This window comes from Onychomys torridus, chromosome 20 (genome assembly GCF_903995425.1).
Source record: "Onychomys torridus chromosome 20, mOncTor1.1, whole genome shotgun sequence".
Classification (NCBI taxonomy): domain Eukaryota; kingdom Metazoa; phylum Chordata; class Mammalia; order Rodentia; family Cricetidae; genus Onychomys; species Onychomys torridus.
The window spans coordinates 48,797,250-48,869,338 of record NC_050462.1 but is presented as its reverse complement, the minus strand read 5'-3'; the positions used below and the strand labels follow the sequence as shown (position 1 = coordinate 48,869,338).

Below are 72,089 nucleotides of genomic sequence, written 5' to 3'. Positions count from 1 at the left end.
CATGCCTGCAACAATAATTATCACATTCGTTACACTGATGAATATATCTGTATGAATTAATTTTACAAATTTGGTCTCATTGTAAAGAGGAATCAGATCTTAAGGTTTTATCACTTTGTTCACAGTCATGTTGTTCCCCTTCAATAAGAGTTGTTTTGCATTTTTGAATATACCTGTGATGGTAAGAGCCTTTATTACATCACTACTTTTATAGCGACTTTTTTCTATATGAGAATTTCACATATTTGAAGAGAACTGGAAAAACTCATAGATTTATCACACATATTACATTCATAAATTTTCCTATAATGTGAGTCATGTTATATTTGCAATGTGAGCCAGGAGAAAAAAAAGTATTTACACATTACTAGTAGTCACAGGGCTTTTATGCAGTGTGAGATTGTTGATTTATTTCCAAGGAAGCAATTACTTGTAAACTTGAATCATATTCAACAAGTCTATTAAAAGTGGGTCTACTACATAGCTTGTAATTGTTATGAGAGGGAGATGGGTATGTTGCTTCTTTCAATATACCTGTGTTTATATGGCTTGGATCCAGAGTGACATAAGATATACCTATTAAAAGAAGAGTAACAAATCAAAGGTGTCTACAGTATATTCACACAGTTTGACTTTCTTTTCCAAAATAGACTTATGTCATATAGATTAAGGTTTCTCCATAAGAAGTATCACTGGGGTCTTGACTCTAACTACCCTTCCTCTGATTAAACTTAGCAAAGTCACAACAACTATATGAGTAACACAATATTTACTATAGACTATTTGCTTATTAGGTTTTGAATATATACTTATCACCTATTGAATGTACATATCTTTTGTAATATCAGTAGTATGAAACTAAATAGATTGACAGTTCTACAGTATAACTCTCATGAGGCTATGGTTCAAATGGTGGTATCTGTTATGACATTGTTTCCTTGTCTCCTTTCTTAAAATAATGCATTGCAAACACAATTTACTTACTTGACATTGAGGTATTTTGTTTTGTGAGAATTTAATAATTATCAATGCACTTTAAGCTGTGCTTATTTACATTGTTGCTTTCTTTAAACTTCCAGACACCTTAAAAATTCTTCTGAGGCATATTTGTATTAGCTTGCATATGAAAATTACCTTCCATGTCTTCTAGAACTTTCACAATGTTCTTCAATATCATGATTTTTCCATTTGTAGCCTAAAATATAGTACCAGAAAAGGCATGATACATTTCTCTGGGATGTTCTGTATGTCAAATGTGTTGCTCTGATTGGTTAATAAATAAAACACTGATTGGCCAGTAGCCAGGCAGGAAGTATAGGCAGGACAAGCAGAGAAGAGAATTCTGGGAAGCAGAAGGCTGAGGCAGAGAGACACTGCCAGCCGCTGCCATGAAAAGCGAGATGTAAGGTACCAATAAGCCACAAGCCATGTGACAAAATATAGATTAGTAAAAATTGGTTAATTTAAGATAAAAAAGTAGATAACAAGAAGCCTGCCACAACCATACAGTTTATAAGCAATATAAGTCTCTGTGTGTTTACTTGGTTGGGTCTGAGTGGCTGTGGGTCTGGTTGGAGAGAGAGATTTGTCCAGACTGTAGGCCAGGCAGGAAAACTTCAGCTACAATATATTATTAGAAACTGTGCAAAATTTAAGATATTATCTTCAGTGAATCCTAGAACCATGACTGCTTTATTCACATCATCCTTCCTCACTTTCAATCATAATTACAGAAGAGTATCAATAACCAAGGAACAGTCATCCCTTTATTTTAAAATGTGAAGGAAAATTCACAGTCTTACATATAGCAATGAGGTTCCTGTAGGTCTCCAACAGCACAACTTTGTAGAGACTCTTCTGTGAAGGATCTAGCAAAGCCCACTCTTCCCAAGTGAAGTCAACATGCACATTGTCATAGGTCACTACCTAAAATATAGAATGCATATGTGTGGGTAGCATCCCACGCCCATTTTCCCCCAGGGTACAATTGAAAGAAATTTAGAGGGGAGAAAAACAGATAGAAAACACAGGATAGCCTCAAGAGGGCCTGGATCCTAATCTATCAGGCCCTGACTATCTCTGTCAAAGGGCTTTTAAAGGAATGCCAAGGGGTGGAGTAAAAGACCTCTGCCCAGCACAGCCAAGTGTAGACCATCTCAGACACCTGGTACTCAGGCCTGTGGTCCAATCATCCTCGTATGCAGTCCTGCTGGGTAAAGCCACTAGAAAACCTAGGTGGGCTACAACACATATGTATAAAAGAAATTGTAAATGTATACTTCTTTGAAAATATAGACATATAATTTTTGTGCCTCTTACACTTATTCCATGTATAATCACCAAGTCACATTAAAAGGAAACTGAATAGGAGGGTCACCTCTGTCATTTCTGCACTTTTGAATAGGATATCACCTTGTTAGAGAAATGCCTATTAATACAAATAGAGAGATAAGCAAACAGATCAATAGTACTGAGTACACATCAAAGAAATTGTACCAACAATTACTAACTACAAAAAATAAAAAGTAAAAAATAAAAAGATGAGCAATCCTGTCTCTAATACCAACCCTCTGAAGGCAGAAGCAGGTAAGTCGCCCTCTGAGTTGAATGTGAGCCTTATTTATACAAGGAGTTCAAACACATTCAGAAGTACATATTAAGAAACTGTATCCCCTGCAAAGATCCATCAAATAAACAAAACAGAGAGAATGAACTAAGAAGGTTTTACTGAACTTCCTACAAAGAGTTATGCATCCACTCCAGTTCTGTATTTATATTCCAGAAATGTGAATTGTTTCCACCCTTTGGCATTCCTTTAAAAGCCCTTTAGTGGCAGCACAGCAGGGCCACAGAGGTAGGTGGGCGGAGCAGAGCGCAGCGCAGTGGGGTGCAGAGGAGCTGAGCTGCCATCGGATGAGGAGTTGATGAAAACAAGCTCCTGATCAAGAGCTTGGAACAAGGACGCCTTTAATACCAACACCTGGGGAAGGAGCCATCTCTGTGGGAGAAGATTAGAACGGATCTGAACACTGTCTGAGGCCAACCCAGGGCCCAGCTGCAGATCCTGCAAAACCCAACAACTTGGAGGTGTTACTGAGACTACCCTACTCAGCTGAAATCTATCTGGGAGAGGAATCAGAAACCTACAGTCTGCAGTCTGAGGAAACAAGAACAGCTGAGGGCTTCACGAAAGAGCAAAACATGACCTGAGCACATAAAAGAAGGCAACACCCAATCACCGAACCAGATCACCAGAATCAGACCAACAGCACCAATTTAACAAAGAAATCCTAGTGAACCAAGACTAACAATTAGAACAAGAGAGTCACCTTCAGACACAGACACTGTCTGCACCGAACAGAGGAAGAGATGAGTAGACGCCAGTGCAAAAACACAGGTACAACATGAAGACCTATATGACAACATCACAACCTAGTGAGTGATTCTACACCTACAAGACCTAAACATACCAAGGAAGAAGAAACAGAAGAAATCAACCCTAAAATGACTTTAAGAAGATGATAGAGGCCCTTAAAGAGGAAATAAATAATTCCCTTAAAGAGGAAATGAAAAACTCCGTCAAAGATTAAGTGAAAAATTCCCTTATAGAGGAAATTAAAAATTCCCTTAAAGAGGAATTAAAAACTCCATTAAAGAGGAAGTGAAAAACTCCCTTAGAGAGGAAACAAAAAATTCCCTTAAAGAAATGGAAGAAAAAACAAACAAAAAATTGGAAGAAATCAGAGAAAGCCAAGAAAAAGTAATTAAACAGAGGAAGGCAACAATCCAAGATCTGAAAAATGAAATTGAGACAATAAAAAAAAACCACAAACTGAGGGAATGTTGGAAATAGAAATCCTGACTAAACGAACAGGAACTATGGAAACAAGCATAACCAACCGAATGTAAGAGATGGAACAGAGAATCTCGGACAATGAAGACACAATAGAGAAAATAGATGTATCACTCAAAGAAAACACTAAAGACAAAAAAGTTGTAACACAAAACATCCAAGAAATATGGGACACCATGAAAAGACCAAACCTAAGAATAATAGGGATAGAAGAAGGAGAAGAATACCAATTTGAAGGCACAGAAAACATATTCAACAAAATCATAGAAGAAAACTTTCCTAACCTAAAGAAAGAAATACCTATGAGATACAAGAAGCTTACAGAACACCAAATAGGCTGGATACAAAAAATCAATGAAACAAAGAGTTGGCTCTTTGAAAAAAAAAATCAACAAGATAGACAAACCCCTAGCCCAATTAACCAAAAGGCAAAGAGAGAGCACCCAAATTAACAAAATCAGAAATGAAAAGGGAGACATAACAACAGATAATGAGGAAATCCAGAGAGTCATCAGGTCATACTTAAAAACCTATACTCTGCAAAATTGGAAAATCTGGAAGAAATGGACAATTTTCTGGATAGATACCACATACCAAAGTTAAATCAAGACCAGAGAAACCATTTAAATAGGCCAATAACCCCTAAAGAAATAGAAACAGTCATCAAAAGTCTTCCAAAAAAAAAGCCCAGGATCAGATGGTTTCAGTGCAATTCAAAGAAGAACTCATACCAATACTCTTCAAATTGTTCCACACAATAGAAACAAAAGGAACACTACCAAACTCTTTCTATGAAGCTAAAATTACCTTGATACCCAAACCAAACAAAGATGCAACAAAGAAAGAGAACTACAGACCAATCTCCCTCATGAACATTGATGCAAAAATACACAACAAAATATTGGCAAACCGAATCCAAGAATACATCAAAAAAATTATCCATCATGACCAAGTAGGTTTCATCCCAGGGATGCAAGGATGGTTCAACATATGAAAATCTGTCAATGTAATATACCATATAAACAAGCTGAAAGAAAAAAAAAACACATGATCATCTCACTAGATGCTGAAAAAGCATTTGACAAAATCCAACACCCCTTTATGATAAAGGTCTTAGAGAGATCAGGAATACAAGGAACATTCCTAAACATAATAAAGGCAATTTACAGCAAGCAAGCAGCCACTATCAAATTAAACAAAGAGAAACTCAAACTAATACCACTAAAATCCGGAACAAGACAAGGCTTTCCACTCTCCCCATATTTATTCAATATAGTACTAGAAGTTCTAGCTAGAGCAATAAGACAACAAAAAGAGATCAAAGGGATACAAATTGAAAAGGAAGAAGTTAAACTTTCACTATTTGCAGATGATATGATAGTATACATAAGTGACCCCAAAAATTCTACCAGGGAACTCCTACAGCTGATAAACTCCTTTAGTAAAGTGGCAGAATACAAGATCAACTCAAAAAACTCAGTAGCCCTCCTATACACAAATGATAAAAGGGCTGAGAAAGAAGTCAGAGAAACATCACTCTTTACAATAGCCACAAAAAATATAAAATACCTTGGGATAACACTAACTAAACAAGTGATGGACCTTTTTGATAAAAACTTTAAATATCTAAAGAAAGAAATTGAAGAAGATATCAGAAAATGGAAGGATATCCCATGCTCATGGATAGGTAGGATTAACATAGTAAAAATGGCAATCTTACCAAAAGAAATCTACAGATTCAATGCAATCCCCATCAAAATACCAAGACAATTCTTCACAGACTTGGAAAGAACAATACTCAACTTCATATGGAAAAACAAAAGATTCAGGATTGCTAAAAGAATCCTGTATGATAAAGCAACCTCTGGAGGCATCACTATCCCTGACCTCAAGCTCTACTATAGAGCTATAGTAATAAAAACAGCCTGGCATTGGTATAAAAACTGACATATGGATCAATGGAATCAAATTGAAGACCCTGACATTAATATACACACATATGAACACCTGATTTTTGACAAAGAAGCCAAAACCATACAATGGAAAAAAGATAGTATCTTCAACAAATGGTGCTGGCATAACTGGATGTCAATATGTAAAAGATTACAAATAGATCCATATCTGTCACAATGCACAAAACTCAAGTACAAGTGGATCAAAGACCTCAATATAAATCCTGGTACACTAAACTTAATAGAAGAGAAAGTAGGAAGTACTCTTGAATGCATTGGGACCGGAGAGCACTTCCTAAATATAACACCAGCAGCACAGACACTGAGCACAACAATTAATAAATGGGACCCCTTGAAACTGAGAGGCTTTTGCAGGGCAAAAGATATGGTCAATAAGACAAAAAGACAGCCTACAGAATGGGAAAAGGTCTTCACCAACCCCACATCTTATAGAGGATTGATCTCCACAGTATATAAAGAACTCAAGAAATTAGGCATCAAAATACCGAACAATCTAATTACAAAATGGGCTAGTTGGAGCTCACTGACTCTAGACTGACAGCTCAGGAACCTACATGGGACCGAACTAGGCTTGCTGAATGTGGGTGACGCTATGTGACTCAATCTATTTGTGGGGTCCCTGGCAGCAGGACTAGGACTTATCCCAGATGCATGAACTGGCTTTTTGGAGCTCATTCCCTGCGGTGGGATACCTTGCTCAGCCTTGATACAATGGAGAGGGGCTAGGCTCTCCTTCAACTTGGTATGTCAGACTTTGTTGACTAACATGGGAAGCCTTACCCATGCTGAGGAGTGGATGGGGGAAGAGTGGGAGGGAGGTGAGGAGGCAGGAGAAAAGGAGGGAGGGGGAACTGGGGTTGGTATGTAAATAGTAAAAAATTTTAATAAATAAACATATTTAATAAAAAAAAAGCCCTTTGGCAGAGACAGTTGAGGCCCAATATTAAGATACAGACCCTCCCGAGTCTATCCTGTGTTTTCTGTTTCTCTCTCCTCTAAATTTATATCAAGAATTGTCTTTGCTCAAGAAACTAGACATCAACATAATGAACAATCCAATTAAAAAATAGGCTACAGAGCTAAACAGAGAATTCTCAAAGGAAGATTCTCAAATGGACAAAAGACACTTAAGGAATTGCTCAACATTCTTAGTCATCAGGGAAATGCAAATCAAACCACTCAGAGATACCATCTTACACCTGCCAGAATAGCTAAGATCAAAAACAATGAAGACAGTTTATGTTGGAGAGGATGTAGAACAAGGAAAACACACCTCCACTCTTGGTGGGAGTGCAAACTTACATAGCCACTTTGGAAATCAGTATTGCAGTTTCTCAGAAAATTGACCATCAGTCTTCCTCAAAACCCACCTATACCACTCTTGGGCATATACCCAAGGAATGCTAAATCATACCACGAGGACAGTGTGCAACTATGTTCATAGAAGCATTTTTCATAATATCTAGAACCTGAAAACAACTTAAATACCCCTCAACTGAAGAATGGATAAGAAATGTGGTACATATACACAATGGAGTACTACTCAGCAGAGAAAAACAATGATATCATGAAATTTGCAGACAAATGGATAGAACTAGAAAATATCATCCTGAGTGAGGCAACCCAGACTCAGAAGGACAAATATTATATGTACTCATTCATAAGTGGATACTAGATATAAAACGAAGGGTAACCAGACTACAACCTACAACTCCAGAGAAGCTAGCTAACAAGGAAGATCCAAAGAGTGATTCATGGATCACCCTGGGAAGGGGAAATAGATGAGATTTCCATGAGTAAACTGGGGATGAAGGGTGGGCAATGGAGGGTAGGGGATATAGAATGAGAGCATAAGGGAACAGGGTTGTTGAGCTGTAACAGGGATGAAATGGGAAAGCAATGAAAGAGATACCATGATAGAGGGAAATGTCATAGGGATAGAGAGAAACCAGGTGCTAGGGAAGTTCCCAAGATTCCCTAAGGATGATCCTAGCTTAGAGTACTAGAAATAGTGGAGAGGGTGCCTGAACTGAACTGGTGATCAGATTGGTGAATATCCTAACTGTCATCACAGAACTTTTCTCCAGTGACTAATGAAAACAGATGCAGAGATCCACAGGCAAAGACCAGGCAGAACTCCAGGAGTCCTGTCAAAGACAGAGAAGAGGGATTCTATGAGAAAGGGGCATCAAGATCATGATGGGAAAACCAGTAGAGATGACCAAACCAAACTAGTGGGAACTCATGAAAGTTGGATCAATGACTATGGAGCCTGCATGGGACTGGGCTAGGCCCTCTGTATGGTGAGACAGTTGTGTAGCTTGATCTGCTTGGGTGGGCCCTTTTGGTAGGATCAGAATCCATCCCTGGTACATGAGCAGGCTTTTTGGAATCCACTATGTATGATGGAACACCTTGCTCAGGCTTCAGGTGAAATATTAGCTAGATGCCTTTGCCACAGGACAAAGTTGCTAATTTAAGATGCATATGAAATACCATCTACAAAAGAGGAAGGTGACAGAGAAGTCCTTAAACTTTAAAAAATACAGAATACATGTACTAGCAAATAATCCCTTTAGTATGAAGATTCCACATGATGAGTTTTTCCTTCTGTGAAACTCTCTAGAGCTGGAGATTATAAATACCCACATTACACCAGTTTTATTTAAATTTTCATTTTCTAGGCTCTATATCTTAACTGCTATGATCAGAATAACTCAGATATAGTTAAGTAATCCTGACAAGCAACCACATTTGGTTACCATTACTCCACACATGTTGTGCTTTTGTTATTAAATGACCCACATCAACTCCCCACAATGTATGAATGGCACGATGGATGTGAACAAATGCCCTCAGTCTCTGCAGCCTCTGTTATATAGCTCTCACTGACTGAACCTATTTCCTTTCTAACTCCAAATAAAGCAGTAAACCTAGCTCCTCAGATCGGAAACTAACTTTTAACTGTTCAGGGGCATATAACCCCAGCACACAGAAGCTAAGACCAATTGTCCTATGAAGTTTCAGTGCTTCCTTGACATCTAAGGGACCATACTGAGAAACACAAAGTAGCCTGAATGTTTCACTCCCTGAGGGAGTGCATCAGTCTCTCTCAGAAACTGGAAGGCACATTGTGACCCAGGAGTCATAGACTCTAACCTGAAAATTCTATGACACTTGTCTCAAGGCAGGTAGGCCACATTAACTCCATGGTTCCCTGAAGAGCCTATTTCCCACTAAAAATCCTATGATTTTTGACCTCTACTGCCTTCTGTTACACTCAACATTCCCATCTTCCAGGTCCAACAAAAACAGCCTATTAAGCTTTCTGTCCAGCTGCCTATGGCTTTTGCCACCTAAAGTTCTGGTATTTTCAACATTGCTCCAAATGTCAACATTCCCAGATCCTTTGAGCAGCAAAGTCATATTAGAGGTACCATTTTTTGTTCTAAATTTCTGCTCTGTTATTGTGATTAAATTCTCAAACTAAAAACAACTCAGGTAATGAACAGGTTTATTTGGTTGATACCTCTAGGTCACAGACAATCATTGTGGGAGCTTAGGATAAAAACTCAAGCTAATAACAGAAGGCAAAATATGGGAAAACATTGCTTCTTGGCTTTATCTCTTGCTTTGTCACTGTCTCATACTCAGATACCTCTCTTGTCCAGTCCAGGACCACTTTCTAAGAGATATTGTCAACTCAATGGAAAAGCTTTCCCACATCAATCATCAATCAACACAACTCTCTCACACATGACAACCAGACATTCTGATCTAGGCCCACCCTCAGTTGATTTCTCTCAAATGACTCTAGGCTATGTCATGTTGACAGCCGAGTATAATTAGGAAAAAGAAAAAATACTATAGAGGTTTTAAAAATCCTAAGTCAATGTATTAACCATATCAATCACTTAAGCAGCAAAAACCTAAACATGAAGATAGCAAAACAGATATACCAGGAAATGGGAAGAGGCAAGTCCCTAAGATCAAGAAGAAAAAACTAAAACTGTCTCTCTACAGAAAGTTCCCAAACCAACAAAAACTCAAGGAACTCATAACATAATAAAATTTCTGAAAACAAAAATTAGTGAAGGTCTATCATTTTCCAGAAAATTAACAGTATAATTAGATGACAATTAATAAAATCAGCAACATAGATGACATCACTGGTAAAACAAAACACAAAGACAGACCTACAAATATATATCACAGTTTAAATACTTTTTAAAACAAAGTGCAAAATAATAGATATTTAAAGAAACAGTGTAGACCTAAAGAAACTTGTTTTTCTCTAATTGTTTATAAGTCACAAGCACTTTTGAAAACAAGTTTATTGCTGTTTTTTTGTGTATGTTCATACATGAGAGAGAATGTCTTCCATATGTATACAGGTGACACACACAAAGAAGAGGGTATCAGATGTCTTGGATCTGGAGTAGTAGATATGTGAACTCAGGTCATCGCCAAGAAGAATGTGAGCAGAGCCACATGCCATGACCCATAGTACTTTTTATCCAGTAAACTAGAAGTCTTTCACAGATTATAACAAAAACAAAGACAAAATAAATACAGATGGAAAGAAAAGATCCTTGGGAACATGATGCATCAGTATTAAGACATTGTGTATGGTAAATTTGGACAATAAACTGAATAGAAAACAATGACAATGCCCAACAATTTATAACAGGAAAGCTGATTCCAAAGCTACATTCACAGTGGAAACACTCAGAACACTCAATGGAATTATGAAAAAAAAAATAGTACACAGATTGACACAATATGACTTCTATACTTACCACAAAGCTACAGTAATCAAGAATGTGTATAATGTTTGTGAAAGAATAATGGGATGGAGAGAAAAGCCAAGAACAATGACAGAAAAATGTAGTCAACTTTTAATCAAAAGGCCAAAGGAACCCCAGACAGGAAAAATGTGGGCTTGACCAATGTTACCCTACTACCTTTGATTCTCTATGTACAGAAATTAAATAAATGCAGGCTCACAACTTTCACAAAATTAACTCAAAGTGACCCTTAGACTTTATGTTTCTGACCCTCCAGCTACTGATATTTCTCCCAAAGAGAGAAGTTGTATGTTCTAGAGGTCTCTCTGCAAATGGAAGTGATCTTCAGCTGTGGCTCTGCAGTCCCTCCTGCCTCCTGGTGGTTTCTAGTAAACTCAGCCTCACTGATAAGCAATCCCAAAATAACATAAGAATAAATATAAATCTGTTTCCTGCCACATGGATTATGGTACAAGATGTGGATCAGCAGGAAGGATGAGGAGGAATCTGTGGTTGGTATACAAAATGAATAAAATTTTAAATAAAAAAAGAGAAAAATACTAGGATATGTTTAATCCTCAGTTCTCATTGACACAATCAGCCACTAAAACTCCATTTGCCACCCCCAAAGCTGTGATCCTGCCTCCAACTCAGGTAGATAGTTTCTGCTCAAGTGCAGGTCATATCAATCAGAAGAACAGGTAAATGAAATGAGCTAAAGACTCCATGCTGGACCAGAGGTCATTCAAGCCATCAGAAATCCTGGTAGGCTGCTCACCTCTAGACCTCCTCCCCTATTTCAGTAACTTCCAAACACTATCTGCATTCCCACTTCTCTCCTTATCACTGTGTTGTCGCCTCCAAATTGGGAAGGGATCCCCTGCTTAAACAAAGGACACACAGGAAGTCCATGTAGGGCACCTACCCACAGAGCTCCCTCATGCTTTTGGTGCCCCCTCAGTACTATCCCCAAAGCCCCTCTCCTCTTTGCTTTTCTCAGATACCAACATGGGCAGAGACTATCTGCTAGAATGAGAGACTCACTTATCACCAGGTTTCATGCTTCCAGTTTGGGGGGAGAACTCCTGTTCAACCATAGGCCACAGAGACCAGAAGATCAGAGAGCAAATAGTAACCAAGGAACAAAACATCCATTCAACAAAGACAAACTGAGAAGTCAGCACCTAGAACCATAACCACTCCCAAACCAGATACATAGATGCCCAATTAAGAACACAATCAAGAATAGCCAGGGCAAAATGTCACTACCAAAGCCCAGCTATCCTATTACACCAAGTCCTCAATATAATAACACAGTTGAAGCACAGGTAAGAGATCTTAAGACCAACTTCATAATGATGAAAGAGGTCCTTAAAGAGGAAGTAAATGATTCCCTTAAAGAAAGCAGGGAAAGAATATAAGAAATATTGGAGAAAATAAACAAATCCCTTAAGGAAAGGCAAGAAAATATAAACAGTTGAAGGAAATAAATGAATCTGTTCTAGACCTGAAAATGGAAAGAGAAAAAATTTTAAAATGCAAATTGAAGGAATTCTGGAAATAAAAAACTAGATAAGTGAACAGGAACTACAGAGGAAAGCTTTACCAAAAGAATACAAGACATGAGAATTTCAATCTCTGAAGATGTGACAGAAGAAATAGATATATCAATCAAAGAAAATGTTAAATCTAAAAATTTCCTGAAACATAACATCCTGGAAATCTGGAACACTATGAAAAAACCAAACTTAAGAATAATAGGAACAGAAGAAGAAGAATCCCAGCTCAAAGGCCCAGAAAAAAATTTTTTTAAAAGCCAGTCAAAAATTTTTCTAACCTAAAGAAGGACACAGGAGAACACAGCCCATTGAGTCAACTAAGCTGGGCTCAGAGGGGCTCAGAGAGTGAAGCAGCAATCACAGAGCCTGCAGGGCTCTGGACTAAGGAACTCTGCATATATTATGGTTGTGCAGCTCGGTGTTTGTATAGGACTCCTAACAGTGGAAGTGGGAGCAATGTCTCTGAGTTCTTTTGCTTGATCTTGGGACACATTTCCTCCTACTAGGTTGCCTTGTCTAGCCTTGATGTGAGGGTGTGTGCCCAGTCTAATTGTAACTTATTATACAGTGTTTGGTTGATATCCTTTGGATATCTGCTCTGTTCAGAAGGGAAATGGAGGAGTGGCTCTGGTGGAGAGAGGAGCAGTAGAGGGGACTGGGAGGAGTGGACGGGAGGATCTGGGGCTGGGATGTATTGTGTGAATGAAGAATACACTTTTGAAAAAGAAAGGAATGGTGACACATGAGGGAAGAATGGACCAAGGAAAGACTAAAGCTCAGCAGGGCAAATACAAAATCTGGTAGCTCTGTCTCAGACACATGGGGCTTCATTCTCAAGGTTCTTAGATAGCTCTATCCCTGTAAATTTTCATACCTGTCTCCTTCACTACTTTCCCTCCCCATGTGCAGCAGCTCTCCTTGATAGATGTCTCATAGCTTGGGGATCTCAACATTGTATGGTCTCAAAACACAACACCAGCTTCATCTTCACTACTTCATACAATTAAGTCTTAGAGTTTTCTGCTAAACAGAACTTAACACAGAAATAGGGGAACTAAAAGATGGTATGATTCAAATGGACCTAACAGACATCTATAGAACATTTCACCCGAACACACACAAAAAATACCTTCTTCACGGCACCTCACGGAAATTTCTCTAAAAATTGATGACAAACTCAGTCACAAAGCAAATCTCAACAGATACAAAAGTGCCGAGAGCCATCCCCAGCAGTGCATGGGTCCTGCAGAGGGTGTAAGGAGTCATCAGGGGAATAAAGTGAGCCAAGCTATGGTAGGTGGGAAAATCTTCAGCCTGACTGACTAGCAGCCATTATTTATATAGAATTTAGTTAGCAGGGATACATTCATAATGTTCCAAAACATAGATCATATCATTTTTATTTTTGGACATGTGTTTCACTTCCTTTTGCTCATCTTTTAATCATCATTAATAAACTATGACAGAACAGAGTTATCAACTCCAATCATTTTTCCTCAAGTTTTGACATCATTAATAAACAGAGTTATCATTCTTACTCATAAACCCCATAACCCAATTTTTGAGAATCTAGAGGCATATGACTGCCAGTGCTCAGGCTGGTTGCTTTGGTTGCTTCAAGGACACCAGACCAAAACAAAATCTTCAATTACCCTGGGTACTTTGTCATGACTCAAGCAATGTATTATATTAACTCTTAGTGGTCAGAGTACCCAGAAAAAATCCTCAGGCCAAAGCTGCTGTAGTTATTATTCAAATTCTGGCATAATACAATCAATGTTCACATTTATATCTTTATAGAATTGGTCTATAGTCCAACCCTGGCATTCTGTTGTTCCTTGGTCATATGACATTGTAGTGGCTCTACATGAGCTAACTTCTAAGAGAGGGTAGTCCTGACATCTCATACTTTTATCATCTTTTTACTCCATACTTTGCTCATCAATATGTCTCTATGTAGGGCAGAGTTGTATGCCATGTAATTGTCTGAGTGTACAGTGGGAAGAGGCTTGTAATCTGAACTGAGGACAATTCCTCTAGCCCACCAAATCTTGCTGACCTTTTTGAATTTACTTTTTTGAATATCTTGTTCCTGTATAAGTACAGGAAGAGATATTTTAAGAATGTCTCATACCCTCATGAAGAGAACTCTGGCTTCTTAATGTGTCACAAACTCCAAGGCATAAGGAATATCTTCAAGCAGATAAGGATATCTCCCTCAAAGTGGTGGTGGTGGTGGGGTAATAGTATGTTCAGGACTTTCCTGGATAAGCTTAGAAGCAGCATTCCTGGGAGAAGGCACAAATGTTTCATAAAGAATTTTCCATCAATATGACATCCCCAAATTGTACAAATATTAAAAGTGCCCCAAGTATGTAACAGGTAGAGATGAAAACCAAAGATGGCATGGCATACATCATGTGGCTCAGCTTTGCTAGATCTTTGTCAAGCATCTGTGCTGGCTTTATGACTTCTGCCATTCCATTCAGATATGGCTGTGTCACAAAAGAATTGGAATAACCTCATACTGTATCTTATCAAATCACCATGCTTAAAAGATAGAATTCAACAACCACACAAACTACAGGAAGCCTGCAAACTCATGAAAACTGAACAACTCTCAACTAATTTCCCACTGGGTCAAGGAAGAAATAAAAAAGAAGTTAAAGATTCCCTAGAATTCAATGGAACTGAATCCATAACATATGCAAACTTAAGGGGATGTTATGACAGCCGTGCTAAGAGGAAAGTTCATAGCACCAAGAGGCTACATAACCGGAGAAAGAAGAAAAATCCATGTGATGGTAGCACATGCCTTAAATCCTAGCACATGGGAGGTAGAGGCAGGTGGATCTCAGTGAGTTCGAGGCCAGTCTGGTCTACAAAGCAAGTTCCAGAATTTGGAGAAAATTTGAAAGCTCTAGAACCAAAAGAAGCAAATTCACCCAAGAGTAGATGGCAGAAAATAATCAAATCTGAGGCAGAAATCATTAAAATAGAAACACAGGGAAGAGTACCAAGAATCAGTGAAACAAAGAGTTGGTTATTTGAGAAAATCAACAAGTAGACAAACCTTTTCAAAACTAACCAAAAGGCAGAGAGAAAATATCCAAATTAACATCAGAAATGAAAAGGGAGACATAACAGCAGACAATGAAAAAACCCAGACAATCTTTAGATCATACTTCAAAAATCTGTACTCAACAAAATTGGAAAATGTAAAAGAAATGAACAATCTTCCTGAAAGGTACCACATACCAAAATTAAATGAAAAACAGATAAACAATTTCAATAGACCTATTACCCCCAAGGAAATAGAACAGTCATTAAAACTCTCCTAACAAAAAGAGCCTAGGACCAGAGGGTTTCAGCACAGAATTCTATCAGAATTTCAAAATCCTAATAACAATACTCCTGAAACTGAAGAACATTGCCAAATTCTTTTTTATAGGCTACAGTTACCCAAAACACACAAAGATGCAACAAAGAAAGAGAATTACAGACCAATATCCCTTATGAACATTGATGCAAAAATAAGCAATAAAATACTGGCAAGCCAAATCTAAGAACACATGAAAAACAATCTTCCACCTTGAACAAGGAAATTTCATCCCATAAATGTAGGAATAGTTCAACATAGAAAAATCTGTCAATGGAATCCACCATATAAACAAACTGAAGAACAAAAAACAAAAACAAAAACAAAAAAAAAATCACATGATCATCTCATTACATGCTGAAAAAAGCCTTTTAGACATGTAAAATTAGCTTAGGCATGAACCCCACTATACCCAAGATGGTACCTGATAACCAGAACCCAGTTTTATTACTCACTCCAGATAACCAGACACAGTCCTAGAACCACATGATGCCCACTACACAGCATATAAACAAAGAACAAGAGTAATGCTCTACTCTGGACATGTGGAAGGACATTACCTTGATCAACCCTGGAGTTAGAGCATCTCTCCAAGGATCCTGACCCATGACTTCTCTTAGAGACTGGTCCTGAACTTCAACAAAGATACACCACACAGGTAAGCAGCCTTGGTAAGATAGGCATAGGACCATAATTGAAAATTTAGAGTGTGAACCTTGTGTGATGACCCTCAGCATAATTAAATGTAACTTTTGTTATTCTAATACACTATCTACCTTCTTGCTCACAAAGGTTAGGATCACTTTTCTATAACTGATGATTAACTGTGAATCTGCATCAAAGTGAGGAAAGGAAAGCTTTTCCAAATCAAATGAAAGATAATAGATTTTTAAGAAACATGTGTGATTTGTATTACACACCTAAAGCAACTTGTTATGCTCTAATTGCTTTATAAGTCACAAAACTTTTGAAAACAATACAAATTTATCCCTGTTTTTTATGTATATGTTTGTATACTTGAGAGAATGTCTTCCATTATGTACAGGTGATACACCAGAAAAGAGGCCATCAGATCCTCTGAACCTGGAAGTGGGTGGTTATAAGCCACTTGATTCAGGTGCTGCAATCTGAACTCAGGTCATCCTCAATATGAATTTGTGCTGAGAGACCTACTAAGCCCCATAATCCTTTTTATCCAATAATCTAAAAGTCGTTCACAGATTAACAACAACAAAAACCTAAAAAAATGAAGCATATAAATGATCCCTGCAAACATGATGCAGCAATATTAAGATGTTGTTTAGGGTCAATATGCACCACAAATTGAATACATTCCAAAGACAATGTCCAACAATATATAACAGGAAAGTTGATTCTAAGGCTACATGCAAAGGGGAAACACCAAGAATGATAAATGGGATTATGAAAAAAACAGTATACACATTGATAAAATGTGACTTCTATATTTATTGCAAAAGCTGCAATAATCAAGAATGTGTACAGAATTTGTGAAACAATAAAGATAATGGAGAGAAAAAGCTAAGAACAAAAGCAGGAAAATAGAGTCAACTTTTAATCAAAAGTGTAGAGAGCTGCGTGCAGCCACGTCTTAAAGATGGCGCCAGCTTCTGCCTTCCACCTTCCAGATGGTGAGTGCTCTCAGTGACAAACAACTCCTTATTTGGCTAAGGCTGAGAATCTGGCTTGCTTCCACATACCTGGGCCCATTGGTGTTGCCCACGTGGCATGCTAGGGTTGGCTGCCCAGAGGCTATATAAGGAGTGAGCGGGTTTCCTCCTGGGGAGAAGAAGACTGTTCAAGGTTCCTGAATAAACTGCTAAAAGAAGAGCTTGGTGTTGCATCTTCCTTGCTGGTCGAGGCGGTCGTGACACAAAAGACCAAAGGAAACTCAACCAGGAAAAGTGTGACCTTGACCAGTGTTACCCTGCTACCTATGATTCTATCTGTAAAGAAATAAATAAACACACATTTCACAACTCCAACAAAATTAACTCAAAGTGATCCTTAAGCTGTTAATTTTCTGACCTTCCAGCTACTGATATTTCTTCCAGAGAGGCCCCATGCTCTATAGCCATCCCTGCAAATGGAAGTGATCTCCTCCAGCCTACTATGGCTCTACAGGCCCTCATGCCCCTGTGTGGTTTAAGGCAAACCCAGCCCCATTGATGCCCAATCACAAAACAGTGTTGAAGAACAATTTAACATCTGCTTCCTGTCTCATGGATTATGTCACAAGACATGGCATCTGCCCTTTTCATCTGCCCAACACATTACAAACCTGAGATACCTCTATAGCTCAGAAACTCCTTTTGGCCCCTGGAACTGAACTTCACTGAATCACACCATGAAGGCTGACAGTAGCAGAAAGTTGAAAATAATCTAATCATGTGTTGCTGAAGGATGATGCCCATAACCTCCTTTCTACCAGTTTCTAAACTATCTGTAACATTTCTAAGACAAACCTGAAAGTGGAATGTAACATTCAGAACTTCTAGAAACCAGGACTTCAGTTTTTCAATCTCTCTTATGACTGCATAACAAAATGCCTGTGTGTGCACAATGGACAGTGATATTACAAGCTCATAGTTTCCCATGCCAGGATGGCAGAGCCTCCTCCTCCCCAGGGAATCCACACTCAAACTCAGAAACCAAGGGCCACTGCCCAGGTTACCACAGGGACCAACAGAACTTCAGTTTGGCTCATGGTCCATCCCAGTCCAAGCAGTTCAGATTCTGATAGCTCAGCCAACCTGCTCTTCCTGGTCTAGGGACAGTGGCCCCTACACTCACCACAGCCTGGCTTGTGGTCTTCTTTATAGCCCCCTACAGCAGAACAATAGGAGAATCCTGGAAGGAATTTCTAAGCTACCTCCTACTGGTGCTCCTGATGGCTAAGTCTCTCTGAAGATCTTCATTTGTTAACACCAACCTGCTGGGCCACAGGACATTAGCAGATCCCCTACTGGCTGAGCAGAGATCAAATGACTCAGCACAGACCCTCCCAGATTTGCCCTGCTACACTAAGGTCAGACAGGGTCCTAATCTGGGAAATTCGTAGTTTAGTAAAAATCCTCCAATCTCCCAGAGCACTTCCTGCTCCTCTTCCAAGGCACAGGGTCCTATGTGTGCACACTCCATGTTGACTAAAGTCAGCACTTTGTATCATACATGGAAGGCCCTGCAACCAAATACAGGTCACATTCAAATAGTAACTGTTTTTAAATAAAAAGGGGCCATGAGTTAGAATACAAAGAAGGATCTATGGGAGGGCTTGGAGGGATGAAAGAGATAGTGGAAATAATGTAATTATAACCCCCCCCCCACAAAAAAAAATCTTAAAAGGTTGAAACAGGCTTTATGGCCATGTGCTCCAGAAACCAGGGATTTGTATTAGAGAAACCAACTACTACTCACACCATTTCTCTCGAGCTTATCATCTTAAACCTGGGAAACACAGTCATAATAGGCAGGGACACAACATTTTATCTACTTCTTCTATTTAGGTTGAGCTGGTGTTACTACAGTAATTTGGTTTCATGGTAAGTTCATTTCTTTAGCCAGCTTCTTGATTGCCTGGTCTGTGGACCCAAGAAATGGCCATTCAGAACATTTATTGATCATCTAAAATTGATTACCTCACTATTCATTACTAATGTCAACTACTGTCAAAGCAGTAGAGCTTTCATCCTTCTTCTTGCCCCTCCCTTACTATGCAGTGACTACACATGATTTACAGTTCCTCCATGAATGCAATTCTTACCCAGGTCTCACTTCATTTGTAGGTTCACCATAAAATCTAGAGAACTTGGAGGATACTCATTCACTGGTCCATTTTTGCTTCTCACAGACAAGTCAAGTCCAAGCCTGGAAGGAGTTGCAGAACTGTCTTTCCAACACTGGGCAGCAGAGGCAGGATTAGGTGTTCAAAGCAATTCTCAATGATAAAGTATGAGACAAGCCTGAGCTACCTGAAGCATTGATCAAAATCAGTGGTTCCCAACCTTCCTAATGCTGTGACTCTTTAATATAGTTCCTCATGATATGGTAATCCAGCAGTGATAAAATTGTTTTTAATTGCTACTTCACAACTATAATTTTGCTGTTATGAATTGCAATATAAATATTTGTGTTTTCCAATGGTCTTGGCCAGTCCTCCGATAGGGTCATTTGATCTCCAAAAGGGAGCTGTGATTCCCCCAGGTTGAGAACCACTGCCCTAAACAAAAATAAATAAATAAATATAAATAAATAAATAAATAAATAAATAACACTTAAGGAAAAAAAAAGAATGAAATTCTTAAAGCAAAAAAAAATGGAAAAAAGAAACAGATTATAGCAGTAATGCATTTAAAGAAAATGAAATTTTAAAAATGATACCAATAATTGACTTTTTAAAATGATAAGAACATTTAGCTATACTGACTTCGAAACAGAGCAGGCACTTCCCTGGTAGAGAGAATGTCCTTAAAAAGACACTTTATGACTTTGTTCCATAGCCAATAAGGACTGTTAGCTGACACATGGAGTTACAGCCAATGGTCTGTCTCTTGAACCACTGAGCTGACTTAACTGAATCAACCTGGATTGCACATACATGCATGGGAGATTTTGCTAATAGGAAACTGAATACTTAGTAATTCAAGCTATCCTCCCTAAACTGTGCATCCACCAATTCTATTTGTCTTCATTCACATGGAAGGAACTAATGTATTATGGGAAATTACACAGAAAATCACTCACCCTGTCCCATCAGGTCCTTCTTTGTAATGGAGATGCCTGCAGCTCACTGCCTTCAACTTCAGTCTGGGATTAGCTATTGTCAAATCTGTTTCCCCCTGGAGTGTACTGTGTACACTTCTGTTCTGAAGGGAGAAGCCATGCTCCACACACAAATCCTTTTCCTGTTCTGCAATGGACAGCCCACTATGTGACTCAAACTGGCAAGTTTAGAACTCTGATGTGATGCAGACCTATAATCCAAGAATATAGGGTTGTTAGTCAGGAGTCTAGCAAGGGCAATGCCCTGTGTGGCAGCAGAAAATGTCCACCTCAATCAATATGGGAGACCTTAACTCAAATTCCCAGGGCTTGTTGCTTAATACCATCTGGCAGATGGATGTCATATATCATGACTCCTTTAGCAATCTTAAATACATTTATTTGATAATAGACACCTGTTCCTCCTTGTTTATGCCCTGGCCCTTTCTAGGGAGAAGGCTGTCAATGCTATCAAGGCCCTTAAGGCATGGTAGTTATGGGGTACTTTGTGTACTTAAGATTGGCAATGGCCCTACCTATGCCTCTCAACAATTCAATGGCTTTCTGGAATCCTGAAAGATTTCCCATATCACTGGCATCCCCCACAATCCACAGAGACAAACCATTCTAAAACAGCTTGATTCTCGTAACATTAAGGATATTTGTATGTACACATGATCATAAGGCATCTATATGTGAGTATACAAATTAAAAAAAAAAAAAAAACCCAGACACAATCTACATGGGTGTATATTGTAGAACTGAATGAAAGCTATGCTGGACTGCATTAAGTCCTGGAGTGGCAGATAAATCTATGTACACTTAATGCATTAGGGATAGACAGGCAAGACAATTTGAGTCAGATCCTTAGCTACACATGCAAATTAACCCTGACAAATAAATAAAAGTAATAAAAATATGAGGCCTGGGGTCACACTCAGAGAGGCCTGCACCTAGGTCCCAGCCCTGAGCACCAGCCACTCCAGGAAAGACCTGCCCAACTGGGCCCCACGTTCTGGCCATAAGGCAGGACCGCCGATCCCCACCAGAAAGGTTCCCCCAATCCAAGACCCTCTGGTGGACCCTACAACCTCCACGCCCTGCCCCCATACCCAGCTGCCGGAGACCCCAGCCACTTCCTTAGATTTAGAAACGATCGCCCAGCTTCCATCCTGCTGCTGAACTCCCATCTGGACCAGAGGTGAGTGCCTGGGTTATAGTCAGAGAGACACCCGCCTCTAGGTCCCACCCTTGGGCACCAGCAATTCTGGGAAGACCTGCCCAACTTGGCCCCAGTTTCTGGCCATTCAGCGGACCCTGTGGGAAGGCTCCCTTTTCCAAGACTGTAGGCAGATCCTGCAATCTCCACACCCTGCCCCCACACCCATCTGCCTGAGACCCCAGCCACTTCTGGAGACTTAGAAACCAGCCCCCAGCTTCCATCCTGCCCTGGAACTCCCATCTGGACCAGAGAACTCCCATCGGGACAAGAGGAGCTCCCATCTGGAGAAGATAAGGAGACCCCAGGGACTTCCTGAAACTCAGAGTCCAGTCCCCAGCTCTCATCTGGACCAGAGCTCCCATCTGGCCCAGAGCTTCCATTTGGACCAGAGAGAGGCTCCCTAAATCTGCCAGCTCTGTCTGGACCAAGTGCACTGATGAGACCAAGAATACACAAGGAGATGGGCAGACATCAAAGCAGAAGTACATACAACAAAATAAAGAGCAATACAGCATCACCAGAACCTAGCACTTCTCCAACACCTAGACCTGAACATCACAGAATGGAAGAAGCAGAAGAAAACAACCTTGTAAGTAACATCATGAAGAGGCTAGAGCCTTATATAGAAGAAATAAAAAATAAAGTGGAGGAACAAACAAAAAAAATGGGAAGAATGCTATAAAAAACTAGAGGAAAGGACAAATAAAGCAGAAGAAAACAATAAGTCCCTGAAAGAAAATCATGAAAAAGCAAGGGAAACAGTCCAAGACCTGAAGAGGGAAATAGAAAAAATGAAGAAGACACTAGCAGGAGGAATGCTGGAAATAGAAAATCTGAGTAAACAAACAGGAACTTCAGAGGCAAGTATAACCAACAGAATGCAAGAGATGGAAGAGAGGATCTCTGGTGTTGAAGATACGGTAGAAGAAATAGATTCATCAGTCAAAGAAAACAGTAAAACCAACAAAGTCATGACCCAAAATGTCCAAGAAATTTGGGACACCATGAAAAGACCAAACCTACAAATAATAGGGATAGAGGAAGGAGAAGAAGACCAACTCAAAGGCACAGAAAATATATTTAACAAGATCATAAAAGAAAACTTTCCCAACTTAAAGAAGGAAATGCCTATGAAGATACAAGAAGCCTGTAGAACACAAAACAGACTAGACCCCACCAAAAAGTCCCCTCACCACATAATAATTAAACAACTAAACATACAGAATAAAGAAAGAATATTAAGGGCAGCAAAGGAAAAAGGCCAAGTGACTTATAAAGGCAAACCCATCAGAATAACACCCGATTTCTCGATGGAGACTTTGAAAGCCAGAAGGACCTGGACAGATATAATGCAGACACTAAGAGAACATGGATGCCAGCCTAGACTAATATACCCAGCAAAACTTTCAATCATCATAGATGGTGTGAACAAGACCTTTTAAGGCAAAACCAGATTTAAACAATACTTATCCACAAACCCAGCCCTACAGAAAGCACTAGAAGGAAAATTCCAACCTAAGGAAGTCAGATACACCCTTGAAAACACAGGCAATAGATAACACCACAGCAGCAAACCCCAAAGAAGAGAAGTATACACACACTACCACCAAAAAATAGTAACAGGAATGAACAATCACTGGTCATTAATATCCCTTAATATCAATGGACTTGATTCACCTATTTCAAAGACAAACACCTCCTAAGAATAAAAGATTGGAAAAAGACTTGCCAATCTAATGGTCTTAAGAAGCAAGCTGGTGTAGCCATCCTAATACCCAGCAAAATAGGCTTCAAACTAAAATCAATCAAAAGAGATGATGAAAGACATTACATACTCATCGCAGGAAAGATCCACCAAGATGAAATTTCAATTCTGAACATTTATGCCCCAAACACAAGGGCACCCACATATGTAAAAGAAACATTACTAAAGCTTAAATCACATATAAAACTCCACACATTAACAGTGGGAGACTTCAACACCCCACTTTCACCTCTGGACAAATCTGCCAAATTGAAAGTTAACAGAGAAATAATGGACTTAACTGATGTTATGACTCAAATGGACTTAATCGATATCTGCAGAACATTCCATCCAAACAAAAAAGAATATACCTTCTTCTCAGCACCCCATGGAACCTTCTCTAAAATCAACCACATACTTGGCCACAAAGCAAATCTTAACAGATACAAAACAATTGGAATAACCTCCTGTGTTCTATCAGACCACCATGATTTAAAGTTAGATTTCAACAACAGAAAAAACTACAGAAAACCTACAATCTCATGGAAACTGAATAATGCTTAACTGAATCACCAATGGGTTAAGGAAGAAATAAAGAAAGAAATTAAAGACTTCCTAGAGATCAATGAAAATGAATATACCACATACCCAAACTTATGGGACACTATGAAAGCAGTGCTAAGAGGGAAATTCATAGCACTAAATGCCCACATAAAGAAGCTGGAGAAATCTCACCCTAGTGACTTGACAGCACACCTGAAAGCCCTTGAACAGGAAGAAGCAAAGTCTCCCAGGAGGAACAGATGACAGGAAATTATCAAATTGAGAGCTGAAATCAATAAAATAGAAATAAAGAGAATACAAAGGATTGATGAAACAAAGAGTTGGTTCTTTGAGAAGATCAACAAGATAGACAAGCCCTTATCCAAACTAACCAAGAGACAGAGAGAGCGCATCCAAATTAACAAAATCAGAAATGAAAAGGGGGACATAACAACAGACAATGAGGAAATCCAGAGAATCATCAGGTCATACTTCAAAAACCTCCACTCCACAAAACTGGAAAATCTAAAAGAAATGGATAATTTTCTGGCTAGGTACCACATACCTAAGTTAAATCAAGACCAGATAAACCATCTAAATAGTCCAATAACCCCTAAGGAAATAAGGGGAGCAGGAGACCCCAGCTGGATCAAGAACAGAAAGGGAGAACAAGGAATAACAGATCATGATAAATGAGGACCACATGAGAACAGGAATAGGCAGAGTGCTTGACAGGTCCCCTGAAATCCACAATGATACATCCTCTGTAGACTGCTGGCAATGGTCGAGAGAAGGCCTGATCACCTAGTCTGGTGATCAGAAGGCCAAACACCCTAACAGTTGAGCTGGAGCTCTCATCCAATAACTGATGGAAGTGGATGCAGAGATCCTCAGCCAGGCCCCAGCTGGAGCTCCAGGTGTCCAATTGTCAAGAAAGAAGAGGGACTGTAAGAGTGTGAATTGTTGAGACCAAGATTGGAAAAAGCACAGGGACAAATAGCCAAATGAATGGCAGCACATGAATTATGAACCAAAGGCTGTGGAGCCCCAAGCTGGAGCAGGCCCTCTGGAGCAGGCAAAAGTGAGACAATTGAATAGCTTGAACTGTTTGGGAGGCACCCAGGCAGTAGGACCCAGACATGTCCTTAGTGCATGATCTGGCTGTTTGGAACCTTGGGTTTACACAGGGATACTTTGCTCAGCCTGGGAGGAGGGGACTGGACCTGCCTGTACTGAATCCACCAGGTTTAAATGAATCCCCAGGGGAATCTTGGAGGAGATGGGAATGGAGGGGATGGGCTCAGGGGAAGGCTGGGGGTGGTGGTGGGAAGGGGGAGGACAGGGGAACCCATGGCTCATATGTTTAATTAAAACACAAATATAATAAATTTTAAAAAGGAAAAAAAAACCAAAAAGTAATAAAAATATGAGACCTAAGGAATTGTGTCAGACAATAAAGGAAATCCCAAACAAGGCTAAAGACTAGTTTGATGCATAAGACCCATATGTTAGTTAGAAGGAAACAAATTCCCTACAGTTGTCCTCTAGTCTTCACAAAAGCACTGTGGAATCAGTGTGTGTGCAAACAGTAGAGCATTTAACTAATGTGTTTACATTAACAAGACAAGTAGTGTTCTTTTGTTCTTTCATTCGCCTAATGATAGGACACTTTCTGGTACCCTTTATACATTATTCTTAGTTCCACTAATTTACACTTAATCATTCCCACTCACTCTCTTAGCTTAGGAGGCTCTTATGAATCTAATTCCCTCCCTAAGACTTCAATTAGCCCATTTATGTTCCAAAATTCAATTTGCCTTCTAGCAACAAAAATGAGTCATACTAATGAATCTCAAGACATTTTCACTTCTCACTATTCCTAATCATTAATTTTCCTTTATATTTTGCATGTGTATTTGTATTTAGGTGCCCATGTGTGTATGAGTCACAATGTTCAAAAGAGAGCAAGAGGGTAATTTTTGGTGTCATCCTGAGATTTGATGTAGGAATAAGGATCCTAGTGTATGATACCTGGAGCAGATCCTACTCACATCCAAAGCACCCTTCTCTGTGCTATACCTCTGAACAAAATCATTGAGCTTCATTGAAAGCCAAACTTAAGATGCAAGCTAGGTTTATTTAGAAAGAGGAACTTCAAGTATAGGGTGTTTTCTTGATTAATGATTTATGAGAAAGGGTCCAGCCCACTGTGGACTATTCCTGGGCAGGTGGTACTTCAGTGTAGAAGGAAGCAAAGTGAACTTTTAGATGCCTGCTTTTCTAATGAGAGAGAGAGAGAGAGAGAGAGAGAGAGAGAGAGAGAGAGAGAGAGAGAGAAAGGGGTGTAGTTTTGGATGGGAGGCAAGATCTGATTAGGGATGGTGAAGGCTAATCAAAATATATTGTATGAAAACCTATTTTCAATTAAAAAGAAAAAAGGAGCTAGGAAGAACAGGGTGGTAAGCAATATTTCTCCAGCCTTTTTATTTCAATTCCTGCCTCTAGGCTTCTACATTGAGTTACTGACTGACTTGCCTGTATGATAGTCTGTAAACCAAATAAACCCTTTCCTCCCCCAAGAACTAAGTGAACTCAATGAGTCTAGAAGCATCCTGTGAAACAAAAAGAGGCAGGGGCACAGAAAGGAAGGGAATAAGGGGTGGATTTGATCAAATTATATTATACTTATGTATGAAATCCTAAAATAATAGAAGGTGGCTAATGAAAGGCTAACAAACCAAAAGAGTCAATAACACTGAGTTTCTCAAGAGCTTTATTATTTTTTGAAAAGCTATACAGGAAAGCACTAGAAAGGTGACAGTGTGACTTTTCAAAAGTAAGAATTATTACAAAATTAAGAATCAAAAAAGGAGTGGAAAACCACAAGCACATGACAATAAGAATGTTGACACCAGGGTTGGGGATTTAGCTCAGTGGTAGAGTGCTTGCCTAGCAAGCACAAGGCTCTGGGTTTGGTCCTCAGCTCTCACTATATAAACTTCTTTCCTTTCTAACTCCAAAGGAAGCAGTAAACCTAGCTCCTCAGATCTGACACTAACTTTAACTATTCAGGACTATAATTCCAGCACCCAGAAGATACAACCAATTGTTCTGTGAAGCTTCCATGCATCGTTGACTTCTAAGGGATCATACAGAGAAACAAAAAGTAGCCTGAATGCTTCACTCCCTGGGGGAGTGCATCAGTCTCTCTCAGAAACTGGAAGGCACACTGTGCCCCAGGAGTCACAGACTCTAACCTGAAAATTCTACGACACTTGTCTCAAGGCAGGTAGGCCACATTAACTCCATGGTTCCCTGAAGAGCCTATTTCCCACTAAAAATCCTATGATTTTGACCTTTACTGGCTCCCACTACTCTTAACATTTCCATCTTTCAGGTCCTACAAGAACAGCCGATTAAGCTTTGTGTCCGGCTGCCTATGGCTTTTACCATCTAAAGTTCTGGTATCTTCAACATTCTTCCAAATGTCAACATTCCCAGGTCCTTTGCAGCAGCAAAATCACATTTGAGGTACATTTGTTGTTGTTGTTGTTCTAAATTTCTTCTATTGTGGTGACTAAATTCTCAGACCAAAAGCAACTCAGGTAATGAACAGGTTTCTTTGGTTGATACCTCTAGGTCATAGACCATCATTGTGGGAGCATAGGATAGAAACTCAAGCTAATAACTGAGAGCAAAATATGGGGAAACACTGTTTCTTGGCTTTATCTCTTGCTTTGTCACTGTCTCGTGCTTGGCTAGCTCTCTTGTCCAGCCCAAGACCACTTGCTAACATAGATGACACCACTAGTAAAACAAAACACAAAGACAGACCTACAAACATACATCACAGTTTAAATACTTTTTAAAACAAAGTGCAAACCAACAGATATTTAAAGAAACAGTGTACACCTAAAGAAACTTGTTTTGCTCTAATTGCTTATAAGTCACAAGTACTTTTGAAAACAAGTTTATTGCTGTTATTTTGTGTACATTCATGCATGAAAATGCCTTCCATATGTATACAGGTGACACACACAAAGAGGGAATCAAATGTTTTGGATCTGGAGTAGTAGGTATGTGAACTCAAGTCATTGCCAAGAAGAATATGAGCAGAGCCACATGCCATGACCCATAGTACAATTTATCCAGTAAACTAGAAGTCTTTCACAGATAACAATAAAAACAGAGCCAAAATAAATAAAGATGGAAAGAAAAGATCCTTGGGAACATGATGCATCAGTATTAAGATGTTGTTTATGGTAAATTTGGGCCATAAATTGAATAGAATCCATTGATAATTCCCAACAATTTATAACAGAAAAGCTGATTCCAAAGCTACATTCACAGTGGAAATGCTCAGAACGCTCAATGGAATTATGAAAAAATAGTACACAGATTGACACAATATGACTTCTATACTTACCATAAATCTACAACAATCAAGAATTGTGTACAATATTTGTGAAAGAATAATGGGGATGGAGAGAAAAGCCAAGAATAATGGCAGAGAAATGTAATCAATTTTTAATCAATAGGCCAAAGGAACCTTACATAGGAAAAGTATGGGCTTGACCAATGTTACCCAACTACCTATGATTGATTCTCTGTGTACAGAAATTAAATAAATGCAGGTTCACAACTTTCACAAAATTAACTCAAAGTGACCCTTAAACTTTATGTTTCTGACCCTTCAGCTACTGATATTTCTCCCAAAGAGAGAAGACCCATGCTCTGGAGGTCTCTGTGGAAATAGAGGTGATCTCCAGTTATGGCTCTGCAGTCCCTCCTGCCTCCTGGTGGTTTCTGGTAAACTCAGCCCCACTGATACCCAATCCCAGAATAACCCAAGAATAAATTAAAATCTGTTTCCTGACACACGGAGTATGGCACAAAATGTGGAATCTGCCCCATCTACCTGCCCAACACTGGCACATCTCATAATCTCTGCACATCAGAAACTCCTTTTGTCCCCTGGAACTGAACTTTACTGAATCACTCCATGATGGCTTGTGATAGCAGAAAGTGAAAAGCATTCTAATCATGTATTGCTGAAGGACGATCCACATCACTATATATTTCCACCAGTTGTTCAACTATTTGTAACATTAATAAGACAAACCTGAACGTGGAATGCAATGGTCAGAACTTACTTCTAGAAACCAGACCTTCAGTTTTCCAATCTATCTTTCCACTGTACACCAAAAGAAATACCTGTGTATGCACACAGGACACATATATTACCAGCATTACACCCTTCCAGAGCCGGGGTGGCAGAGGCTCCTTCTCCCCAGGGAATCCATATCCAAGGAGGCTCAGAGAAGGGCCACTGCCCAGTTCACCAAATGGACCAAGAGAGCCACAGTCTGCCTCATGGTCCCTCCCAGTCCCAGCAGCTCTGACAGCTGAGCAGAAGCTGGCCTCCAGGTTTGGGGTCACTGGCCCCGACACTCACCATGACATGGCTTATGGTCTCCCTCACAGCTCCCTACAGCAGAAGCAGGAGAATCCTGAAAAAAAAAAACAAACCTGCAAGCCACCTCCCACTGGTACTCCTGATTGCAAAGCCTTCCCAGAGTTCCTCATTAGCTAGGATCACCTAGCTGGGCCTCAGGACATTCGCTGCTCCCTATGGGTGAGGAGGAATCAAATAACTCAGCACAGACTTTCCCAGCTCTGCCCTTGCATCCCAGGGACAGTAAGGTCCCTAGTCTGAGAAATTTGTATTTTAGTAGAAATGCTTCCAGTCTCCCAGAGCACTTCCTGTTCCTCTCCCAAGGCACAGGGTCCTTTGTGTGCATATTCCATTACACACTCTATGTCCAGTGTAGCCAACCCATTGCTTCATAGCTGGTAAGTTCTGCAGTTAAACATAGGTCACATTCAAACAGTAGCTGTTATCACTGTTTAACACTACTTAAAGCAAAAAGAGGCCATGAATTATAAAACAATTGGGTTATCAAAGTAGGTTTTAGAGGCAGAAAAGAGACTGTGAACATGATGTAGTTATAATAGTAAATGATTATTTTTTAAAAGATGAAACATGTTTTATGGCCATGTGTTCCAGAGAGTAGGGATTTGTATGAGAGCACACCAAGGATTACTCACATATTTTCTCTCAGACTGAACATCCTTTTGTTTGTTTTTACTTTTGTTTTTTTGAGACAGGGCTTCTCTGTGTAGCTTTTGACACCTGTCCTGGAACTCACTTTGCAGATCAGGCTGGCCTCAAACTCAAAAAGATTTACCTAACTCTGCCTTCCAAGTGCTGGGATTAAAGGCATGTGCCACCACTGCCCGGCTCAGATTGAACATCTTAAATGAGGAAAATAACAGTCCTGTTAGGCAGGGTGACACCATTTTACCGATATTGTCTGTTTTCGCTGAACTAGTGTTACTACAGTTGTTTGGTTTCATTTTAAGTTCAGACCTTTATCTAGATTCTTGATTGCCCTGATCTGTGGACCCCAATCCACTTCAGAAAAATGACATTCTAAATGACTGAGAAACACTGGAGAATAAATATAAAAGATCAGGAATGCATTTAAAGAAAATGAATTTTCAAAAACTATACCAATTGAGTTTTTACAATGATAAAAGTAATTTATTTCTAAGATAAAACATGTAGCTATATTGATTTAGATAAAGATTACATCCTTCCCTAGTAGAGGGAATGCCTTTAATAAGAGACTGATTGTCCTGCCCATAAACACATGTTGGCTGCTGATATCTGTAACCTGACATGACAGTCAAAGCTGGTTTCTTTTCTTTTTTAAAAAAATAATTTATTTAAGCTTATCTCATGTGCATTGGTGGGAAAGTGTCAGATCCCCTGGAATTTGAGTTACAGACAGTTGTGAACTGCCATGAGAGTACCGGGAATTGAACTCAGATCCTCTGGATGAGCAGCCAGTGCTCTTAACCTCTGAGCCATCTCTCCAGCCCCAATAGCCGGTTTTTTAAACCTCTGAGCTGACTTAACTGTGTCAAACAGGATTAAACATATTTGAGTAGTAGAGTTCCCTAGTTGGAAAATCAATATTCTTTGGCTAAAGCTAACCTTCCCAACATGAACCTTCCCAATCTGGTCTGTCTTCATTCACATAACATGGATTAATACATACTAGAAAATTACAAAATCACTCCCCATGCTATAATCAGGTCCTTTTTCATAATTGTGACTTGAGCAGCTGATTGCCTACCTTGTTTCTCCCTGCAGTGCACAAATAAACTATTCCTCCTATTCTGGTCTGAAGGCAGAAGCCAGGTTCTACATGCAAATCCTTTCCCTGTGACTACAATGGATAGTCTACTACATGATACAAATTAATAATCTTAAAACTCTGAGGTGGTATCGAGCCACAACAATATATTGTAGAGATTACTGTATATTAAAGCTATACCTAGAAAGTCGGGGAATTTTTCTAGAGGAAACCATTTATGAAGGAACATTTGGTGTCATTCAGTTTTTAATATATCAGCTGTCTTCTGCTATGAAATTCTTGTGTTCATATGCTACTAGATCATATGGCAAACAGCAAAAACAGGGTTTTTGTTGTTGCTGTATGAGTTCTTCCCTATTTCCTGATATCAAGATGATACAAAGGATTTAAATCCTTTATAGGGCTAGAAACAAGGCTGTGCAGTTAAGAAAAGTTTATTTCCAGGACCAAGGTCAGGTTTTTGACAGCTTCTTGTAACTCCCAATACAAGAAGATCCAAGGGCCTATCATTAATTTTCTCTTGTAAGCACTCATTCTTTTAACAGAGGTATTGAGGCAGCTAAACGTTTGTTTACAGAGGTTTTCTTCATTATTAGTTGGTTCATGTAATAGACGATGCTGCAGGTTGAGGATGTGAGATCCTAGCCTTCTGCTTTACCTGCCATGTGTGACATTTATTGCCATGCCACTTTCATGGTGATCCTGTATCCCTCTGGAACTAAGGACTAGATTAAACATTCATAAGTTGACATAGACATTATGTTTTGTCACAACAACAGAAAAGGCACTAATACACATCCATAAACTTTTACACCTGAATCAGACATTTCATGTAATTGAAGAGAAGTATGAAATCTAAGAGTTACTTTATTTTTTAAATCAGTAGGGCTTTTGTTCATATAAGCTTGAAGGTGTGAACAAAGTAAAAAAATGGACATTATTAGGCTAGACAAGACTGTTGATATTGTCAGATTTTTTTTCTTGTTCAGAATAAATAATATTTTTAACTGAATAAAAGTGTGTTGGCTAAAAATTTTACCAAATTTTTTATCATCATATTCCCTCTGATATTAGTGTTTCAGATCCTCAAAGATTACTGTGATATTAACAAATTGGTTGCAAACTAAAAATTTACTCTTGTATAAAGACTATCATGAAATGCAAAACATTACCTCACTGACTACAATTATAGGGTTTCTCTGTAATATGTTTTTTTTTTCTCATGATTTAGATTTCTGATACATGCAAGGCATTTACCACATTGAATACATTCATAGGACTTCTCCATAGTATGTGTCTGAAGATTATTGAGTTGTGAAAAGTCTTAACCACATTGATTACATTCATAGGGTTTCTCTACAGTATGTAATCTTTTATGTTTTTGGAGAGTACTCTGATGTGCAAAAGATTTACCACATTGTTTACATTCATAGGGTTTCTCTCCAGTATGTGTTCTCTCATGCATTTGAAGATGACTGTGTTGTGAAAAGGCTTTACCACATTGATTACATTCATAGGGTTTCTCTCCAGTATGTGTTCTTTTATGCATTTGAAGATTAGTGAGTTGTGAAAAGGCTTTACCACATTGAGGACATTCATGGGGCTTCTCTCCAGTATGTGTTCTTTTATGCATTTGAAGAGGACTTTGTTCAGCAAAGGCTTTACCACATTGATTACATACATAGGGTTTCTCTCCAGTATGTCTTCTTTTATGTATTCGGAGATTACTGTAAAATGCAAAGGCTTTATCACACTGATTACATTCATAGGGTTTCTCTCCAGTATGTGTTCTTTTATGTCCTTGGAGATGACCATGACTTGCAAAGGCTTTACCACATTGATTACATTCATAGGGTTTCTCTCCAGTATGTGTTCTTTTATGTCTTTGGAGATGACTGTGACTTGCAAAGGCTTTACCACATTGGTTACATTCATAGGGTTTCTCTCCAGTATGTGTTCTTTTATGCATTTGAAGAAGACTCTGTTCAGCAAAGGCTTTACCACATTGATTACATTCATACGGTTTTTCTCCAGTATGTCTTCTTTTATGTATTTGGAGATTACTGTAAAATGCAAAGGCTCTACCACATTGAGTGCATTCATAGGGTTTCTCTCCAGTATGTGTTCTTTTATGGATTTGTAGATAACTATGATATGCAAAGGCTTTACCACACTGATTACATTCATAGGGTTTCTCTCCAGTATGTGTTCTTTTATGCATTTGAAGATTATTGATTTGGGCAAAGGCTTTATCACATTGATTACATTCATATGGTTTATCTCCTGTATGTAATCTTTTATGTTTTTGGAGAGTACAGCGATATGCAAAGGCTTTACCACACTGATTACATTCATAGGGTTTCTCACCAGTATGTGTTCTTTTATGTATTTTGAGACTACTGTGACTTCCAAAGGTTTTCCCACATTGATTACATTCATAGGGCTTCTCTCCAATATGTGTTCTTTTATGTATTTGGAGACTACTGTGACTAACAAAGGCTGTACCACCTTGATTATGTTCAAATGGTTCCTCTCCAGTGTGTGTTCTTTCCTGTATTTGGAGATGACCATGACTTGCAAAGGCTTTACCATACTGATTACATTCATAGTGTTTCTCTCCAATATGAGTTCCTTTATGTATTTTTAGAGTACTCTGATGTGCAATGGCTTCACCATATTGAATAACTTCATGGGGTTTCTCTCCAGTATAATTTCTTTTGTGTCTGCAAGGATAATAGGTACATATAAAAGCTTTACCACACTTATTGCATTCATAAATCTTCCTATAGTATGAGTCATTCTACATTTGCAAAGTGAACCAAGATGAACAGAAATATTTATCCATTCCTAGTACTCATAGGGCTTTTCTGCAATGTGAAGTTGTTGATGTATTCCTAATGAAGCTTGAAAACCAATTATTTGTAAACCTGAATCACATTCAACAAATCTACTCAAAGTGGGGACTACTACATATCTTCTAATGAGAGAGAGAAAAAGATACATTGTTTTTTTCCCATATCTCTATGGTCATATAGTTGTTATCCAAAGTGACATATGGTAAACCTATTAAGCAAAAAATAACAAATGAAACATTTCCACACTGTATTCACAGTTTGACTATCTGTTCCTTATAGACATGTGTATAGGAATTAAGGTTTCTCCACAAAAATTCCCCCTTGACTCTTGGCTCTAACTTCCCCTTCTCCCTAAACTTAGCAAAGTCACAACAAGTATATGAATAACAACAGCTTTACTATGGATTATTTGATTATTAGAAAGCTTTAGATATATACTTATCACCTATTCAATGTAGTATACCTTTTGCAATATCTGACTGTGTGTTATGAAACTAAATGGATTGGCAGTTCTACAGCATAGTTCTCATGGGGCTATGATTCAAATGGTGATATCTGTTAAGGCATTGTTTCCTTGTCTTCTCTCTTAAAAGAATGCCTTGCAAACACAATTCACCTACCTGATCTTAAGGTATACGGTTTTGTGAGAATTTAATAATCAACCATGCACTTTAAGCTGTGCTTATTTATATCGTTGCTTTCTTTACAACTTCCATGACACATTAAAATTTCTTGAGAGGCACATTTGTATCAGCTTGTACATGAAAATTACCTTCTGTGTCTTCTAGAAATTTCACAATGTTCTTCAATGTTATGGTCTTCCCAATTGTAGCCTAAAATATAGTACCAGAAAAATGTATGATATTGGAAATTATGCTGTATTTGTTTCTATCTTCAGTGAACCTTAGAACTATGCCTGATTTATTCAGCTCATCAATAACTAAGAGACAGTTGTCCCCTTATTTTAAAATGTGAAGGAAAATTCAGTCTTACCTATAGTAGTGAGGTTCCAGTAGGTCTCCAGCATCACATCTTTGTAGAGATTCTTTTGAGAAGGATCCAGCAAAGCCCACTCTTCTTGAGTAAAGTTCACATGCACATCATCATAGGTCACTGCATTCTAAAAGATCCCATACATGTGCACAACAAAAAGTATGATACTGACAACATTGTAAATGTATACTTCTTTGACAATATAGTCATATAATTCTGGTGTTTCCCACACTTAATCCATGACATGGACATTATAGTATCATCACAAAGGCACTTTAGAAGGAAACTGAATAGGAGGTTCACCTGTCATTTCTGTACCCTTTGAATGGGATATCACATTGCAAAAGAAATGACTATTAGCAGACAGAGAGACAAGCAAACAGATCAGCAGTACTGAGTATACATCAGAGAAATTGTGTTAACAATTACTAACTACAAAAAAAGAAAAATAGAAGGCAAGCTGGGTATACTGGGTCATGCCTTTAATCCCAGCACTCAGAATGCAGAGTGCTTCTTCTGAATTGAATGCCACTCTAGTCTATGCAATCAGTTCCAGGGCAGCAAGAAGTACATATCAAGACCCTGTCTCCTCTGCAAAAATCAACCAACCAAACAAAAAAATTAGAAAGAACTCAGAAGTTTTTACTGAAGTTTCTACAACGAGTTAGGTATTCTCTTCAGTTCTGTATTCATCTTCCAGAAACCTAAAGTGCCCCAGTTCAACTCTAGCATTAATAAGATCTTTATTAAAAAGGAATGAGTGTTTAAATAGTTACAAATAGACAGATGAAAACATTAGCAATGCAAATATTTATCACAAATAATTAACATAAGGCAGGAGAGATTGCTCAGTTTGCTGGTCTTGTAAATAGTCAGGCTCAATTGCCATTATGTACATGGGGAATCACAACTACCCATTATTCCAAGTTCAAGGGTCCTGAGACCATTTTTTGACTACTGTGAGGACCAGGCACATATGTGGTGCAAATCCATGCATATAGGCAAAATGCTCATATTTATTTTGAAAAATTCAAAACACAATAGGCAGGAAGACTGTCACACACCTACAATCCAAGGCTCAAGCAGTATTAATGTCATGAATACATGCCATCCTGGGAAAGAATATCCTCTGCCAAATTCCAAAATTCAAGATGTAGGTGAAGTTCAGCACAACAGCACATGCTTAACATGTACAAAAACCTACACTGCAGGCCTATCACCCAATAATATAAAAACAAAGAAAGCCAGAAACATTGTTCCACCTTTAATCCCAGCACCTGGGAGCCATAGTCAGGTAGATCTCTGAGTTAGGGGCCATTCTGGTCTACAGAGCCACTTTCAGGACAGCCAGGGATACACAGACAAATCTTGTCTTAAAAAGCAACAAAATTAAAATAATAAAAACTGAAGGCTAGCAAAATGGCTTAGCATTGAATAGCAATTATTTCTATCGTATTGTATATGATTTAGGGATAGAGTCTATAATGATAGTGAAGGTATAACCATAGGAGATGAAAGCCAACTGATCAGTTTCAACCACAACAAAGTAATGTCTCAACTACAATACCTACCTAGGAGGTTCTTCATTCAATCAACTACATTCTGAACCAGGTCACTATAGGCTCATGGCCATCCATGAAGAAAGTACATATAGTCACTTCAATAATCCTAATAGTCTGTAATAGCCGCTACATTATTCAAATGTCCAAAGTCCTTCTGACACTCAGGACAATCTCTTGACTCTGACATCTTGTGAAATCAGAAAATAAAATCATATCTTTCCAACATACAATGGCACACAATAGTCATTCCCATTCCAAAAGAGAGGAATGGGTACATAATGAGGGAAGATTGGGCCAAGATAAGACAAACCCAGAAGGGCAACCATCAAATCTAACAGCTCTGTGTCAGACAGATGGGACTTCAGTTTCAAAGGGCTTAGAAGGCCCTATCCCAACCTTGTCTCATAAAAAAGAAGGAGAAGGAGTAGGAGGAGAAGGAGGAGGAGGAGGCCCGATCTCTGCAACTTCTCATACATCTCTCTCTCTTTAGTTACTTCCACTCTCTATACACAGCTCTCCATGACAGATATTTTATAGCTTAGGCATCACAACATTTTATGGTCTCAAAATACAACCTAGGATTCATCCTCACAGCATCATGCAATAAACTCTCAGTCTCCTCACTGGGACTCTTGACTCTGCCAAACAAACTGCCTGTAACTGTGCTGAACTGAAACCACAGACTAAGAATCCATGAAGTCAAATCTTTCGTGTTTCCAGAAATAGTACAACATCAATGATACCCCCAAATTTGGTTTCTAAGCTGTGATTGGGCCAGAGTTGCAGCATGTTTTGTATGAAGTTGCTTACTAGAACTTTGCCTACTCCTTCCATTAATTGAGGGCACAGAAGGATGGATTCTTATCCTTAGGGCACCCTGCTTGGCATCCAATGTAGAGGGAAGGACTGCGGTGGAATGATCTTTCTGTATACTGTGAATATGCGTTGCTACCATTGATTAATAAAGAAGCTTCTTTGGGCCTATGGCAAGACAGGATATAGACAAGTGGGAAATCCAAGATAGACAGATTCAGGGAGAAGAAAGGCAGAGTCAGGGGAATGCTGAGAGCCAGCAGGGAAGCAAGATGTAATGGAATACAGGTAAAGCCATGAGACACGTGACAATACACAGATGAGCACATATGGTTTAATTTAAGATGTAAGAGCTAACTAGCAAGAAGCCTAAACCATAGACTCAACAGTTTGTAATTAATGCTAAGCCTCTGAATGATTACTTTATAAATGGCTGTGGGACCATGGGGCTAGGAGAGACAGAGAGAAGCTCTCTGTCTACAAAGGACTTCCTCTTTAATGGTGATAATCTCCCTGAAAATTTCTGCCTCTGTTTCAGCACTTGACTGCCACCTGAAACTATCTAGTGCTGTTTTTCTGTACAACTCCATAGAATTTTTATTTACTTCTGCCTCACTTGCTTTTTTTTCACTGTAGTGCTGAATGAGTCATCAGTAATAGCCATCCAAGAGATTCAATGTTCCAGCTCAGTAATCAGCCCATTACTTTTTAATTCCACCTTCCTCAATTTCTTGGGGGCAGGAGTAAAATAAGAAAGGTTTGGGGCCAAAATATCACATAAATGACCTCTAGCCTAATTTACCATGAATTCTACTTCCCATTGAAATCCTAATACCTGGACCCCCACTGTCTGTCATTACTCTCAACACTCCCATATTCTAGATCCTACAAGAGCAGTTTATTAAGCTCTGTGTAGAGCTTATGACTCTTGATATCCCAAGTCTTGATATCTTCCACATTCCTCTAAAAGATAGTATTCCCAGGTTCTGCCCAGCAACAAAGTCACTTTTGGTGTACCATCTTTTATTCTAAATTGAATCTCTGATGCTGAGATTAAATTCTCTAACAAAAAACTTCTTAGGTAATAAATAGGTTTATTTGGATGATTATGTCAGATCACAGTTCATCATTGTGGGAGCTTAGGCTAGAAACTCAAGCTAGCAAGTGAAGGTAAAAACCACAGGGAAACTTTGTTTCCTGGCTTTCTCTCTTACTTGGTCATTGTTTCATGCTCAACTAGCTCTCTTATCCAGCCCAGGCCTATTTTCTTTGAGATATTGCCACCCTCAATGGAAGGTCCTTTGCACATCAATCATCAATCAACACAGTCTCTCACAGACATGGCAACCAGCCATTCTGATGGAGGTACATCCTCAATTGATGTTCCCTCAGAGGACTGTAGGTTCAGATATATTGACTGCTGGTGCTAACTAGGAAACAGAGACAATCACATACAAAAAGGTTTTAAAAACCAAAACCAATGTATTAACCATATCAATGATTTAAATAGCAAAAATGCAAACACTGATGATAGCAACAATTGGAAAACACAGATATAACCAAGAAATGAGAAGAGGCAAGGCTCTAAGATCAAGAAGAGAAAACTAAAACTGTTTCTCCACAGAAAGTTTCCAAACCAACAAAAACTCAAGGAACTCATAACGTAATATAGTAATCTGTCAAAATACAAAAATAGGTAAAGGTCCATCATACAACACAAAAGGCACCACTGATAAAAAAAAGGGGGGGGGGCACAAAAACAGACCTACAAATTTAACATGGTTCTCTTAAACAAGAACTACAAGATTCTAGCCAAAATCAAAAGCAAGTATCATCCTTTGAACATACCAGCCAAGAAGGCCAGTAGAAAAAAGGCAACACTCAGGCAACACATGCTCTAAAAATCTAGAAAGCAAATAGAAACCCAGGAACAAAACTCCCATCCAAGAAAAACTCAGAAATCAGTACATATACCTATAATAACTCCAAACCCAGTTACTAGACACCAGCATAGGAACATAATCAATACCAGACGGCACTATGTTACCACCAGAGCCTAGCTATCCTATCCCAGCAGGTACTGAAATTCCACCATAGCTGAAATACAGAAAAAGACAAAAACAAAAACAAAAACAAAAAAATACCTTAAAACCAACTATATGGAGATGATAGATGTCCTTAGGAAGACAACAAATAAATCCCTCAAAGAAAGCCAGGAAAACAGAGATAATTGGAGGAAACCAATAAACCTCTTAAATAAAGAGAAGACAAAACCAAATATTTGAAGGAAACAAAACTGTTCAAGAGCTGAAAATGAAAACAAAAGTAATAAAGAAAACACAAACTGCAGAATCCTGGAAATGAAAGCAGTCTGGAAGGAGGAGCAGGAATGTCTTCCCAGCAATGGGCATCAAGGTCAGGATTATGTGTTCAAAGCAATTCTCAATTACATACGGTGAGGCAAGCCCAAGCTATAGAAGACATTGACCTAAACCAGTAGTTCTTGACCTTTCTAATACTTTAACCCTTAAATACAGTTCATATCCCAGTAGTGAATGTCAATTATAAAATTATTTCCATTGCTACTTCATAACTGCAATTTTGCTACTTTTGTGAATCGTAATATAAACATCTCTGTTTTCTGATGGTCTTAGGTGACCGCTGTGTGAGCATCTTTGACTCCTGGGGTCATGACTCACACAGGTTGAGTAACACTGCTCTAAACTGACATAAATAGATAGATAAATAGCACTTAAGAAAAAAATATAATTAAATTCTTAATGACTGGCAACTATTGAAAAATAAAAACAAATAAGAGATTAGAGCATGATGCAGTTAAAGAAAATAAAATTTACAAAGTTATACCAATAATTGACTTATTAAAGGGATAGAAATAATTGGAACAACATTTAGCTACATTGACTTTGAAAAAGACTAGGTAGGCCTCTCCCTGGTAGAGAGAATACCATTCACAAGAGACTGTATGACTTGTCCCATGTAAAATGTTAGCTGCTGAGTGCTGTAAGCTGACCCAGAGCTATAGCCAATGGCCTGTCTCAAACCTCTCAGCTGACTTAATTGTGTCAACCAGGATTGCACATATCTGTATAGGAGAGTCTCCTAATCAGAAACTGAATACTCAATGGTTCAAGCTACCCTCCCTAAATTGTACACTCACCAATTCTTTCTGTCTTCATTCACATAGAAGAAATTAATACATGCTTGAAAATTACTAGAAAGTCACCCACCCTCTCCCATCAGGTCCTTCTTTATGATGGAGACACCTGCAGCCCACTGCCTTAAACTTTAGTCTGTGGTTTAGCTATTGTCTAGTCTCTTTTTCCCATCAGTGTACACTACTACAGGTTTTCTTTTAATAGTCACACATAGGACAAAAGTTACATTTTAAGATTTAAGCATTATAGTATTGTGAAAAAATGCCAGCAGAGCTGATACTAAAAGATATATAGTGGCTCAGAAATGTTGACCTGAGCCTGAACTAGAGAATCTGTGACACTCGTAGAGTCTTTCTGTCTAAAACTCAGCACTCTGCAGGCAACACTGAAATCTAAAGGGAATCAGAATTTATGATTCCTGATTGCAGAGTGCTAGTTAAAAATGTTTATGTAGTCATTGAGTTAGTTTAATTTGCCTGCTTGAGAGAATGCAGGGGCAAAAAGTCGAAGAGGCTATATACTCAGATAGGTTGTGAGTACACAATTTTCTCATCTTCTTGGGCTCTTCAGTAGTTTAGGTTTATGATTCTTTTAAAATTCCTTATAAGATTACCTTCCAAGATAGATAATAAAGTAATGGATTCTTTCTTTATAACTACAGTTTATAGCCTGTCAATAAAAGGGTTGGCTGAGAAAACATGCTCCTTGTTTGCACATGACAGGCTACTTAGATATACTGTATGAGAGTTGTTGGGATGACTGTTTTTAATTCATGTCTTTACCTATGGAATATAACCTTTCTTAGGACTCTTGAATTGCCTGAAAGATTTTGTTGGGGTATATAAGCAGTGAAAAAGAGAGAACAACATGAGAGAACAGCATGAGGAGAAAATATGAGTGAATAAAGAAACCATCAAGAGAGTGCATGAGTGTTTTCAATTTCCTAAAACCTCTCAGATAGAAAAGTCTTAGATTTGCTGATGCTGTGGAATTTCCTTCAAGCCCCGAGTGCTGCCTTGGAGGCTGGCTCTCTGAGGTAGCGTTATATTAGGATCACTCATGCTGTCCCAGGAACATTCCAAGACTCTAGCAATTTCTGAAATCTCAGAAGGCAATGGGGAGCCCATGGAAAGCTCTGTAAAGCATCCTGGGCACCAGGAAGTATTTGGAGGGCATTTGGGCTCAAAGAACAGTCTGGAGAGTGGCTTAGAGACTAAAGAATCAGAAGACAACCTGGTGTCAGGAAGGTCCTTAAGAAGGGTAGGTAGATGCCTGCCTTACTTTCCCTGTATCAGGTTCTCACCTATATGACCACGGCAAGCTGTTCCTGGGCTGTTCCCACATCCTGCTACTCCTAACAGCTACAGCAGTAGCACTATGACCTCTATCTCTCTGGGTTTCATCATCAGCCCTGACTGACTCTAGGGACTAGTCCTAGGGCTGCAAGTGATCAGGCAAGATGACACTGACACTCTTTCAGGTCCACAAATATTCTCAAATAGGCAAGGCAGGAGCTGAGTTGGTGCATAGGGCCTGTGAGCTTGCGCAGCCCCATCTCCCTGCCTCCCTGGACCATGCCTGCCCATCCCTACTAAATGCACCCTCTCCCTGAGGCAAACCCAGCAGAAATCACTCAGCTCATCTCACAAGCACAGCAATCTCTAGATGCAACCCCAGGCAAATCCCTCACAGACACATCCATGTAACATGCTCACAAACATTCCCTCCTCTCTGGAAATGTCCTAACAGACATTCTTCCAGTCTGACTCAGAGGACCTGGGAGTCCTGTGGTGACCTCTGTTTGAGGAAACAGGCAGAATGAGGAGTGCTTGGCAGCTAAACTGGAGAGCTGCTCTAGATCAAGGCCAGTGGAGACAGCAGGGCCAACCATCCACAGGGCTCTGGAAGAGGAGGCCTGGAACTCCAGAGCAGAAATCATATAGGATCTGGGATGCCAAAGCCAAACTGTCAAGCCAGACTGCTGTGGATATTGCTCTGTATAAATAAAATGCTGTTTGGCCAGTGGCAAGGCAGGAAATATAGGCGGGACAAGAGAGAGGAGAATTCTGGCCACCATGAGAAGAAAGATGTAAGGTACTGGTAAGCCACGAGCCACGTGGCAAAGTATAGATTAATAGAAATGGGCTAAATATAAGAGTAAGAGCTAGACAATGATAGGCCTGAGCTAATCGCCAAGCAGTTTAAATAATATAAATGTCTGTATGTTTATTTTATAAATGGGCTACCAGACTACTGGGGCTTAGTGGGACATGGAGAAAGGCTCTCCAACTACAGCAGACAGACTCTGAACCCTGCAAGAAGATCCCAGATGAAAGAGAAAAACATAGCCAGTAGACATGCTAACATAGAAGGATTTGGAGAGGACTTAATGAGATCCTACTCCTAGACAAAGTACTATAGGAAACTAATAGTTGGTTATCCAAAACAAAGTGGCCTGCCCTGAAATCATATAAATTGAAGAAATACCAAATGGACTCAGCAGCTCATATTTATTTTATGTGAATGGACATATAAATATATATGCAATAATAACAAAAGGGAAACAATCAGTTTGAGACAGAGTAAGTGGGGGCATGGAGCAGGCTTTCTTTTAGGCCACCAACCAGCTCTCATGACATGGGGACTTCCTATTAGTTATGAATGCTCAGTATTAGCTTAGACTTGTTCCTGGCAAGCTCTTATAACAACCTGTTTCTCTTTATTGACACTTTGCTCCATGGCTTTTTCCCTTTTTCCCCCCCTCTCTCTCTCCTACTTTCCTCCTTATGGTAGATGGCTGGCTAGCTGGCTGGCTGCTATCTTGCTTCTAATCCCAAGCATGTTCTTCTCTTTCTCCCTCATTCTTGCCTTCTCTCTAGGTTCCTCTTATTTATTCTTTTGTCAGTCAACCCTGCCTATCCATCCCCATTTTGTGTAGATATTGACTGTTCACCCTATGGATCAATCAAGGCAGGCAAGGTGAAAAGAGCAACACATCTTTACATAATTAAACAAATGCAGCATAAAAAAATGTACACATCCTTACATTGTTCAAGCAATATTCCACAACAGGGGCATGAAGTGATTGGAGAAAGGAAGGTGAAGGGAGTTGCTATGTGTTTATATTTTAAATATTAATCATAAGGAATAGAGCTAAACAGAGAATTCTCAGAAAATAAAATACAAATAGCTGACAAACATTTAAAAGTGTCTAAGATTAATACTTAGATACTGGAGAAATGCAAATTACTTCTCTCTGAATTCATCTCACCAAAGTCAGAATGCCTAAAATTAAAAAAAAAAAAAAAATGACAAGTGCTGGCATTGATGTGCAGAAAAAAAGAACTCCATTTCAGTGCTTGAGGGAATCGAACTGGTGCAACCATTTTAAAGATCAGTATGGAGGTTCCACAAAAGGCTAACTCTAGATATATCATGTGACCCAGCAGTACCACTCCCATATTTATATACAGAAGAAATTCCCATTATATTCCAGAGACATCTGCTACTTCATGTTCATTGTGATTATATTTACAATAGCCAGGAAATGGAAACACCCTAGATTTGCATCAACAGATCAATGAATAATGAAAATAAAAAGGGTAATCTTAGACAGATATTGAGAAAAATGAAACTATGGAATTCACAACTAAACAGAAGGAGCTAGAAACAGTTATTTTGAGTAAGGTACTCAGACCAAAGAAGATAAACACTACATGTTTTTTGTCACTGTGGAGGTTGATGTTAAATCTTCAGATATGTATGTCAACTGTAATACCCATCAAGTTCATGAAATTGACAAAATGCCATGGGAATGGCTATGGAGAGAAGAGAGATAAAATGCACAGATACAAAGGGGGAAAATGGACTAAGGAGGATTAAACTGTAATGGGGGTTGGAATGGAGGTAGGATATACAAGGGAGAAGAGATAATAAAACAAAAGACTTTGAGAAAGTTAAGGAAATTTACTACACTTTTATATCACTAACATACACTCACACCCAGAGAGACACAAACACACACATAGAAAGGTGAATAGAGAGGAGAGGAGAGGAGAGGAGAGGAGAGGAGAGGAGAGGAGAGGAGAGGAGAAAGAGTGAGAATTGAATTAAAATGGAGGTACTATGAAACAGAACAATGTTCCTAATGGACACCAGAGAGAGACAAATAAAAATTCTTTGCCATGTCTAAGTTACTTCTTTTGGAGTTTTTGCCAATTAGGTCCTCCAAATCCTTCAGACATCACACTGTATTGCTATTGCTCTTGGTTATCCTCAAGAACTTGATGAGAAGACCCTACTGATGAAGACATGATTTAGTAATAGAGCATAGCAAAATCAAAGTGGCAAAAAGAAAGAAGCTTTATTGCTGTGGATATTGCTCTGTATGCTGTGAATGTGTTGCTCTGATTGATTAATAAATAAAGTGCTGATTGGCCAGTAGCCAGGCAGGAAGAACAGGAGGGACGAGCTGAGAAGAGAATTCTGGGAAGAGTCAGGAGTCACAAGCCAGAAAGAGAGAAGCAAGATGTGAAGGCAGAACTGAGAAAAAGTACCAAGCCATGTGGCTAAACATAAATAAGCAGGGCTGTGGGAGGCATGCAGGACCAGGAAAACTTCAGCTACAAATGGCAACCAACAGCTTGAGTTTCCACCTAAAACCTGAGAATACTTAATAAGCAATTCTAAATGGAGCCAAAAACTGGTTCCTGCTTCATGTCTCATGCGGTCAGCAAGACACTGCAACATGCGGGCTTGAACTCCAATATGGCAGGTTCGTGGCATTTGGGCTTGACCTACAGCATGGCTATAGATTCCTGCCACAGTACACAGAGGCATCTCTAAGATGCACAGTGTGGTGCCTGGTGGATATAGCCTTTACTAGTTTAAAAAAAAAAAGAGGTTTTTGGGCTACACACTGCTGGATGGAGGCATGAACCCACCCAGAGCTGGTGGTAAACTTAGTTTTGCCATGTTGGGAAGCTGAGTTGGGCAGAGCCAGCAGCCAAGGCTTCTGCTTCAGTACTAGCCATTGCAGTTTAAAGCAACAGATTCAGATGAAATAGTTTACAATGTGTGTAAAAATGTACATAGGCTTGGAAGAGAAAGAAAAGGGAATATATTCAGTTATATTAAGAAATAGAAAGTTTTAAAAAATAAAGTCTTTAAAGAGAAAGTAGGGTGGGAGAGATGGCTCAGTGGTTAAGAGCACTGGCTGCTTTTTCAGAGGTCCTGAGTTCAATCCCCAGCAACCACATGGCAGCTCACAACTGTCTATGGAACCTGATGTACAGGTGTACATGCAGACAAGTATACATAAAATAAATAAATCTTTATGGGGGCTGGAGAGATGGCTCAGTAGTTAAGAGCACTTGCTGCTTTTCCTGAGGTCCTGAGTTCAATTTCCAGCAACCACATGGTGGCCCACAACCATCTGTAATGAGATCTGATGCCCTCTTCTGGTATGCAGACAGAACACTGTATACATAATAAATAAATCTAAAAAAAGAGAGAGAAAGTAAAAGTAACATAAAAAATAAGCCACATAAAGATGGAACTCACACAGAGAGTCTGGATTATATTCTCTCTGATATTTTTTACTGCAGAAAGACATTTGATTGTAAAAGCTACTCAGTTAAACCAATATGTATATTTTAGAGGTATTTTGACTTGAAAATTTGGATCTAAGGATATGTTGATTTGGAAAGGAGGCTCTGGTTTTGTTTCCACAGGAAACAAGAGGCTATGGGTTTGTTACAGATTAAGATACATCAGGTTTGACCAGCCAAGACCACCTGAAACGTCTCAGATGATACCAACATCCAGAATGATTTCAGGGCAATTGGCTCAGAGAATGCAGCCTCACAGACTACTCCATAATCCTAAAATTTTCTTTGTGTCCCCATAAGAATACAGTGCACTCATCAGGCAGGAAGAAGTATGAGAAGCTACGCCCAATTTCCCAAAATTACCAAGCTGGCTTTGAAGATGTAATTGGCTCACTCCTTCTCTAAACCCAAGCATATAGCCTAAAGAAAAAGTTGAGAGACTCTTCTGTCCTGTCCCATATCAGAAGAGCCCTCTGGTATGGGACAGCAGAAAACAAATATTTTTATTTAAAACAGGTTGACTATAAATGCAATCTCTTTCTAAAGAAGAAAATGGGATACAGATATGATAGTATGAAAGGGTAGATTAATGAACCTACTTTAAAGAGCAACAACTTGTTTAGAAATGTTTTACATTGCTATGGATTTTAGTTTATTGATACAAGTTTAAACTTAATTTTGTTATACTGTATATATATTCCTACTGTTTGAGGTATTATATACATAGACATAATTCAAATAGGTAGGTAATCTTCAAACACTTCAAAGACCTACAGAATATGGCAGTTAAAATGTTTTAAAAATTTAGATTTTCTGGACAGTGAGAAATATCTGCTCCTTGCAGTACCAATTTACTTCAGAGAGGATGGGCATCGAAGACACTCTATATGGAGATAATCTTCTTCTTGGCAATAAACTGTTCTTGCCTAGACTGCTTGACAAAATGATGTATCCACTGGACATGCAGGAAGAACACTTAACTATACTGACTTTGAAACAGAGCAGGCACTTCCTTGGTAGAGAGAATGTCCTTAAACAGACACTGTATGACTTTGTCCCATAGCCACTAAAGACTGTTAGCTGACGCATGGAGTTACAGCCAATGGTCTGTCCCTTGAACCACTGAGCTGACTTAACTGAATCAACCTGGATTGTACATACATGCATGGGAAATTTTGCTAATAGGAAATTGAATACTTAGTAGTTCAAGTTATCCTCCCTAAACTGTGCATCCTCCAATTCTATTTGTCTTCATTCACATGGAAGGAATTAATGCATGATGGGAAATTACACAGAAAATCACTCACCTGTCCCATCAGGTCCTTCTTTGTAATGGAGATACCTGCAGCTCACTGCCTTCAACTTCAGTCTGGGACTAGCTATTGTCAAGTCTGTTTCCCCCTGCAGTGTACACAGTACACTGCTCCTCCTCTTCTGTTCTGAAGGGAGAGGCCATGCTCCACACACAAATCCTTTTCCTGTTCTGCAATGGACAGCCCACTATGTGACTCAAACTGGCAAGTTTAGAACTCTGATGTGATGCAGACCTATAATCCAAGAATATAGGGTTGTTAGTCAGGAGACTAGCAAGGGTGATGCCCTGTGGGGCAGCAGAAAAGGTTCAAGCCCACCTCAATCAATATGGGAGACCTTAACTCAAAACTGCTTTTCAAAAAGGCTGGAGATGCAGCTGTTCAAGAATTATAATACCTTCATAGCACACCAGGACTTGATGCTGGTTGTGACCCTGTAAAGGCTCCTTAAGCAGCAAGTTAGAGGCCTTTGATTGGTAGGTGGGCCTTTAGGCTGCTTGTAAATCTGGGTTGTCTCATCTGTTATGGGAATGTAGCTTAACAGATTATTAATCCTGGTGAACAAACATTCACATCTTACCATACTAATTTTTAACAACAGGCATGGTTAGCATACTACTTATCTTTGGGGTATTTGGGATGCAGCCCTCCCTCAGGTAAATTCTACTTTGTGTGACATAATGTCTCCTAAGAACTGATAAATCCTTATACCATCAATTCTACTTTTCTACATCACAGTTTAGCAGTGGAATGCTACTCTACACAGCAGATAGTGTTTACAAGCTCCACATAATTAATTCTAGATGGATCCTAAACCTAAATGTTAAATGTTAAAAGTGCAGAACTTCTGGAAGATACTAGAAAAGCCAGTACTCTCTGAGTTTGGCAAATCTGGTGATGTCTCTCTCTCCACACGTGACAATATAAGCACTATAGGCACCAGCATTTCACAGTGATGTTATCAACAAGGATATTTCTAAGCACAGTTCCACTCCCAATGCTCTGCACAAGCACAGCCCAGGGAGTGAAGTTATTCAGAGGCTGCCTCTGGCCCAGGGAGATGCAAGGACTAAATAGACCATGCTGGACCAGGCAGGGCCAAGTAGAAACTTGCCAAACTGCTCTAGGGTAGTGAAATAGAAATGCCTCAGAGTAGCTAGGGATAAGAAACTTTTTTATCTGAGGGCAATTAAGAATAAGTTTCTATCTAACTTACTGGTAAAATAAGGAAACATACATGCTTTCTCTTTTACTTCATCTTAAAAATGGCCTCTGACTCTTTCTGTCTCCACACAGTTACAAATCTTCACATTGCTACATTCTGTACATACAGCTACTTATCTTCTTATGGCCATACACTTCTATACACAGTTACATCTATTTTCACATGTATGCACATCTTTCTTTTACATATATTACTCTTCTACTTTTCTTTTTTATGTAGTGTCTTCTTCCTTGCCTCCACACAGTTATAATTCTCTACACAGCCATAGCTATACATCTCAGATACATAGCTCATTCACCATATAATACATTACACCGCTCTTACACGCTCTCATACAGCTCTTTACACAGTTCCTATATGTAGCAGCAACTCATTCACACAGCTTTATGTAGCACAAGCATCCACGCGCGCGTGCACACACACACACACACACACACACACACACACACTTCTTCTATTCATTCACTCACTCTTAGCTCACTCTCTCATTAATTCATTCTCTTGTCCTCTCTAGGCTTCTTCTTCATCTCTCACTCAGCATACATACACTTGACTCACATTCTGCACAGATTCATCCCTACAATGATGTTGCTCCTTCCTTGGCCAAACTCTGGACAATTATTTGTTACCTTTTTCAGGGCCCAACTTATTCTCATAACACATGAAGTCACACAGTTTTTCTCAGGCTAGTAGGGCCACACAGACTGGCCAGTGAGTGTATACACTTGGCCTTGCACTTAACTTTTTCCCAGACAGAGAATGACATTGAAATTCAGGACTAAACAGTAACAGTAGGAGGTAGAGCAGAAAGAGAAGGACTGGAAAGAACTATCTCAATGTAAACAGCCTAGTCTTGATTTAGCAATAATAGAATTAGTCTTTCTGTATTTTCTACAGGGGTCTTTAGTCTGATCGAATCTGTTCTCAAGTCTAAAATTAGCCGTCTTTGAGAATGGAAATACTGTTACTTTCCTGTGTCAGTAAAGAGGAATATTCTGGTATTACTTCTACACATCAGAATTATACAGCTTAAACAGAAATCAACTTCCCCACCATCCACAACTGTAAGTATGCCCAAAGATGTAAAACACACTACCAAAGGGCTGTGGAAAAACCTCCACAGCTGTTCTTATTAGGGAAGTAAGGTGGCACATGAGGAAGTTTCAGACAGAAAACAACCAGTCAGTCACAGCCAGTGACCCTACCGCTTTACCTAATGGGGCCACCCTGTGGATTTTATTTAGTGGGGCTCCATCATGGACTTTCCCTAGTGGGACTCCCCAACACAGAGTGATAGTGGGACCACCTGTCAAACACAAGCTGTCAGCTGCTGTATATTCCCACGGCTTCCTGCAAACAAGGATATTTCTAAACTCAGTTCCACTCCCAATGCTCGGCACAGACACAGCCCAGGGAGTGAAGTTATTCAGAGGCTGCCAGCCTTGCCCAGGGAGTTGCAAGGACCACCTGGGACCACGGTGGACCAGGCAGGACCATGCAGGACCATGCAGGACCAGGCAGGAAAGAACTCTGTGTCTGGCCACTGGCTCCCATCCAGCCAGGGGAGGACACACCAAAAGGACTTCCATGCCTCCGCAGGCCACTCCACCTCTCCTGGGGACAGCCGCCCCCACTCTCCATGGCCGGCCACTCCTCCCCGCCTGGGGACAGCCGCCCCCACTCTCCCTGGCCGGCCACTCCTCCCCGCCTGGGGACAGCCGCCCCTCGCTCGTCTTGGCCCACCATTCTTCCCCATCTGTGGAGAGCAACCACTCGCTCACCATGGTGGGGCTACCCAGCTGACCCAGCTCTCCACACAATCCAGCCCAAGGTGCAGCGCAAGCGGCAACTTCCGACTTCCTCACAGGAGCTAGCCTGTAAGCCTGGCTCCCGGAAGGACCCTCCCATCTGACTGGCAGGTCCGCTGGAAGCTCTGATTGGCTAGTGAGACCCGAGTGACAGGACCAGGTGACAGAAGGGGCACAGCGCAGAGGTTCCCAGCCCTGGCTTCCAATCTAAGGACAGACCTATTCCAGATTGACTGGAGATTGGTGCCAAATTCAACAGCAAGTCTCTTTCTTGTTAATCAGTGGGTCCAGTTTTACACAAATTGAAAAGGAGGATAATCAGACAATGTTGCACAAGAGGCACACAGAGTAAGTCAAAAACATTACAAACAACATCTACAGTGGCGTGGAGACTGATCACCACAGCCCCTTGTGTGGAAAGTGTTGGGTTCTCAGAATCTGAAGCAACACCTTCCCAAAGGCCCTGGCCCCAGACCATTACCACCTCTCCCAGGTATATTCCTATATTAGAGATGGAGCTCTGTTTTTGCTCTGTACATCAGGATCTTAGAGAAACCGCCCAAAGCCTGGGCAGACTGTCAAACTCATAGAGTCCTAGTTTCAAATATCTTCTAGAAGTTATGCATCTTGCTTTTGACATGTATGTGTAAGATCCATTTGTAGTTAATTTGTGGGGGTTGTAAATGTGTGTCATGTACTGGGTAGCACTCCACTACTAAGCTGTGATCAAAAGGATTGACCAATGCTTAGGAGATAGTAATTCACAAACAGTAGAATTTAGCTAAGGGAGGGCTGCCTCTAAAATACCCCAGAGATAAGTAGTATGTTAACCAGGGCTGTTAGAGATTTGGGTGCTAGGATGCAAATGAGTCTTCACCTTTTATGTATAATGTTATTAGTCACATGTCTGTAGTTAAAAACAGTGAGTGGGTTGCTTATCCATGGAGGATAGAGAGACACTCTGTGTAAAGATCTCTCTATAGTATGCTGGAGCATCATAGTTTTAAGAAAGATTTCTTAGTTGTGTTGTACTGGATGCTGTAACATCAATTCCATGATGTTTTGTTTTGTTTTGCTGTTTCTTAGTATCAACTATATGCTTTTATCTTTCCATTCCTAAGGCCCCTAGAATCACTTAGCATCAGAGATCGCCACTCCCAAAACACTTTTGGCATCTCTGGTCTCTGGCTAGGATGAAACTGCTACGAGTCCCAGTGACACTTCTAGCTTTTAGTCAAGAAAGCAACAAGTTACTTTTCTGTTTTTTTTTTTTTTAAACCCTAAATTGTCTAGTTGATTTCTACCTCCAGTTCTTATCCCACCTCCCTCTGAAAAGGTAACCCTAACTGCCATGGTGGGATTGGAGCAATGACTGATCTGGTTTTTTTTCCAGTTGAATTTGGGGTATCAGGTGGCAATACTGGGATATCCTTCCAGAGGGCCTCCCATAAAGACCAAACTCTCAAATATAGACTGGAAAGGAATTCCTTTACTGATGTCTATGGACTAAAATATCCATAAGAAGTACATAAGACATTTTTAATGGGCTCACAATGGCCCCCAGTGGATGTTTCCTTTTAACTTCTACAGTTGTCTCCAAGTGATGAACCCACGACCAGCTTTCACATCCTTTTCATCAGCCAAAAGGCACCATGAAGCCCTTCCCATGTGGCTTCTGACAGGGAAAGAAGAGGTATTTGGCATCATTTAATTTGGGGTTAAAAAAATCATGAGCCTGTCTTCCTTGGCTGTGGGCAGGTGCTCAGGGAGCCAAGTTCTGACATCTCACATCTGGGCAAAATCCTTTTACCAAGAAGAAAATATCAGTGAGATTGGTTGTCTAAATAACATCTCATGTAGATTTAACATCTAATGTCTGTGGAATGTGATCCCTTTTTGTCTTTGGTTAAACTTTCCTCCTGAGTGCTACAGACCATGAAGGTGACCAAAATTAATCTTTCTTTCTGTGTTTTGAAGGCCAGTTGAGTTCTCAGGGGTCACTTGGGCTTGAAAGGAACCTCAGACTCTTCTAGTCTTTCTTTGACCAGTTTTCCATCAATGTGAGGATAAGACAAAGGCTTCGCTCTATCCACTGTGGCTTCCTTTGAAGCCTTGAAGAAATTTTTCCTATATTAATATTCCTTTTGTTGACTCAATAATGTTTCAAAGACAAGTGATCAATGGCCTTTGTTCCCAGGGACCTCATTGACCTTGTTAAAACTATGATTATCCTCCTTTTCAATCTGTGTACTCTTTTTTTTAAAACTGGACCCACTGATTAACAAGAAAGAGACTTGCTGTTGAATTTGGCACCAATCTCCAGTCAATCTGGAATAGGTCTGTCCTTAGATTGGAAGCCAGGGCTGGGAACCTCTGCGCTGTGCCCCTTCTGTCACCTGGTCCTGTCACTCGGGTCTCACTAGCCAATCAGAGCTTCCAGCGGACCTGCCAGTCAGATGGGAGGGTCCTTCCGGGAGCCAGGCTTACAGGCTAGCTCCTGTGAGGAAGTCGGAAGTTGCCGCTTGCGCTGCACCTTGGGCTGGATTGTGTGGAGAGCTGGGTCAGCTGGGTAGCCCCACCATGGTGAGCGAGTGGTTGCTCTCCACAGATGGGGAAGAATGGTGGGCCAAGACGAGCGAGGGGCGGCTGTCCCCAGGCGGGGAGGAGTGGCCGGCCAGGGAGAGTGGGGACGGGGAGGAGTGGCCGGCCATGGAGAGTGGGGGCCGCTGTCCCCAGGAGAGGTGGAGTGGCCGGCCAGGGTGAGCGGGAACGGCTGTCCCCAGGAGGGGTGGAGTGGCCAGCCAGGGAGAGTGGGGGCCGCTGTCCTTAGACTAGGTGTGAGCTAACAGTCCTTAGTGGCTATGGAACAAAGTCATACAGTGTCTTTTTAAGGACATTCTCTCTAGGAGAGAAGTGCCTGCTCAAAGTCAGTATAGCTAAGTGTTCTTCCAATTATTTTTATCATTTTAAAAAGTCAATTATTGGTATCATTTTTAAAATTTCATTTCCTTTAAATGCATTACTGCTATAATCTCTGTGTTTCCTTTTTTCATATTTCTTTTTGGTTTAAGAATTTCAATCTATTTTTTTGTTGTTGTTGTTGTTAAGTGCTATTTATTTATTTATATTGGTTTAGAGCAGTGGCCCTCAACCTGGAGGATCACAGCTCCCTTTTGGAGATCAAATGACCCTATCAGATAACTGGCCGTTGGAAAACACAAATATTTATATTGCAATTCATAACAGCAAAATTATAGTTATGAAGTAGCAGTGAAAATAATTTTATTGATGGGTTAAGGGGTCACCACATCATGAGGAACTAACTGTAACAACATTAGCAATGTTTAGAAACACTGGTTTTCATCAGTGCTTCATTAGCTCAGCCTTGCCTAACTTTATATAATTAAGAATTACTTTGAACACCTAATTCTGCCTCTCCTGCCCAGTGCTGGAAAGGCAGTACTGCTTCTTCTTCCAAGCTGGGTCTTGACTGGTCTGTGGGAAGGAAAAACGGACCAGAGAAAGAGTATCGTCCAAGTTCTCTAGATTTTAATGTGAACTTACAAATGAAGTGAGACCTGTGTAAGAATTGCATTCACTGAAGAACTGTAAATCATGTGAAGTCACAGCACGGTAAGGGAGGGGCAGGAACGCGGATGAATGTTTTCCTGCTTTGACAATAGTTGACATTAGCAAAGAGTATTTAGAGAATCAATTTTAGATGATCAGTAAATGTTCCGACTGGCCATTTCTATGTCCACAGACCAGACAATCAAAAAGCTGGATAAAGAACTGAACTTACCATTAAACCAAATTATTGTTGTTACACCAGTTCAACCTAAATAGAAAAACTGGATTAAAATGATGTGGCCCTGCCTATCATGACTGTGTTTTCCAAGTTTAAGATGATAACCTTGAGAGAAATGGCATGAGTAGTGCTTGGTGTGTTCTAATACAAATCCCTAGTCTCTGGAGCACATGAACATAAAGCCTGTTTCAACTTTTAAAAAAATTTTTTGGGAGGGGTGGGGGGGCACAGATTGTAATTACACTATTTCCACTATCTCTTTTCTGCCTCCAAACTCTTCCATAAACCCTTCTTTGTATTCTAACTCCTGATTTCTTTTTGTTTAACAACAGTTACTGTTTGAATGTAACCTGTGTTTGGTTGAAGGACCTCCCAGGTATGAAGCAAAGGGTTGGCTGCACTGGACATTCAGTATGTAATGGAATGTGCACACATAGGAGCCTGTGCCTTGGAAGAGGAGCAGGAAGTGTTCTGGGCAAATGGAGGGTTTTACTAAACTACAATTTTCCCAGACTAGACACCTCTCTGTCTGTAGGGTAGAAAAGCAGAGCTGGGAAGGTCTGTGCTGTCTGCTGAAGCTGAGCTGGGTGATCCTAGCTAATGTGGAACTCTGGGAAGGCTTTGCAATCAGGCATATCAGTGGGAGGTACCTTGCAGGTTCTTTCTACACTTCTCTGTTTCTTATATAGGGAGCTGTGAGGGAGATCACAAGCCATGTCATGGTGAGTGTTGGGGTGAGTGACCCCAAACTAGGAGGAGCACTTCTGCTGAGCTGTCAGAGCTGCTGGGACTGGGAGGGACCATGAGGCAGACTGTGGCTCTCTTGGTCCATTTGGTGAACTGGGCAGTGAAAGACTTTCCTCTGAGCCTCTCTGGATGTGGATCACCTGGGGAGGACAAGGCTTTGCCACCCTGGCTATGGGAGGTTGTAATGCTTGTAATACGTGTCCACTGTGCATACACAGGCATTTCTTTTGGTGTACAGCAGAAAGACAAATTGAAAAACTGAAGGTCTGGTTTCTAGAAGTAAGTTCTGACCATTGCATTCCACGTTCAAGTTTGTCTTATTAATGTTACAAATAGTTGAACAACTGGTAGAAAGATAGTGATTTGGATCATCCTTCAGCAATACATGATTAGAATGCTTTTCACTTTCTGCTATCACAAGCCATCATGGAGTGATTCAGTAAAGTTCAGTTCCAGGGGACAAAAGGAGTTTCTGATGTGCAGAGATTTTGGATGTGCCTGTGTTGGGCAGGTAGATGGGGCAGATTCCACATTTTGTGCCATACTCCATGTGTCAGGAAACAGATTTTAATTTATTCTTGGGTTATTCTGGGATTGGGTATCAGTGGGGCTGAGTTTACCAGAAACCACCAGGAGGCATGAGGGACTGCAGAGCCATAGCTGGAGATCACCTCCATTTCCACAGAGACCTCCAGAGCATGAGTCCTCTCTCTTTGGGAGAAATATCATTAGCTGGAGGGTCAGAAACATAAAGTTTAAGGGTCACTTTGAGTTAATTTTGTGAAAGTTGTGAACCTGCATTTATTTAATTTCTGTACACAGAGAATCAATCATAGGTAGTTGGATAACATTGGTCAAGCCCATACTTTTCCTATGTAAGGTTCCTTTGGCCTATTGATTAAAAATTGATTATTTTTCTCTGCCATTGTTCTTGGCTTTTCTCTCCATTCCCATCATTCTTTCACAACTATTGTACACAATTCTTGATTGTTGTAGATTTGTGGTAAGTATAGAAGTCATACTGTGTCAATCTGTATACTATTTTTTTAATTATTTTATTGAGCATTCTGAGTATTTTCACTATGAAAGTAGCTATAAATTGTTGGTCATTGACGTAGAATTCTCTTTATGTCAATTTATGATGCATATTTACCATACTCAACATCTTAATACTGATACATCATGTTCCTAAGGATCTTTTCTTTCCATCTTTATTTATTTTGGCTTTGTTATTGTTGTTAATCTGTGGATAATTTTTAGTTTACTGGATAAATTGTACTATGGGTCATAGCATGTGGCTCTGTTCATATTCTTCTTGGTGATAGTCTGAGTTTACATACCTACTACTCCAGATCCACAACATCTGATGCCCTCTTCTTTTGTATGCCACCTGTATACATATGTAAGACATTTTCTCTCACATACAAACACCACCCCCCCCCAACACACACACAAAACAGCAATAAACTTGTTTTTAAAAGTGTTTGTGACTTAATAATACAACTAGAGTAAAACAAATTGCTTTAGGTGTACATTGTTTCTTCAGATATTTTTTATCTTGCATTTTGTTTTAAAAAGTTTTCCTTTCCTCACTCTGATGCAGACTTACATCCAATCATCAATAATAAGAAACAAAATGGTGTCTAAGTGATTCTAACAGATATTCTTTTCTTTATCATAGGAGAATGTGATCCTTTTTATCTACAAAGTTAAAATGTCATTTTGGGGAAAATGAACTTTCACCAATTCCTGTATTCAGAAATTTTATTATGTTATGAGTTCCTTGAGTTTTTGTTGGTTTGGGAACTTTCTGTGGTGAGACAGTTTTAGTTTTCTCTTCTTGATCTTAGAGGCTTGCCTCTTCCCATTTCCTGGCATGTCTGTTTTACTATCTTTATGTTTGGGATTTTGCTGCTTAAGTAACTGATATGGTTAATACATTGACTTTGGATTTTTAAGACCTCCATAGTATTTTCTCTTTTTCCTAATTATCCTCAGCTGTCAACATGACATAGCCTAGAGTCATTTGAGAGAAATCAACTGAGGGTGGGCCTAGATCAGAATGTCTGGTTGTCATGTCTGAGAGAGTTGTGTTGATTGATGATTGATGTGGGAAGGCTTTTCCATTGAGTTGGCAATATCTCTTAGAAAGTGGTCCTGGACTGGACAAGAGAGGTATCTGAGCATGAGACAGTGACAAAGCAAGAGATAAAGCCAAGAAACAATGTTTCCCCATATTTTGCCTTCTGTTATTAGCTTGAGTTTCTATCCTAAGCTCCCACAACGATAAACTGTGACCTGGAGGTATCAAGCAAATAAACCTGTTCATTACCTGAGTTGCTTTTGGTTTGAGAATTTATCACAACAACAGAGAAGAAATTTAGAACAACAACAAAAAAATGGTACCTCAAAAGTGATTTTGTTGCTGCAAAGGGCCTGGAATGTTGATGTTTGGAGAAATGTTGAAGATACCAGAACTTTAGATGGCAAAAACCATAGAAAACTGGACACAAAGCTTAATCAGCTGTTCTTGTAGGACCTGGAAGGTGAGAATGTTGAGTGTAATGGAAGGCAGTAGAGGTCAAGATCATAGGATTTTGGTGGTAAATAGGCTTTGCAGGGAACCATGGAGTTTAACCTGGCCTACCTGCCTTGAGAGATAGGTCATAGATTTTCAGGTTTGAGTCCATTGCTCCTGGGGCACAATGTGCCTTCCAGTCTCTGAGAGATTGATGCACTCCCTCAGGCAGTGAAGCATTCAGGCTACTTTGTATTTCTCAATATGATCCCTTAGATGTCAAGGAAGCATTGAAGCTTCATAGGACAATTGGTCTTAGCTTCTGTGTGCTGGGGTTATATGCTGTGTACTCCTTTGAATAGTTAAAAGTTAGTGTCAGATCTGAGGAGCTAGGTTTACTGCTTTATTTGGAGTTAGAAAGGAAAGAGTTTCAGTCAGTGAGAGCTATATAACAGAGGCAGTGGAGACTGAGGACATTTGTTCGCATCCATTGTGCCATTCATACATTGTGGGGAGTTGATGTGGGTGATTTAATAATAAAAATACAAGAAGTGTGGAGTAATGCTAACCAAACTTGGTTGCTGGTCAGGATTACTCAACTACATCTGAGTTATTCTGATCATAGCAGTTAGGATGTAGAGCCTAGAAAATGGGTATTTATAATCTGCACCTCTAGAGAGTTTCACAGAAGGAGGAACTCTCACCTTGGCATCATGTGGAATCTTCACACTGGAGGTATTATTTGCTAGTACATGTATTCTGTATATTTTAAAGTTTAAGGACTTCTCTGTCACCTTCCTCTTTTGTGGATGGTATTATAATTCGTATGCATCTTAAATTCTCAACTTTGTCTTGTGGCAAAGGCATCTAGCTAATATTTAGCACTGCAGAAATTTCAAACTGGTATTAACAGCTGCATAGACCAGTGAATATACTGGATTTGGGTAATTGTAGTTGCTTTTGCTTTAGATAAAATTATTTTAAGCACTAAAATCTCCCTACTCATGAAGATGATCTGAGATGGTCCAATGGTAACCTGAGTTAGTTCTTGTATGTTTGAAATGCAGTCACACAAAACAGTATATTTGCACTGACATTAGGTGCCAGCAATTATTTTATAAAGTTTACTTACATGTATTTTTGAGATCTTCAGATGACTCATCAGGTCAAAGTGTATATAACTTTGACTTATTAATAAAATATAATATAATATCAATAAAAGTGCAATAAACTTGTTCCTGGGAACCCATGGTAGAGAGAACCAAATCCTGAAAGTTGTCCATTGGCTACTACATATGAGGTATGTACCTCTACTCATACATCAAACAGACACACAGATCACACACACACACACACACACACACACACACACACACACACACGCACACACGCAAGCATGCACGTGCACACACCTCTCACACACACATTCACAAATACATATTCAACATGCACTTAAACATACTACACACAAATACACACACACACACTACTCAAAAACACATACATACACACAAATACATGCACAAACATACACACAAATACATAAACTTCACATATCATATATACCCAAACACACATACACACACCATACACACAAATACACAGACACCAACAAAGAAATTTTCAAAAACAGTATTAGTATTTAAAGAACAGGTGGGAATGGTCTTTAACATCCACAGGAGACATGGACAGGGGAGAGGAAGCTGTAGCTAGTGTTTTGTTACAGTACTAGAGGCAACCCTGAATATTGGCTCTTGGTAACCAGAGGGGAACATCCATGAGCAGCTTACCTGATCCCATGCCCAACATCTTAATAGTGATTCATCAGAATCCCAGGGAGTATTTATTTATTTACTTATTTGGGGTTTTGGTTGTTGTTAATCTATGAAAAACTTATGGTTTATTGGGTAAAAAGTACTATGTGGGCTGGGTAAGTCACTCATCAAGTATTCTTCTTTGGGTTGACCTGAGTTCATATACCAACAGTCAAGTGGGGAGGTTCATAGCCACCTGCTATTCCAGATCCTGGGAAACTGAGACCCTCTTCTGTGGTGTGACCACTGTACACACATGGAAAACATTGTCTCTCTCTCTCTCTGTCACACACCAACATTCATTAAAAATGAGGATAGACTTGTTTTCAAAACTACTTATTACCTAAAAAGCGATTAGAGCTAAACAAGTTTCTTTAGGTATATAATACAAATCATACAATGTTTATTTTAAAATCTGTTATCTTGCATTTGGTTTGGAAACATTTTCATTTCCTCACTCTGTTGCAGACTTACATCCTATCTTCAATCATAGGAAACAAAATGGTTTCTAAGTAATCCTAACAGACATGCTTTTCTTTATGGAAAGAGAATGAGATACTTTCAGTAGTCAAAAGTATTTTCTACAGTGTAGAAACATCTGAAAGTTTCAAGCAAATCTATCTAATTTTGTTTGAACAGCCCTCCTTACCCTACCCATTTTCTGTTATTGGCAAAGGAGAGCACACAGAGGGAGTGATGGTCAGTGATTTTTTTTTTTAAATTTTGATTTTGGTGAGAATCTTGTAGTTCTTGTCTAAGGGACCATGTTAAATTTGTAGATCTATCTTTGTGTCTCCTTTTATCAGTGGTGCCATCTATTCTGTGTGACTTTATTAGTTATAATCTATTATTGATGTTTCTCTAAAAATGATGGACCTTTACTTATTTTTGTATTCTGAAAAATTACTATATTATATCATGAGTTTCCTGAGCTTTTGTTGATTTGGGGACTTCTTTGGAGAAACAGTTTTAGTTTTCTCATCTTGATCTTAGAGGCTTGCCTCTCCTCATTTCTTGGCATGTCTCTGTTTTCCAGTTGTTACCATCATCAGTATTTGCACTCTATCTAAGTTATTGATGTAATTATACATTTTTAAAAAAACTTTCTATATGTTACTGTCTCTATGTCCTAGTTAGTTCCAGGTGTCAACATGTCAGAGCCTATAGTCATCTGATGGAACGTCATTTGAGGATGTGCCCCCATCAGAATGGCTGATTGCTATGTCTTTGAGAGAGTATTTTATTGATGATTGATATGTGAAGGCCCTTCCACTGAGGGTGACAATATCCCTAAGAAAGTAGACCAGGCTGTTATACAGAATATGATACAATGATCCAAGTAATAGAGAAAGCCAGGAAATAAAGTTTCCCATGCTTTTTGCCTTCAGTTGTATATTGCAGTCTTAGGCAACCAGCCCTATGCTGGAGGCAGGGCTCAAAGAGAAGCCACTGTATTGCAAAAGTTAGACTTTTTTCCATCTGTGGATTTAGGAGACATACACACTCACACTTATTTTCTTGGTGGTTACTTTTATTTATTCTCTCATGTTGGCTCCAAATCTCTTTGTTCTTCATAGCCATATATCCCCAACAGAATATTTCATGTTGAATATAGGAGTTACATTTTAAGGTCACATTCCATTTAAGTAAATGGTGAAAGACAGAGTCCTCCCAACAACACACATGCAATAAATCTCAGCTTCCTAATTGGTGAGCTATAACCTTGCAGCTGTAGCTGCAAAGAAAGAACCAGTCATTTTCTTATCTACCTAAAGAGATAATCTTATAAAGGTTTTTAAGAGTTACTAAACTCCTTAGGAGTCTAAGAGAAACAAGGAAATCTTATACTGCATCTTATATTTCTGAGTGTAATTAACATTTTAAACTAACATTTTGTGATTAATGGAAATGCTGGGCTTTCTCAGACTTAGAGTGTTTACAGAGAGAGCTGTGTCATAAATGCTTTGGTTGGAATTCAGGTTTATCTTAATTCTTTTAATATGAGCTCACTACAACATTCTCTAAGGCTTAGTGACACTAAAAGCATTTTAAATCTTAAAATATATTTTTCTGTCTTGTGTGTAACTTTAGACCCTAAAAAAGGAAACTTGCAACTCTTTCAGGGCTGTGAAGTCAGAGAGGCTGGAACAGCAATTAGATTGCTTTACACCTTTAACCTTGGATCAACAAATTAAACATCTGACTATTAAGTCCCTGTGAACTAGCCTGCTTTTCCTGGCAGTGGTTTTCCTTTAAAAACCATCAGTAAGGTACCTGGTCTAGTCTAAACATACTTTGAAGCTTTATGTCAGTTCATAGTATACAGTTCTCCTGGCAGCTGGGGAAAAATAAGTATTTCCCTATGTCAATCCAAACTGTGATTAAAAAGCAGGTCCTAAGGATCTCACGGTCTTCATGGAACAATAGGCCTAGTTATGAAACATATCCTAGTATTCTTTCTATTCATCAATTATATAGCTTAAGGAGAAATCTTCCTGACAATAAACAGATATAGATGCCCAATATGGAATGTATTTATGAGATAAACACAGTATAATATACACAGTGGGGTGTTTCCCACACCATATACATCATATCAGACAGCAAAGGTACAGCACAAACAAAAGATATTTTGGAGTCTGTAATTTTGTGCCTTTGCCTAAAATGACACTGATCCATTAGAGACTTTTCATTTGGTGGACTGACATCTGCTGCATCTCTGATATGGTCACCAGCAGTTGCTAGTTTGAGTTTCTATCATAAGCTCTCATGATGATGGATTGTGATCTGACTGAATCAGCCAAATAAACCTACTCAGTACCTGGGATGCTTTATTTAGAGAATTTAATCATAGCACCAGAGAACCAAGTTAGAACAAAATGGCACACAAAAAGTGATTCTGTTGCTGGGAAGAACCTGGGAATGTTATCTTTTGGAGGAATATGGAAGATATTACGATGTTGAATGGCAAAGGTGATAGAAAGCTCTACCCAGAGCTTAATAAACTGCTCTTGTAGGACTTGAGTGTTGAGAGTAATGAAGACAGTAGAGGTCCATGTTATAGAATATCAGTGGGAAATAGACTCCATGATGAATTCCTATTATGTCCATGCCCTGAGAAATTGAATACTGAGGAATTAAAAAATAATGGACTGATTTGTTAGCTGGAATATTGAATCTCTTAGATGGCTATTACTGATGACTCGTTCAGGGCTACAATGAAAAAAGCAACAAGTGGGGCAGAAATAAATAAAAATTTGTAGGTTGTAGGGAAAAACATGCCTATGTAGTTTCAGATGGCAGCCAAGTGGTGAACATAAGCAGGAATTTTCAGGGAGTTTACCACCATTAAAGAGATGGCCCTTGCTCTATATTGGGAACCAATCAAGATGCCTTAAGGTTAAGAATCCATCCTTCTACATCTTCAATTAATGGAAGGGTTAGGCAAAGTGATTCCTAGTCCCAGGAAGCAACCTCATACAAAATCTACTGCAACTCTCATCCAAGCATGACAGGGCCCATCACAACTTAGAAGCCAAATTTGGGGGAATCTTTGATGTTGTACTGGTTGTGGAAACAAGAAAAATGCAAAATTTCAGATCATGGATTCTTAGTCTGTGGTTTCAGTTCAGCACTGTTGTAGGCATCTGTGTTTGGCAGAGTCAGAGCCCCAGTGAGAAGACTGTGATAGTTTATTGCATGATGCTGTGAATATGAAGCCTGGGTTGTATTTTGAGATCATAAGATTTTGAAATAGTTAAGCTCTGAGATACCTGCTACAGAGAGCTGCATATAGGGAATGGAAGGAACCGAAGAGGGATGTGTGAGAAGTTGCAGAGATAGGGCCATCTAAGCTCTGTGAGACTGAAACCTCATGTGTCTGAGAGAGAACTACATGGTTTGTTGTTTGCCCTCCTGGGTTTCAATCTTGTCTTAGTACAATCTTTCCTCACTATGTCCCCATTCCTCTCTTTTGAAATGTAAATTTGTATTGTGTGCCATTGTATGTTGGAAACATATAACTTGTTTTCTGATTTTACAAGATGTCATAGTCAAGCAATTGTCTCAAATGTCAGAAGAGATTTGGGACATTTGAACAGTGTAGGGGTTGTTACAGACTATGAGGATCATTGAAGTTAGGCTTAACGTATTTTCATCATGGGAAGACCATAAGCCTATAGTGACCTGGGGCAGAAGGTAGTCAGCTGTGTGAAAAACCTCCCAGATAGATGATATATTTGAACATGTGTCTCTCCTTGGTGGCTCTCTTTGGGGGTATTTGTGCTTTAATTAGGAGGAGCCTTTCTGGATGAAATTCCTCATTGGGGATGGGAGATGAGTATCTAATATCCTCAATCCATTTCTTGTTCTTTGTGTCTACTGTGTTGTCATTGAAGCTGATCAGCCAGCTTCCTTCTTGTGCTGTCATGACTTCACCACCATTATAGACTCTGTCCCTAAATCACATAAGATACAGTTGAAGCAATTGCTGTTCAATGCTAAACCATTTTGCTAGCCTGTTGTTTTTTGTTTGTTTGTTTGTTTGTTTTTTAAATTTTACTGTTTTTGTTTTTGAAGACAGGGTTTGTCTATGTAGCCTGGACTGTCTTTCAAGTGGCTCTGTTGACTAGAATGGCCTCATACTTAGAGATCCACCTGACTTTGCTGGGATTAAAGGTGGGCCAAAATTACTGGGGTTTGTTTTGTTTCTGTATTATTGGGTGATGAACCTGGAATGCAGGCTTTTATACATGTCAAGTATGTGCTGCTGTGCTGAGCTTCACCAACATCTTTAATTTTGAAATTTGGTAGAGGGTATCATTCTTTTTCCCAGGATGGCATGTATTCATGAAACTAATACTGCCCGAGCCTTCTGAGTTATTTGATTGCAGGTGTGTGGCATTCTTCCTGCTTGTTGTGTTTGCTTTGAATTTTTTAAATGAATGTGAGTCTTTTGTCTGTATGCATGAATATGCACCAAACAGGTGCCTGGTTGTCACAGAAGTCCAAAGACAATTTTTTTTATTAAGAAAAAATTTCCATTTATTTTACATACCAATCAAAGATCTCTCGCTTCTCTCCTCCCACCTCCCAGATTCTCCCTCCCTACTCACTCCCTCACAAGAAGGCAAGGACTCCCAGGAGAGGCACATTCAGTAGAGGAAGTTCAAGCCCTTCCACCTGCATCAAGGCTGCACTAGGTCTCCCATTATAGGTAGTGGGTTCCAAATGGCCCACTCATGCACCTGGGATGGATTAGGGCCCCCCCCAAGCAGATCAAGCTACACAACTGTCTCACCATACAGAGGGCCTAGCCCAGTCCCATGCAGGCTCCACAGTCATTGATCCAACTTTCATGAGTTCCCACTAGTTTGGTTTGGTCATCTCTGCAGGTTTCCCCATCATGATCCTGATGCACTTGCTCATATAATCCCTCTTCTCTGTCTTTGATTTGAACCTGGAGCTCTGCCTGGTGTTTGGCTGTGGATCTCTGCATCTGCTTCCATCAGTCACTGGAGAAAAGTTCTGTGACTTTCGTTAGGGTATTCACCAATCTGATCACTGGGGTAAGCCAGGTACCCTCTCCACTATTTCTAGTTGTCCAAGCTAGGATCATCCATGGGGAATCTTGAGAACTTCTCTAGCACCTGGTTTCTCTCTATCCCTATGATGTCTCCCTCTATCATGGTATCTCTTTCATTACTTTCCCACTCCATCCCTGTTACAGCTCAATCATCCTGTTCCCTTATGTTCTCATCCCCCATCCCCTAGCCTCCATTGCCCCACCTCACCCCTAGTTTACTCATGGAGATTTTATCTATTTCCCCTTCCCAGAGTTATCCATGCATCCAATCTCTTTGAGTCTTCCTTGTTAGCTGGCTTCTCTGTAGTTGTGGGTTGTAGTCTAGTTATTGCTGTGGATATCGCTCTGTACAAATAAAATGCTGATTGGCCAGTGGCCAGGCAGGAAGTATAGGTGGGACAAGAGAGAAGAGAATTCTGGGAAGTAGAAGGCTGGGGAGAGAGACCGCCAGCCGCCGCCATGAGAAGCAACATGTAAAGACACTGGTAAGCCACAAGCCATGTGGCAAAGTATAGATAAGCAGAAATGGGTTAATTTAAGATAGAAGAAGTAGATAACAAGAAGCCTGCCACAGCCATACAGTTTGTAAGCAATATAAGTTTCTGTGTGTTTACTTGGTTGGGTCTGAGCGACTGTGGGACTGGTGGGTGAGAGAGATTTGTCCTGACTGGGCCAGGCAGGGGAACTCTAACTACAAGTTATCCTTTGCTTTACATCTAGTATCTACTTATGAGTGAGTACATACCATGTTTGTCCTTCTGCATCTGATTTACCTCACTCAGTGTGATACTTTCTAGTTGCATCCATTTACCTGCAAATTTTATGATGTCATTGTTTTTCTCTGCTGAGTAATACTCCATTATGTATATGTACCACATTTTCTTAATGCATTCTTTGGTTGAGGGACATTTAGCTTGTTTCCAGGTTCTGACTATTATGAATAATGCTGCTGTGAACATAGTTGAGCATGTGTCCTCGTGGTATGATTGAGCATTCCTTGGGTATATGCCCAAGAGTGGTATAGCAGGGTCTTGAGGAAGATTGATTTCCAATTTTCTAAGAAACTGCTATACTAATTTCACAAGTGGCTGTATGAGTTTGCACTCCCAACAACAGTGGAGAAGTGTTGCCCTTGCTCCACATTCTCTCCAACATAAGCTGTCTTCAGTGTTTTTGATCTTAGCCATTCTGACAAGTGTAAGATGGTATCTCAGAGTCGTTTTGATTTGCATTTTCCTGGTGACTAAGGATGTTGAGCAGTTCCTTAAATGTCTTCCAGCCATTTGAGATTCTTCTGTTGAGAATTCTCTGTTTAGCTCTGTAGACCATTTTTTAATTGGATTGTTCATTATTTTGATGTCTAGTTTCTTGAGCAAAGACAATTCTTGATAGAAATTTAGAGGAGAGAGAAACAGATAGAAAACATGGGATAGCCTCAGGAGGGCCTGGATCCTAATCTATTGGACCTCAACTGTCTCTGCCAAAGGGCTTTTAAAGGAATGCCAAAGGGTGTAGACAATTCTGGAACATGAATACAGAACTGGAGTGGATGCTCTTTGTAGGAAGTTCATTAAAACCTTTTGAGTTCTTTCTATCTTTTTTGTTTATTTGTAGGATCTTTGCAGGGAATACAGTTTCTTAATATATACTTCTGGCTGTGTTGGAACTGATTCCATAAATGAGGCTAGCATTCAACTCAGAGGCAGACTCACCTGCCTCTGCCTCCAGAGTACTGGTATTAAAGGCATGAGCCAGTACACCTGGCTTGCCCATCTCTTTTTGTTTGTTTGGTTTTTGTACAATTGCTTTGATGTGTACTCAGTACTATTGATCTGTTTGCTTATCTCTCTATTTGTATTAATAGGCATTTCTCTAACAAAGTGATATCCCATTTACAAGTGCAGAAATGACAGAGGTAACCCTCCCATTCAATTTCCTTATAACATGACTTGGTGATTATATTAGAACTTCTGTGTCATGGAATAAGTGTAAGAAACAGAAGAACTATGTCTATATTTCAAAGCAGTATGCATTTACAATGTTGTCAGTATCATTTTCTTTTGTATATATGTGTTGTAGCCCACCTAGGTTTCCTAGTGGCTTTACCCAGCAGGACTGCATAAGAGGATGATTGGACCACAGGCCTGAGTGCCAGGTGTCTGAGATGGTCTGCACTTGGCAGTGCTGAGGGAGAGGTCTTTTGCTCCACCCCTTGGCATTCCTTTAAAAGCCCTTTGGCAGAGACAGTTGGAGTCCAATAGATTAGGATCCAGGCCCTCCTGAGGGTCTCCTGTGTTTTCTGTTTCTCTCCCTTCTAAATTTCAATCAAGAGTACCCTGAGGAAAAATGGAGGTGGGATGTTCCCCCATATATGTATGCTATATTTTAGAATGCAGTGACCTATGATGATGTGCATGTTGACTTCACTTGGGAAGAGTGGGCTTTGCTGGATCCTTCCCAGAAGCGTCTCTACAAAGATGTGATGTTGGAGACCTACAGAAACCTCACTGCTATAGGTAAGACTGAAATTTCCTTCACATTTTAAAATAAAGGGATGATGTTTCTTGGTTATTGATACTCTTCTGTAATTATGATTGAAAGTGAGGAAGGATGATATGAATAAAACAGTCATGGTTCTAAGGTTTACTGGAGATACTAACTTAAATTTTGCACAATTTATAATAATATACATTTTCTGGTATATATTTTAGGTTACAAATGGAAAGATCATCATATTGGTGAACACAGTGAAAGTTCTAGAAGACATGGAAGGTAATTTTCATATGCAAGCTAATACAAATGTGCTTCAGAAGAAATTTTAAGGTGTCTGGAGGTTTAAAGAAAGCAACATTGTAAATAAGCACAGCTTAAAGTGCATTGATAATTATTAAATTCTCACAAAATAACATACCTCAATGTCAAGTAAGTAAATTGTGTTTGCAATGCATTATTTTAAGAAAGGGGACAAGGAAACAATGCCATAACAGATATCACCATTTGAACCATAGCCTCATGAGAGCTATGCTGTAGAATTTTCAATCCATTTACTTTCATACCACTCATATTACAAAAGGTATGCACATTCAATAGGTGATAAGTATATGTTCAAAACCTTCTAATAAGCAAATAGTCTATAGTAAAGATTGTGTTACTCAAATACTTGTAACTTTGCTAAGTTTAATCAGAGGAGGGGTAGTTAGAGTCAAGAGCCCAGTGGTGTTATTCCATGACACAGAAGTTCTAATATAATCACCAAGTCATGTTATAAGGAAATTGAATGGGAGGGTTACCTCTGTCACTTCTGCACTTGTAAATGGGATATCACTTTGTTAGAGAAATGCCTATTAATACAAATAGAGAGATAAGCAAACAGATCAATAGTACTGAGTACACATCAAGGCAATTGTACAAAAAACAAACAAACAAAAAGAGATGGGCAAGCCAGGTGTACTGGCTCATGCCTTTAATACCAGTACTCTGAAGGCAGAGGCAGGTGAGTCTGCTTCTGAGTGCAATGCTAGCCTCATTTATGGAATCAGTTCCAACACAGCCAGAAGTATATATTAAGAAACTGTATTCCCTGCAAAGATCCTACAAATAAACAAAAAAGATAGAAAGAACTCAAAAGGTTTTAATGAACTTCCTACAAAGAGCTATGCATCCACTCCAGTTCTGTATTCATGTTCCATTGTGGAGAAACCCTATGTATATATCATATGTCTTTGAGGAACAGAATGTCAAACTGTGTGGATGTAATGTGAACACTTTTTATTTGTTATTTTCCTGTATCCAAGCCATATTCACATAGGGATGTCAAAAGAAACAACAAACCCCTCTCCCTCACAGAACAATTAGAAGATATGTAGTAGATCCACTTTGAATAGACTTGTTGAATGTGATTCAAGTTTACAAGTAATTGCTTTTCCCGTCTCACACTGCAGAAAAGCCCTATGAGTACTAGAAATATGTAAATACTTCTGTTTGTCCTGGCTCACTTTGCAAATGTAGTATGACTCATACTATAGGAAAATTTATGAATGTAATATGTGTGGAAAAGCTTTGAGTTTTTCCAGTTCTATTCAAATATGTAAAATTCTCATATAAAAGAAGTTGATATAAATGTGAGTGATATAATAAAAGTTCTTACCATCACAGGTATATTCAAAGATGCAAAATAACCCTTAATGAAGGGGAACAACAAGAGTGTAAACAAAGTGATAAAACCTTAAGATCTGATTCCTCTTTACAATTAGACAAAATTTGTAAAATTAATTCATATAGATATGTTTAACAGTGTAACATATGTGATAAAGCTTTTACATGTGCCAATTACCATTGCAGGCATGAAAGACGTCATACTGGAGAGAATCCTTCTGAATATGCTCAAAGTGTTAATTCCTATGCATATTATAATCATCTTGAAAGACATGAAAGAATCCATACTGAAGAGAAACCCTATGGATGTAATCAATGTGGTAAAGCCTTTTCACAACACTGGTATCTCCAAATACATAAAAGAGCACATACTGGAGAGAAACCCTATGAATGTAGTCAATGTGGGAAAGCCTTTGCATGTAATAGTAGTCTCCAAAAACATAAAAGAACACATAGTGGAGAGAAACCCTATGAATGCAATCAATGTGGTAAAGCCTTTGTATGTCACAATTATCTCCAAATCCATAAAAGAAAACATACTGGAGAGAAACCCTATGAATGTAATCAATGTGGTAAAGCCTTTACACGTCACTCTATTCTCCAAATACATAAAAGAACACATACTGGAGAGAAACCCTATGAATGTAATCAATGTGGTAAAGCCTTTACACATCACTCTAGTCTCCGAATACATAAAAGGACACATACTGGAGAGAAACCATATGAATGTAATCAATGTGGTAAATTCTTTATACTTCACTCTGTTCTCCAAATCCATAAAAGAACACATACTGGAGAGAAACCCTATGAATGTAACCAATGTGGGAAAGCCTTTGCATATCACAATTATCTACAAATCCATAAAAGAACACATACTGGCGAGAAACCCTATGAATGTAACCAATGTGGGAAAGCCTTTCCAGGTCCCAGTCATCTTCAAATGCATGAAAAAACACATACTGGCGAGAAACCCTATGGATGTAATCAATGTGGGAAAGCCTTTGCATCAAACAGTAGTCTCCAAATCCATAAAAGAACACATACTGGTGAGAAACCCTATGAATGCAATCAATGTGGTAAAGCCTTTGCACGTCATAGTTACCTCCAAATCCATAAAAGAACACATACTGGTGAAAAACCCTATGAGTGTAATCAATGTGGTAAAGCCTTTGCATGTACTGTTACTCTCCGAAAACATAAAAGAACACATACTGGAGAGAAACCCTATGAATGTAATCAGTGTGGTAAAGCCTTTGCACAGCATAGTCATCTTCAAAGACATAAAAGCACACATACTGGAGAGAAACCCTATGAATGTAATCAGTGTGGTATAGCCTTTTCACAACCCGCATATCTGCAAATACATAAAAGAACACATACTGGCGAGAAACCCTATGAATGTAATCAATGTGGAAAAGCCTTTGCATGTCACAGGAGTCTCCAAATCCATCAAAGAACACATACTGGTGAGAAACCATATAAATGTAATCAATGTGGTAAAGCCTTTGCATATCACAATTATCTACAAATCCATAAAAGAACACATACTGGAGAGAAACCTTATGAATGTAATCAGTGTGGTAAAGCCTTTGCACAGCAAGGTCATCTTCAGAGGCATACTAGAACACACAATGGTGGGACCTCTTCCCCTTTCCCTGGTTTTGGGACACCCCTATCCCATCTGCCAGGACTGTGGGCCTGGGAATTTCAAATGTACACCTAAGAGAAAAGTGTACACTCCCTAAAATTCCTTAACACCATTTTCTGCCCATTACTGTAGTTTTTTTCTAGCAGATTTCTGATCAGTTAAAGGCTGCCTGCCTGTTCGTAGTCCCAGAGGGTCCTATAAAGCCTGGACAACAAATGAAGCAATCTGCTCTGTCCGGACTTGGTCAATATTTCAGTCTTCAGTGTTCCCAAGAATAGCCCAGTGTCAGCAGGAAGTATCATGGATGATTTCAACATCCCTTGTCACTCATCTGTTGTCAACAAAAAGGCTGGGATGTTAAGTTCCAAATCCCAGACATATGTAACTGAGGTGCCTATTCATCACATCAAAGCTGGTCCTGGCTACCAGGTTATCCCAACTTTCCTCAGTCCCTACCTGCTACAGGGTATGGCTGAACATAACCTACCCTCTACATTGAACTCTCTACTCCAGAGGTTAGATTGCCCTTAAAAATGTTCTATTACTTATTGTATAAATTCTGCCCATGATCCTGATATGTATATTTTAATGTCTCCATATGTACTTTTGCCAGTTAATCTGGTATGAAGATCTTGCTATGTCTGCATTGAAACAGATTGCTACTGCCCTCTCAAAGTCAGAATGGTTTATTAATTGCTTTGATTACAATTTTGAGATTTATGTGGGCTTCAGCTACAGCCTTGGTTTAGCAGGTGCATAACTGCTAATCAGGTAAACTCTTTATTTAGAAATGTCTCATTGGCATTGGTTACTCAGGAGAAGATTGACCAAGGATTAATAGGTAGAGCTGATGCTTTAGAAGAAACCATCTTTTACATTGGGACTCAGATCCAAAATATTAAGACATGTTTAACATTATGTCATGCTAACTATAAATGGATTTGTGTTACTCCTCTGCCTTACAGTAGATCAGAGATGTCCTAGGATCAAGTACAGCTCACCTATAAGATATTTGAAATAGTTGTCAGCTATTAGTAATCAATATGGATACTCTTCATTCTCAGATTAGTGCTATTAGTCATTCTAGGCTACAGATATCCTCTGCAAAAGTGGTGGCTAGTTACTTCACTAATTCAGTCAAAAATTTTGTTTAAAACTCTTTATGGAGTTTTATTAGTTTGGGAATTATTGGAGGATTAATTATTTTACTTCTAATTATTCTTCCAGTCATCTTCAGACTTTTAAGATCCACAGTATGCTCTGCCCAAAGAGAGATTCACATGATTCATTTAATCAACACAAAAGGAAGAGATGTCCTTGTCCATGTTTGAGGAACAGCAGGTGTCAATTGACTTCAGAGTGTCAGCATACCAGGAGGAAAGTCTCTGATGAGTGAATT

The 72,089-nt window shown here is 39.4% G+C and overlaps 2 protein-coding genes across 2 annotated transcripts; one reads left to right on the top strand and one right to left on the bottom strand.

Moving 5' to 3' along the window:
* Positions 1-31,911: 31,911 nt before the first annotated feature.
* Positions 31,912-50,470, bottom strand: LOC118571086 (zinc finger protein 431-like). The gene is made up of 5 exons (XM_036169988.1): positions 50,390-50,470; positions 47,378-47,617; positions 34,911-35,037; positions 34,690-34,750; positions 31,912-33,785 (listed from the first exon to the last, which is right to left on the bottom strand). The coding sequence occupies exons 2-5, from the start codon at positions 47,384-47,386 to the stop codon at positions 32,387-32,389; spliced, it is 1,596 nt and encodes a 531-aa protein (XP_036025881.1). The 5' UTR covers positions 47,387-47,617; positions 50,390-50,470; the 3' UTR covers positions 31,912-32,386.
* Positions 50,471-52,918: 2,448 nt separating this feature from the next.
* LOC118571040 (zinc finger protein 431-like) lies at positions 52,919-71,050 on the top strand. Its single transcript, XM_036169923.1, has 4 exons — positions 52,919-52,999; positions 67,277-67,403; positions 67,599-67,659; positions 69,229-71,050. The coding sequence occupies exons 1-4, from the start codon at positions 52,997-52,999 to the stop codon at positions 70,763-70,765; spliced, it is 1,728 nt and encodes a 575-aa protein (XP_036025816.1). The 5' UTR covers positions 52,919-52,996; the 3' UTR covers positions 70,766-71,050.
* Positions 71,051-72,089: the final 1,039 nt, after the last annotated feature.

What these genes read in the sequence shown, in the direction of transcription:
- LOC118571040 (XM_036169923.1), top strand. An exon ending in CAGAAACCTCACTGCTATAG is followed by an intron (nt 67,404 to 67,598) that starts GTAAGACTGAAA and finishes TATATATTTTAG; the next exon opens with GTTACAAATGGAAAGATCAT. An exon ending in AGTTCTAGAAGACATGGAAG is followed by an intron (nt 67,660 to 69,228) that starts GTAATTTTCATA and finishes TTACCATTGCAG; the next exon opens with GCATGAAAGACGTCATACTG.
- LOC118571086 (XM_036169988.1), bottom strand. An exon ending in CTGGAACCTCACTACTATAG is followed by an intron (nt 34,751 to 34,910) that starts GTAAGACTGAAT and finishes ACTATATTTTAG; the next exon opens with GCTACAATTGGGAAGACCAT. An exon ending in ATTTCTAGAAGACACAGAAG is followed by an intron (nt 33,786 to 34,689) that starts GTAATTTTCATG and finishes TTATCCTTGCAG; the next exon opens with ACACAAAAGAAATTATACTG.